Source organism: Temnothorax curvispinosus, unplaced genomic scaffold (assembly GCF_003070985.1).
Source record: "Temnothorax curvispinosus isolate PA1 unplaced genomic scaffold, ASM307098v1 QBEX01005075.1, whole genome shotgun sequence".
In the NCBI taxonomy this organism is placed as follows: domain Eukaryota; kingdom Metazoa; phylum Arthropoda; class Insecta; order Hymenoptera; family Formicidae; genus Temnothorax; species Temnothorax curvispinosus.
In genome coordinates this window covers 167726-239814 of record NW_020214855.1, presented here as the reverse complement: position 1 = coordinate 239814, position 72089 = coordinate 167726, and the positions used below count along the sequence as shown (strand labels likewise).

Below are 72089 nucleotides of genomic sequence, written 5' to 3'. Positions count from 1 at the left end.
GAAACATTGGAAGTGCTTTCGCTCACGTGCAAACACCCTGTGCGAGATAGCAGGAAAGCGCGAACATGGGACGCATATGTAGATTCGTGCACGAAAGAAAGAAGGTGAAACTTGAAAAAATTCGTGCAGAAACGAGGTCGAGATAAGTCATTTCGGTGAACGAGAAATAAATCGGTGCGTTCGCGTGTATGTTTCGGAAATCATGATAGAGTAAAGTGCAATGAAAGGGAAGGGCGCCTTATTCTTTTAGCGAGTATCCCCCTATTCTGTCGGCTCACACCTGCACGTGTTGGGGTTGAAGTAGTATCCGGTGGTGCACGGCTCGATGGTCCTGCAGGAGCAGGCGCAAAGCTCCTGGTTCCAGATCTTCGCGTTGTCCTTACGGCACTTCTCCTCCTCGTCGATGTTGCTGCAGGTGCACTTGCAATTGTGCGGCTCGTAGTGCTGCTTATCGTTGCAGTGCTGAAGGCAAAAAGGAAAAAAAAAAACGACGGCGTGAATCATCGGCGAAAAAGAATGTCAACACTTCACGTGCTCTCGTACAAACACGGCTAAATTTTTCTTGTCCCCCGCACTGACACACTTATTCGCGAGCGTTCGCGCACGTTGCAAGGAAGCGACAATTGTAGCAATCAGCGAAATTGGTATATTGAGAAACGGCCGTAGCGTAATGCGGATTAAATATTGTACTGTGTATGTTGAATGTCGGGCAAGTGACCGTATCAACACGCCTTTTAGAATCTTGGCATTTTTTTTTATATCTCTCGGATCTCCTTGCGTCCGCGATGACATAATATCTCAAGTAATTGAAATGTCAATCTCGTAATACACCCGAAGGACGAGGGGGGGATGAAGACGGACGCGTGGAAAGTGATTCACGCCTTTGAAACGCCTATTACTTCTGTTTCTAATGTATTTTCGTGCATTGTCGGGGTACTTGGAAGCGGAGCTCGCGTTCCTTTCAGCCGGCCGGCTGACGTAAATCTCTCTCGAGTGGCACGCACGTACGTACCGAGTACGTACGTATGTGCATGCATAGGTCGCGTGTGAGAAACAATACGACGGGATAATATATGAGGTGTGAAAATTGCGAACCGGTGCGGCCCGGTTAAGCAGGAAGGCGTCGATTAACTGCCAATTATCGGTCGCCATCAAATTACCTCCTCCTTGATTTTGCAATCGCACTTGCACTTAGTATGCTCCTCCACTGGGACAATTCGCCGTCCCCGGTAGTTCATATCTTTCATCGACGTCACGATCACCTTAAAACAAAGCGAGAAAGGAAAAGATGCTTAACTATTGCTTTCTCTCGAGTTGGTTGCTCATAATAATAGGCGCGTTTTCGTTCGTGCTCTTCAACTCGATAACGATCGATTACCTGGAAGTTTCGCATCTCCGTAGCTGTTGGCTGACACGAGAGCAAAGAACTAATGCAACAGCCGCCGCATCTTTTGATCCGTGTGCAGAGTGGGAAGACGAACGTCGAAGGATCGTCGTCCAGTTTTAGGGAAACGAGTTGCAGCTCGGGCATGCACTTGGCCGGCGTCGGCATCAACGCGTTCGAGCGTTCCTCGCCTCCGAATCTATCTGTAAAGAATCCTTGTTTGTATCGTGAATATAATTGAGGAAACTTTCCTTTTTTTTTTTATGCTGCCGAAGGTATGATATAGTCTCCGGTTTACATAACATAAAATGTGTTTCATAATACGTAGAAAACCTTGTTGGGCATATTAATTTCTAATTGTAAATAGATATTACAGATTTTTTAAATGTCTTGTAAATGTCTTGTATTAGCATGAGAGTTCGAATGAGATAATTTAGTGATAGAACGGCATTTAATTTATCAATTGCAGCACAAGTGAAAGTAGTACGTTATTAAAATAGTACTAGTTTGTAAAAAAAATAAGCAAGATTATAATCAGAAATATTAAACTGATATTAGATTTTCTCTAGGTAGCAATTATTTTTTTAGAGCGAAAATGGCCGACGCAAAAGTGACCAACGAACGTGCTCAAGCAATCTCGGTTGCAAATTCTTATTTTGCGTTGGCCGATGGAATGGTTCCCGGTTTTAAGGACCATCTCGCAGAGCACGTGGTACTCAAATGGTTCGGGCAGGTGATTAAAGGGAAAAAGAACGTAGCTGCCTTTATGCTGTCCAATAAAAAAGAGTCTTTTCACACGTTTTCTGATATTATGCCAATTTTGGATATTTCTTGCAAAAGGACAAATTGGTAAGAATATTCATATTAATGATAAATTATGCATACTCACAATTGCATTTATCGGTTATATTGTCCGAAACCAACATTTTTTCTCAAAAATTAGTTTATACGTGTATTATACACAAATTGTATTAAGCAATAAATTTATTTAAGAAAGTGTAACACTCATTAGATAAAGATGGTTTCACGCACACATATTTTTCGCGTAGGAAGACAAAACAGTCCTTGGATAAGAACGCTAACTGCACGAGCGATTATTTACACGAAGCTCATTCTTCACACGAGACTGAAATGTCAACGACCCATGAAAATGTAGAAAATTGTTATCAGAAAAATAAAGCGACCTATGCAGCTTTCATATATAAAGCAGCTTATAATGAAAACGAACTTTGCATCGAAAAATGTATAGATAAACTGGGAATATCGACAGATTGTGACAACGTGAATGTCAATTTCGACGTGAATCAAAATGAATTTAGTGCGAATGCAATCGCTGAGATGGGTGACCAGTGTTATGGTCTTAACGAGAATGATCTTCATAATCTTTTCGAGCCCGAGATTACGTCTCAGCCTATCGTCGGGAAGATACAGAACATTAATAGGATAAAATTGAAAGAGGAAATGGCACCAACCGTCAGAGCCATCAACAGAGAGTGCGGTCAAGGAGATGGACCTGTTACTGCTGAAGCTAAAACGACTAAGTACCTGGAAGCGAATGGAGAAATAAAATTTGTACGAATTAGTGCAGAAACAGGTAGTATTAGAAATATGTATATATATATATTTATAGAATATTATAAATTAAACTTTATTGGGAGAGATAAATAATATATATATATATATAAATTATGGAATTACAGAAATCATTTTAATATGATATTTTGTGAACAATAAATGTTAGATATATTAAAGTAAATCAATGATTAAAAATTAAAACAGAATTATATATTTAAAAATTTTATGAATTATATTTTAGATTCTCCGTCCTTATATCATTGGTCAAAACTCTGGAAAAAGAAAGTTTGGAAACGACCATGCAAGCTACAGATCGTATATTCGCTTTTAATCGATAACGCTTCGCCGACAGTTGCTACAAAATGCTGCGGTGCACGGGAAACTGCTCGTTCTGATCACGTTTCGAACCTTTCGGCTAAGGTATACCACAATACAGATAAAATACAAACAAGCAAATTGCCAAGTTTGGAAGAGGCAATCCAAGCTAGCAACGCATTAATACGGGACGTGAATCATTTCGGTGGTTATCTACAGCCTTTAAACTTCTCAGAGGATCGCAAAAATTTTTTAAAATCTTTCGAGGCCGAAATAGCGCAAAAAAATCCCGATGTGCACGTTTGCGCACATTACGTGAACAATAAATTGATTTTCGACTTTCCAAGTAAAAGATCATTTAATGTCATGTATAAAATCCACAAGATCATTTATATGGATGTCGAAGAAAATGTCTAATACACAAGAAACAGCAGGCATGTAAAATAAAATTATCGCACATACGTTTGCGGCCGATGAGCAGTTGCATGTGTTTAGTCTTGGTTAGATAATATTGTCAGCTGAATCAATTGGTCGGATACGCCTCGGCGAATTTTCATTCGTAACAACAAAAGGCTGTTTCCTGTGTTAGTCGAGAAACCATTTAACTTTTGCAAGGTTAAAAAAAACATTCTAAATCTGTAAGAATTTGTAACGATAGTTTTTTGAAGCTGCATAATATTTAATCCACATGCACTGCACCGAAAATATCAAAATACAGTTCACATTATGGGATGATCTCAGTTCACATTGATAACTATGCGTTTGTATGAACAACGGAACAATCAAAAGACATACCGCGCCACGGTTTAATTTAGCTTAGGTAATAAAAGACCTTATCGTGATAATACTTGCACACATCTCCATAAACTATTAATTTTCCTACGATAACCGTAATATATAATTGTAATGCATTTGATTGTAGCTGTATTTAAGAAATTTATTATGTGATTATGCGACATTGGAACGTGATTGATATATCAATATATTTCCAAATGTTTGTTTTGGCGACGTATTTTCTAGTTTTTGATAATTATTTATGATATAATAATAAGTTTTTATTTATATTTCTATTTAATAAAGTGGAATTTGCAACGAGTAAGCTTGATTTGCTCCTTCTTCCATGACAAGTTTTCCTTAAGATTATCATTTGCCATTGCATTATTTGCATTTGCACTTAGCACGTAATAAAGATAACGCAGTAGCAAATTATACTTACTGGTAAACGCGATACCCTTTTCGCTCGCTGGAACACCGTGAAGAAGCTGCATAAATTCTTCTAACGTGTCTATCGAATTTAATCTGGTCGCTAAATCGAGCGATATCTAAAAAATAAATTATAATATATATAATAATAATATATAAAATATATGTATATATTATATGTATGTGTGTGTCCCATATACTTTTGTAGAAAATAATCTAATCGAAATCCGATAACATGGGATGGGTCATAAGTGCGATTGCGACCAATATACATGACTAATTGTAAGCAGAGAAACTTGCGGTCGAAAATTATCGAAAATAAAAGTTGCTTCAAAATACTCAATATTTTAACGAGTTTCCTGTATTCTGTCCTGTATGCTGGTTTGGAAAATTTAATGTCCGAGATTTGTAGCGATATCAACAACGATCGATTACATTTATAAAATTGAGGAAATAGTGACTACTAATTTGCTTTGTTAATTTGCGGTCAGCAATTTTCCTGCATTAGCTATATTGGAAAAAAGTGCGTAAGCAAAGATAAATATAAAATAGGATTTTCTTAAGAACACATTTCGATTCGAACGTGCACCGAGATCGGAAAGAGAGACAGAGAGACGATAAATCGTAGTGGGTCATACGCAATTATAGTTATTTCTTTCCTACAATCTCATAAATATTGACTAAAAGAATAAATATAAAATTAAATTCTTCAGGGTATTCCCGTGGACTGTGAGTCATCCTGTTCGATCGCGGATACTTGCAATACGCGTGACTAAGAAGCAAATCATCCTGGTGAAACAAATATCGGTCAATGATCTATGTTGCACAAAAATCTCGATTTTTGGAAAATTTGCTTTCTTCGATTAATCCTTTCTTTACATCTGCATTTAGATCAAGTTTTAACTATTTTATGTTTCTGTATACGCATAGCAATGATTTTAATTTATTATAATAATCTATCGCACGTTTTATGTAAAATTTGTTAGTTTATGTATAATTTAATTCTCTCTCCGAGAAATAATTCTTTATTTTTAACCGCTTTCGTCACTTAAGAATCATTACGCGTTCTTGTAAAGGCGAAATCAATTTCGATTGATAAATATCTGTAGATAAAAGTAGTATATATCAGCTTTGGGGCATTGCATAGTTACTTTATTAGTCATTGATAACTACTGCTTTGAATAGATGCGAAATCACCTATAGCTTCAGTATTACGATTTAAACAGGTTTCTAAGACGGTTGAATCGTTATTATATGTATGTATAATAGTTGTCAAGAAAAGAGCAAATAATTTATACAAGTAGTTGGAGAAGAAAAGAGCAAATAATTTATACAAGTAGTTGGAGATTTCACGTGTTAAATCGAATATTAATTTCAAAATTTAATTCGCACAAAAGAATAATAATCTTTGACAGGCCGAAATTCAAATTTGCGAACAAAAAATTGATTCAAAATTAGTCCAAGAGTATATTCCGGAAATTTAACGCAAATCTTATGAAATACATCTTCTGTTGTTTGCGCAGAATGAATGCTTTTCGCGCAATATACGTGTAATGTCTCCGGAAGTAACGTTGTCACTTTGATTTTGAATTAAACAAATATATTTCTTCAGGTGATATACGGGCGCAAATACAGTCTCATGGGATTTACAAAACAGGTTGGGCGCGTTCTACGATTTGCATAATTGAGAAATATTCTTGTCTCCCGAAGACATTGTATTTCCTGGAAATGACAATCCTTGGCGCGAGAAATCGGTATTCTGAACCCGTTCTGGCTTTCGGCTTTCGAGCACGTTTCGCGTGGATATCCAAACTCGCGTGCATTCGTAATCTCCGTGGAACTCTCGCAAGGAACGAACGACTTCGCGATAACGATCGCGAACGGTCGCGATCTTTCCTTAACGAAAGGAGCCTCTCGACTCGTCGGAATATAGCCCTGATTCCGACCTTGCCAAGAAGCAAGGCTGTGCCTGCGGTTCAACGCTGAGGCGCCGTTATGTTTTACTAATCGCAGCCTCGATTTCACTACTGACTCAGCCGAGGTGACAATGTTATAATTATCGTGTAAAGCCTAATAACAATTGTTGATATAACGATTTCTCGTAAGCCGGCAGTTAGTTTACTCAGGTTTTTACAGTTGCACGTGGATTTACTATCTCACGCTGTATTTTTATGCGCCTAGAGAGAGAGAGAGAGAGAGAGAGAGAGAGAGAAAGAGGAAGATTCCTTAGAACCGGACTATTATCTTTTTATCTTTTATTTGTGTTCGCTGTTATTTAGTAATTCGCGCATCGAGAAAAAAATAGCTGCAGAACTGTTGAATGAAAAAACCGTGAAACAAATAATTGAAAAAATAGCGGTTGAACACGGTATGAGGCTAATTGATATGGAATATTTGCACAATTGCATTCAAAGTGACGTACGATCGATTTTACATCGTGCCGGGAATCACAAAAGTCGTGTCGCCTTGCGATTATTTCATCATGGATATCCTCGACATTGACAGCTTCGGCCTCGACGCGTCGCGTCGTTTCAGTCTCTCCACGGAAAGTGAGTCTTGGAAATAAAAGTAGTGCAAAGAGCGCGTCATTGATTTACAATTGCCTTTTTTACAAATAATTGAAGATGAAGTAATAAGACTAGATTGGGGCATTATTTGTCGCGAGAATTAATAAAAGATTCCGGTGATACAATTCATTATATCAAACTGCGATCGATCGTCAGCGTTTGCCTTTCCGATCTCTTGGTGATCTCTTGGAGATAATTGCTCCGAAACTGGATATTATTCAAAGTAATTTATATTTCGGACAACAACGACGTGTCGACTTAATTCAGAGGCGGGGTCAATCTGTACCAATTTACCGGCGTGTCGCTGTCATCCGTGGAACCCCCCGCGGGCTCGTTATCAAGGGCCCTGTCCCTCGATCCCGAGCCGACCGGCCCGGGGAAGACTATGTGATCGGGATCGCCGTGATACTGCGCGCCGACTTGTCCCAGGACTCCCAGGATGACTCCGCCGCAGATGAGCGCGAAAACGAGCATCTTTGCGACGAGATGCAGCGTCGACTGGCTGTCAAACAACGCGTCGTATCGCGATTGCATTTTCTGTCGCGGCGCCTCGCCTTCCGATCTATCCTCACTCCTCACAAGCACGAGAGACGTCGCGTCGACGAGTCGTTACGTCGTCTTTAATTATTATTAACGATCACGCACACTCGGCTGTTATCGCCGCCGACCGGCCGTTCGATTCTTCCGCGGCTTGGCCTGTCGAGGTCGGCTTTTTACTTCGATACGCGACGATGCACACCTGAGCGTATCCGAGCGCCCGCACCGCGATCGACTGATGAGACGAACACGTCCGCTACTTCTTGCCTCGCGCGCATAGGCGAGCGGGCGAGCGAGCGAGCGAGCGGACGCGCGCGCTCACTCGCGCCGCGTGTCTCACGAATCGTCGAGCGGCGCAGCGATAAGCGGCGTGACTTTTTCGCGGCATTGATTAACGTGTTCGAGTGCTTTTACGTGAAATCGAGGAGAAGAAAGCGCGACTTGTGCTTCGCTGTTCCGCGAATTGCGCTTACGACGCCGACGTGACGAACATGAGTGATAACATAGTTAGAAAAATTTATTGCTTATCGCGCTCGTATATAGGTGTCTTCAATCACTCTATAGGTACCTAGTTTTTTTATACACGAAAAAAAATGATATTGCATTAACAGTATTAGATTTAATTGGAAATAATCTTGTTAATTCAATATTAACAATATTAATAAAATAAATACTTGTTTTATTAAAACAAGAGCATGACGTGTATTAAATGAACAAGATTGTTTCCAATTAAATTAATGCTGTTAATACAAAATCTCAGGTAGCAAGCTAATTTTATTTTATTATTGTTATTTATCGTTATTTTAACATCGAAATGTCGTTAAAATGATGACAATTAAATGATGTCAGCTTGTTATCTGGAATTATTATTTTTTCGTATATAAACCTTTATCACGATACCGTTGGATAAGAGAAATAAGTTCCATTCCTAAAATTTTGATCGTAAATTAAGGTGGGCGTGGGTGCAGGCCGCTATATACTGCATTTACTAAAATTGTATCTTCCGGTGTCAATTTTAGTGTTAAAGTAAAAGAATGTTATAAATAACTTTACTCGCGTGTCGGTGACACTTTACTTAATAAAGTATTGCGGAAGCTTTCAAGCTATCCGCAGGAGAGCACAGCCGTAATTTACCATTACCGGCATTACCTCAACTACAATTTAGAATAATTCAGATGCGGTAAGCGAAAACTTTTCAATACCGAGCACCTTGGTGAACAATGTGGGCGTTTACAATTTGCATATGAAGTTGACTTATTCTAACATTAATTTTCATAACACCTCAAGGTAACGATCGACGGGAAATCTCAACTATCTAATGACGCAGAGAAACGCTTATGAAAAGAATAAGCGGGGTGACAACTTATAAAATAATGTATGGATAAACACAGCTTGAAATTGCAGATATTTGACCAATATTGGTGAGCGTATAAATTTTTTTGTTTTAAATAAAAAAAGATACATAGGATGAATCTTGGTCTCGTGAAACAATCCAGCTCCAATATTAAATTAGATTTTTGTTTATTATGAAAAATACAAAAGCCTCGTTTCTTCCGTACGGCCATAAATATAAAGATACAGCAGGTACATACGTATACAAGCATATTTAGCAATATTTTACAATCATCACATTATAAATCGCAGCACAAATATAAATTAATCGAATTAACAGCATGACAGAACTGACAGAGTCATCTGTACGATGGTTTAAGACCTTGGTTGTGCGCTGACAAGATCTCTCGCGTATAGATGGCGCTAGTAGTCCGTGTCGGTGTCGGTCGGTATCGGCTATTTCAAACGTTACGAATATCACGCGTTTATCCGGATTTTATTTCTACCGCATGTTTCGACGATTTAACATTATTCTCTACGTCGAAAACATCCCGGACATTAAGAAAGTTGTCTCAATTGATTTACAATATTATCTCGACTATTTATTCGAATAACATTCTAGATTTATTTTTAATCGACCGAAATTCGCGCCACATCGATAGATTTTGCGGAATCGCCGGTCAGTTGCAAACTTCGCAATGCGAAGTGCGTCGGGATGAACGTGAAAACGCGTTCAAGTCGGTCCGCGCGTTTCTCGCGGTGTTATCGCCGTGCATAAATGTATCTCACGCGGAAGGAACAATCGCGGAGTATCTGTCGCGGTATCGGACATTTGTTATGACACAGCGAACCTCGGCGAACACCGTCGGCAATCGCGGCGCGCGTCGACATGTCGCGATCCTTCGCTTTCCGAACCTCGTTTCCGCGTTTTCGCCATGTTGCTCCTCGATTGATTTTGGATTCAATATGTTAATTGCGGAATCGCGTCGCGTCGGATAGGTCGTTATCGCATCGTTTCGTATTTCTGGTGTGATCGGTTGACCCGCAAAACTGTGCCACTGTGGAAGGAACAATCGCGAGTGTTTCTCGCGGCACGGTCGCTTGTGCGCGTATATTGTGATTTCGGCATCGACACCGATGACGTGCGATCTCGGATCTGTCTATTATACCTGATGGAATCAATCGAGAGCGTATTCTTGCTGTCTTACCAAAGTGCAATGAAAACGTATAGCCGTCATCAAGTACGTATGCTTCGTTGCTTTCTATAATATTACATATATGCTTTTCACACTTTTATTATATTTTCTTTTTAAGACGCGCCTGATTTTTTTTTCATGATTTTAAATGGTCACCTGAGATGCTTTTTACATCCCTATTAAAAATAATTACATGTTTATAATTACGTACGTTGCATATTTTTGATTGTTCTATAATTTATTAGTATTTGAGAATAATATGCATAAAGAATTACTCAACATTTTCTAAAAAAAGAGAAACAAAAAAAATATTTAAAAAATAAAAGAAGCACATTAAAATTACTGTGACGTGAGTTTTATTTTTTTTATACTGTAAAAATTACTTTAGGCGCCCGTTCCCGGATTAATTATAATATTTGAATAATGATAGGGAATATCGCCATTTTTCGATTTCGTGCCGTTCTGTGTGTCGACAAAAATGCTATTGGAAGTCGTAACTATATAATATCAAAAGCTTTAATTAAAACACAATTGTTCTTATTTTCCGAAAGTCCTAGATTAATATTAGAATTATTAGAAACAATTATTTTGAAGCTGGAAAAGTTTTCCATTTTTAATTATATAATTAAAAAGAAAGATGATTTATTATACAAAGAATCAATTTTTTCTTCGTAATATTTAGTTTAAATTTGAATCGAGCATATGTGCTCGTTATTACTATATTATCGACAATCGAGTCGAAGAAATTTTATTTATCCAACACTGAAATTTTCAACGATATTTCGCCGATGTCGCGAGATAACTACGGTAGATAAACTAAATAGAAGAAAATTTTAATAAATTATTGGAAATATATATAGTTAATAATGGTAATACAACAATATTATTTGAGACTTTTAAGCTCATTAATTCTGTCTAATAATTAATATTTTAAAATGTGAAGGTAAGTTTTAAAAAGTGCGTAAATATTTATTAATATATATAGCGTTAAAAATATTATTAAAATGCAATGTGGTACTTTTTACAATTATTAACATCTTATCATCATGATGAAGAGCAAAAAATATTCGTACATGTATTATGGTAACAAAATTCAGAGATTTATTTTGTTATCGATTAAAGATAAATGTAGAACAAGTAATTGTTAATATATATATATATATATTTAGTATTTTCAATATTCGAGATATTTTTTAAACCAAACAATCTGGCATCTTTTTTCGAGTAGTGTCAATTTTTATTACAAGAAGCATTTATCCATGTAGAGTATATATGTAATTATATATGATCATATAGAGACAAAATTCATATATAATTGCATTATATATAATCATTATATATTTATATACAATTATATACAATTTTTTCTGGGTATATACACCAAATAAAAGTAATTATTACATTTTTTATGCCTGCGGTGTCACATATTTTGATAAATATTACTTGAAGATAAAACTAAAAAAAAAACATTTTAAATATTATATTTACGTGTAAGAATATAAATAATCCATACTTTTACGAATTGTAACTTTAATTTTGTTGTAAAGGACTTCGCACTTGTTCTACGTAAAATAGGTCCTGATCGACCGTATTTTTTCAAATCCGTATACAATTAGAATAATTAAATGTATCATTAGGTAGATCAACTACAAAAAAGATTTTTCTAAAAAATCACTTTTTCGAGCTGTTGAAACGATATACCTAATGATGCAGATAATGATGCAGAATCTCAAAATATCGTATAATATGGACTCTGCATCATTATCAGCTATATCGAATCAACAGTTCGGAAAGTGAATTTTTAAAATCTTTTTTGTGGTTGCTCTATCTATATAATGATACGTCTAATTGTATATATACGGAATTTGAGAAGAAAATTAGTCGGAACCTATTTTACGTAGAAAAAATTCGGGATCCTTTATTACTGTCACTAATAATAAATAACAAGTCATAAACTAATACATAAAGAACTTCGTATACCGTATAAAAAAGTTTACTTGTTTACATTGTAGAAAATATATGACTAACAGGTAAAAATGTAACTGGTTAAAAATGATTAAAATAAGCAATCAAATAAATTCATATGCAATATTCTACTTACGCGAAATTATATATCATCTTATTTTAATTATTATTTAGAATAATATTAAAGGAAAGAAATTTATCGTGTACCATTAGAAATCCCAGGATTAACTTTAGCCCAAAGTTCAGCTTTAGCCCAAGGTTCACCATTAATAGCCGGAATATTAACTGCGACCAAGATCGCAATTAAAGTGAATAATAATGTTCGCTTTCATGTTCGCTTTCTCGTAGTAATGTAAAATAAAGACCTAGTTTTATATGCGATCAAAGGTCCATACCTAATATATAACGCTATTACAATGAGATATTTCTTGTTGATTATATTTTATTTACTCACATCTAAATTTAATAAAGATTTTAAATACGAGAAAAAAGAGAGAGAGGGAGAGAAAGTGATTGATAAAAAAAAATTATTTTTTCTGACGTTATTATCTATTAAAATGATAGTATACATAGAATATTTATGTGATGCATATTAGTTACAAAAGCATACTGCATTTCTGATGGGCGATGATTGCCAAATTTTATTAAAGTGATCTCTTCTACGCGCAATGCATATTACTGAATGGTTTGAAGTCACATCAAAAGATTGGATACCAGAAACAAAAGTATTATTATTTTCGTTGCCAATATGACACCTCCGGGAAAGAATATCCTGCGATATTGTTTGCATTATTCTATAATCAAAGAAATATCAAATATATTTTGTCATTATAATCGGTTTATTTTAATTTATGCAACAGAGTAATTAAAATTATTTATCTCAAACAGTTTTACTTCTATACAGTATGCAAAGTAGGATATATTTCAGAATAAGAAATAATTTAAGAAAAGAATAAATAAGTATGTGTTTGTTACTCCAAAAAAATTGTTGGAATATTTACCTTGTGCAAAGGAGGAAGTTGTATTTTAAGTAATTAAAATCTTTCTGCATCCTCCGTTACGAACAGGTCTATAGCCCACCGGACAGTTCACCTGTGTCCGGTTTCTTACAGGGAAAGTCAGTGGCCGTCCCTCGCACGCAAATACTAACATTATTGACGCAAGAATTAGTAGAATCAAACGGGCGGGTGCCATTATTGCAGACGATCTTCAATCTCCCGATCACTTTCTCGAATTTCAAATTAGATAGACGAAATTAGACGGATTGGCGTCAGGTTTCTATCTTTCTTCTTCGGTGTACGCTTGCAACATTCAAATGCTAATAACTGGACTGGGCTCGTATAACACTAGTGCGTGTACTTATATACAACTTAGGCCTAACAGTGCGGTTTCCTGTCTCCTTTCCGTTTCGTCATCGTTAATTAGTGGTCGAAATCATATCCTGATTGCCTACGCACGGAGCGTTTGCTTGTAACTTCCGCAACGCGATAAATTGTTGAGAATGATGTGTGCGTCGTGCACATTCGGGTTTCACGCGCACATTGCCAATAAATCTCGTTTCATGACTCAGATCAGGAAATACGGGCGATAGAAGAAAAAACATATACAAATATATTTAAAATGTTTTATTTATTTGTATACATATATATATATATATGAATATTTTAATTATTCATCTTATATGCTTTACGTATTATTTATTTAAAATTAAATTATACATATGAATTGTTGTGTAGTATTATTCGTACATTTATCATTATATTAGATATGTATAATATTATTTGTACATATCTAATTAGTAATCTTGAATATATTTTTGTGTGTATATGTGTTCAGAAAGAGAAACAATTAGTGTGGCTTGTTTTATGGACAATAAAATACTCTATTCATTTTTTAGTATAAATTTAATACTCTGTAATATACTCCCACTACAGTTTTATTTGTTGTGCGCCTAATATAAAATCATTGTCTGTTTTTGTACGTTTCTGGGGATAAATATGCGCAGCAAAATTTAGTTTGTGGTCTTTACATCTTAATTAATTGCATTTTGAATGAAATCCACTATTGCCAAATATGATTTGGTGAATTGCAGATCTTATATATATATAATTAATTAGGTACATCTAACGTAGATCCATGGTTCCCATTAATTATTCCCGACGATTGAAATAATAGTCTCGTTTGTTTTTAATCCTGTTAAGCTTCTTGTTTTCTTCCGGGGACGTCATCTTTCAAAAAACAGGAATGGTTCAATTATCTATAAAGATTCTGTAACAAAAAACCAAGATCGTGTCAGTTGTCAGTTCGACTGTCAATCTACCTGTTTCATGCAGGTAGATTTACATACTGGTTTTACACATCACTCTATGGTCGGAAGTAAGAACTATGCAGTGTACACGGAAATAGAGAATGACCGCTATAAATAAAGGCCTGAGCAATTTATTGCATATTTAAGTTTGACGCGGGTATGAAGGGATCGATATGAGGTGACGATTGTGTGCGCATCTGATGGAGTAGGCTACTGGAATAGTTGATGAGTTGTAGATACTTCCGGCAAAGAGAATCAACTTTAAAGCGTTATACTTCATCGGAATTATAAGTTTGCGTCACGTCACAATCAACGAGACATAAACGCGAACGTGCTTGACGTCATCAGTGCATCGTAGGAATCAATTTATGATAGGAATTACTGACGGACGCGTGTAACATAAAAATAATGATTGGATAATGTATACGATTTGATATGTAAATAGCATTTATTGTTTGTTATATAATATATAACATTATTTATAAAAATATTATTCCTATCATTATTTAATTATTGTACGAATCAGCAATAAGTCTGGGTCTAATTAATTTTTAGATCCTAATAATAGAAACAATATCGCTTGTTGCGCAAACAATGCAATGCAATTATTAATTTTTTTTTTGCTTGTGAAGAGTTTCTGGTTTCATTCTTACCTAAAAGACGCTTCGACAACGATTTCCAACTTTGACCTTGTCCGGTGGACATTGTATAGGAACATTAATTATTGATCCAGCTTCGATCATTTTATTGTAGCTATCGAAACGCAGGAAACGTTTTTCCTCCCGCGAAACACTCGCGTCGGTCGCGCGCGTGCTTCGCGTCGACAGGATGAAAAATAACGCTATCGCGCACGTTATAGCTAATAAAAGCCTCATAGTTGCGTATGACTGTAGTACACAACGCGCAATCAACGACTGAAGCCTGTCCAGATCTCGCCTCTCAAGCAATTTATCCTGCGATCACGTCGCGCGATTTTCAATCTGATGGAATTAATTTCAAGATTCGCGCGATGATTGCCGCGCATAAATTTTCTTCCTGATATTAATCACCTTCTCGAGATTTCAAACGTATGTATCACTCGACGAGAAGTAACGCGCAATAGGTAATTAAGCGTAATCTTGACACATTTCAAGGAGACTTCGAGGGATTATATCGACGTAGAGATTTTACCGATGATATAGAAAGTTATCCTCGAATAAAATACGACACAGTCACAGTGCGATTAACGACACTTTGTCGCGTACTACTGTTTCGTGCCTCGGAAACACGTGTCCCAGAATTATTATCAGCGTTTCAGCCCATGACAAAGTTCGTTAGTCACGACGCGAAGCGTCTCGTTTTGAATTTCATCGGGCGGGCGATGCGTGATCGCGTCGGAACGCTAGCCAGCGACACGAAACTCAGATTGGGCACGTCCGGCCGATTCGAATCTCACATTTTCCACAAGAAAATCGTATCGCGATGCTCGCCAGGCAGCGAGCGCGATAGAGCCGCTGAGGAACTGTGGCGACGATTGATTTCTATCCGCCTACGCCGCCGACGCCGCCGTCGCCGCCGTCGCCGCCGTCGCCGCCTCCTTCTCGAAACGAACGCAAACAAAACACTCGGAAACGGACGAACGGGCTAATTAAAATCGACCTTGTACGCTTAAACCGGCTTAAAAGGCTGCTTTATCTGCGCGACGCGGAATATTGCGAAGACGAGACAGTCGGCAGTTTTATCAGTCCGCCATGTCCGGGATTTTTCATCGATTCGAGATTACGATACCGAGAAATCTTGAAACTTGAACTTTACTTAGACGATTCATCGATATAACATTGACCCGCTAAAGAAAGGTGCAAAGTTTAATTGCCCGCTTGTTGAACAATTGAGTTGAACAATTCGAAAATGATAATATACGGCACGTGTATGTATAATAGAATAAGATACGCAAAATAATGCATTAATTTCTATCAAATCATTAATTTTCGAAAGAGATGTATTAAGCTAAAGTTTGTTTTGCTTTATCTATGAGCATTTCTCGATAACCCTCGTTGGCACTATCGATGATAGCGAGCCATCTTTAGCACGATTATCGTACGTGATAATACACTACTTTTACGCTTAAATTTGTTTTTCTCGAGAAATAATTAATTTAAAAATATGTTGCATATTCTTTACTTATTCTTTCACAAGAAATCGCGTCAGCACTACGATTTATCTAGTTAATGAATAGCGGAAAAATAAATAATTAGAAACTGAAGAAAAAATAAGTATGAGATTATACGACTGTGTAAGATATACAATCAAACAAAGGGAAAAACTCCGTAATCGGTCAGGACTGGATTGAGCGACTTTTTACGCACAATTCTTTTGCCCTGGCAGACCACGCGCCGTTCCTTTATATTCTCTCCTATATATATACATATATATCCTGTAATTTTCGCATATTCGTTTATTCCGAATTTCTTGTGTGTATTTTAATATAATTATATTGATATCAATTTAATTGTGTGATTATTTCGTTCTGGCTTTGGTTGAGACTGCGTTATTAATTAACGGCGCGTGGTCTGCCAGGGCAAAAGAATTGTACGTAAAAAGTCACTCAAGAATAAATATATATTATTCGGACAAGCAACATCCAGTCCTGACCAATTACGGCGTTTTTCCCTTTGTTTGACTGAAGAAAAAAAATTGAATCTATATGATATAACAGATTAAAAATAAGAAATTGTGACAATATTCTATTTAAAATGTACCTTGTTTATCATTTTGTTTCACCATATTGTCCTGCACTTGCCACGCCGGTCGACTTGCTGACCCGGTTGACAGAGGACTTTATTTCTTCGTGGAACGAATATTATTCTGCCTTGTACCGTGACCTCTGGGGATGCCGTCGATATAGCGCCATCACTTCCATTTAGAACTTTTGATGTATCATTTTGCGGCCGTATCAGTTTGTCGATGGACGTCGCCACGTTCGAGAAGGACCAACATTCGGCGAGGCTCGCGGAGAGGATCACGAGTGCGAGAATCGTGTAGAATGCACGCATTCTTCTTAACTAACCGAGCAACTAATAACTCGCACGGTGTTTAAGCTGACTTAAACACTGACGGTCACAGCCAGATAACCCGATGACACTGAATGACGATTTCAAGCGTGTTTCTCCTTCGCCGTTCAGAAAAGCCTTTGAGTCAGTATTTAACTCGAACGTTTGACGCATCGTATAACTGCACGGTGATTTTGTCGCGAAGCTCCGTCAGGCGGGCGTCAGGAATCGCGATTTGAATAGAAATTGCGCGTGCCGGTGATGATTGAAAAATATGCGCTGCTTTTCTATTTTGAGCAGAGTGCACGCGCATTCTGTTTTGTCTGCGAGTGTTTTCGATAATCTTCGGTGGTTATTCTTTATAGTAATATAGTAATAGAATCATCTCTAGAGTTTAATAGAAATATCTCATGTGACGATTGCCAGGTTATTTTTTTAAACTTGTGTTTTTCTCAAAATTTTATAATACATACAGAAAGCTTGTTTCAGCAAAAGTCTGTTTGCGATGATATAAATGTTGCAATACGCGAATACAAAACACAAATAAAGCACAAGTGTGAAAGCGTGTTTCAAAAGAAGATCAGAATTAAGATTAGAATTTTAAAGAACATATCGCATTAAGTGCAAGATACTTGGAAATTATTTTTTTAATATTTAAATGGCTCCGCGGATTAAAATTTAGTATAAAGAATAGGGCAAGGAAAGCCGTAACAGGATGTTCATGTTTTATTATTTTTAATAGACAATTAAGTATTATTCCAACCATAGTAAACTGCGCGCCGACAAATTGTCAGACTTGAAACACAATAATTCTGGTTGAAGTAGTAAAATCCCTGAGGTAATATTTTTTGCAATATAATTTCTTTACAGTTTTTAGATGCTTAGCATCATAAATTCATAATAAACTAAGTGTAGACTCTTCTGAATAAATCAAATAGGGAATAGTGAGAGAGGCAATCGGAGCCACGCGCGACAATTATTGCGCAATCAATATATAGTCAATAAAAACCCGGACCTCTCGCAGAGGGGTTCAATTGGGTCCGGGTTCAAATTTTGGACGAGCCCCCCCGAATATGTATTGACTATATATTAATTGTGCAATAATTACCGAGTGTGGCTCCGATTGCCTCTCTCACTATTCTCTATTTGATCATAAATTAAATCGTAACGATTTAATTGGGGGGGGGGAGGTGGGAGGGGATTTTACTACTTCAACCAGAATTGTGTTTCAAGTCTGACGATTTGTCGGCGCGCAGTTTACTATGGTTGGAATAATACTTGTTTATTAAAAATAATTTAACACGAACATCTCCTGTTGCGGCTTTTCTTGCTCTATTCTTCATACTGAATTATTTTTATGTTTTTAAGCAATTATAATATTTTAAGCAACTTTCTGTGAGATCGTCGTCAACGTAGTATGTTGGCACATTAGCGCAGTAAAGTATTTGTTAAAATATTTGGTTTTAATAAAAATTCAAGCTCTTCGTGGAATGTAAAGCGAGCCGACTTATAACCGAGATTGCTCGTCAACGTCATGCAGATTACTTTATCGGAGCACATGGGAGCACGTCTCATGGTCGTTAGAATTTCCATCACGTCCCTCGTTTGATGTATACAAATCATCTATAATTTAAACGCAGGGATATGTGTATTAATATGTCAGTGCAGTCCTTAGTAAGGGCGACGTATTAATATTGTCTTCCTAAAATTTTACTCATTTTTTTATATAAATCTGGTGATATATAACTTTTGGTAGCTTTTGAGTATCTAAATATCATATAATTTGTTACAATAAAAAGAGAATATTTTGCTATTGCTTATAAATTGTACATAATTATTGTAAATATTACTGTCATTACACGATTGAAAATATTTTAATGTAAACTTATGAATTTATTGATATATAGTTATCGATAGTTTAGATTTCTTGGAAACCTTGAAAATGTATCGATATTTGTCTATTACAGTACGAGAAATATGGCGTTATTACAAGAAATATGATGTTATCATATTATAATGTATAATAATCCGTACAGATAAATGCTTAGATTTTATTTCTCTTTTTTATTTATTTAAAAAATACAAAGTACAGCTAGTAGGAGCAAAAGCCTATTTTGCACAATACATAATTTCAAATTTTATATTACTAATATTTATATTACACACATATAGCCTTATAACATTTTTTCTTTTTTTAACAGTAATTAAATTCAATAGTGACCTTGTGCGATTTTATTTCTATCAATTTAAAGTAGTTGGTGGCGCCATCCGTTGCTGCAGATAGAAAGATCAAAATGGATGCAGCACAATGCCGCGTGATAACTAAAAGTTGCATTGCATTTTATCGTGATTTTAATAAAATTTTTACGATATTTTAATAAGGTTTTTACTTTAGAGGAAAAAAGTTATTGAATTATACAGAGAAGTGATACTGAGATTGCTAATCTACTAAAATAAATTGGATAATCTTGGATCATATACCTTTTTAGTTACTAAAAGAAAGATTATCAAACTTAATCGTCTATAGCGCCATGTAACTTGAAAGTTACATACTCAGATATCAGATATATATATTTTTTAAGTTTCAATGATTTAATCCACGTTTTTCGCATGTACAGGTTCTGTAATTTTCTCTTATGAGTAAAAAATCTGGTTATAGAGGGGTAAACAACGAAATCGCACGATAAGCGAACTGAAACAGTCCGCTTATCCTTGGCACGCATCTCCGGGTGTCTTTTGAGTCGATCCCGTACTCGATCAACGACAGTTTCTCCCTGCGGGTATGGGCGTCGATAATGCTTTTACGTGCGGATCATGTAGACACGATTTCTCACACGTAACGTACGCATCACTTCCCGACATGGCTCGCCCCCAAACATGAAATTTGACGTGTTCATATTTTTCGCATAATTTCCTCATATCCCAGTCACGTGTGCAATTAAGGGTACGCACATCGAAGTGTCTTTGGAGACACAGGCGCTCAGAAACTTTCGTCATAGAATCAAACGGCGTGAAAATTGCTCTACTATTTTTATACAATACTCGTCAGATACATTCTTGAAATCAGAAGAAATCTCTGTGGACGCTCTATATTTTGATTGCCGGATGATAAGCGCGTGTGTGCGTGTGCCGCGAATTTCCTGCGAAGGATCCCAGAGCGTTTTCTCTTCCACATTCGCGAGATGGGTTCCCACGAGTGAAGTCGAGCACACGGTCTAGAAAGGCAATAACCAAAGATGATTAAGATATAGTCATTTTGCTCCTCGTTTCCCTGCAGTTCTCCGCGGCGGTCCGGCTTGTCGTGCCGACACGAATGCAAACGCGGCACGGTCGCTAAACGTACAATTATTGCTTATTGGTAGCCTCGATTCGGAAGATAATTCTTCCCCTCTTTCTCGCATTAGAGTCACGGGCCGATCCAGCTGCTCGAAACGCCACTCGGTGAAAGGATTACACTCTGTCTCTTCATACGCTACCATTTCGCACGACAAACACGCTAAGAAATAACTCTCGACTATAAAGTGTAATAGAGTGTTTTTCTGAACTTCATATCAATAAACTGAATCTTTAAACATTCTTTTTGTTATTTCACAGTGAAATAACGCCATACAATGACAAAAAAAGAATCTGGTTGAATTAATTGGACGTCTGGTGGAAAATGAACAAACCAGATTCTTTCAATTAATGCAACCACAAATTTCAATTAATGTAACCAGAATTCTGGTTATGCAACCAGAATTTCTATTAATTCAATCAGATTCTGGTAGATTCAACCAGTATTTTCTGGTGGAAAATAAACGAGCCAGATTTTTTTCAGTCCAGTATCGTAAATTTTACAACATTTTACAACAATATTCTATAATTGATCAAGTATATTCATTGATCAAATAGTCAAATATTCTAAAACCAGTTTCTAAGCTTATTGAAATATTATGAAATACCTAGTTAGCTTGAAACCTTCTCGCTCGGTTCGTATGCAAAATAACGGCGTGTATATCGATCCCTTCCGTTCTAAGTTTGCCTCTCAGCCACGTGATGCGCCGAGCGTAGGAACTGCACCGATCCTAAGCACGGTTAATACCCAGGATGACCATTATCGCGAGTTTAAAGGGTTGAGAAACGGTGTTCAGCGATACTCGGTAAACCATCGCGCGATCCGTATACCGGCGAGCAATTTATTCGCGACTTTAATGATACGGGTAGCGACATCACAGAATATCCTGATACGCTCGACTGACTCGACAAGAAAATTAATGCGCGACGTAATCCAGCCATAACACCGCAGTGTTAAGCGATGTATCGAAACCGCTTTACGTTCGTTCGAGGTCCGTCGCAACAACGTGATGGCTGTCAATAACAGAATTAGCTTTTTTACCTTATCATAAAATAATTGAAGACATCGCATAATTAATCTCACTACATATAATTATTATATAAATATATCTTGCAACATCTTTTATCATCGGATTTACATATAGAGCGAATGAAAGAAAATAATAAAGAATACATCACGTTTGGTGATTATTAAGCAGCGCTTCGTGTCAATATCAATTGTACATTTAATCAGATTTTTTAAGAACATTATATAAATTTGCAAGTTTTTGCCCCTAAAATGTCATTCGTACGGCGAGGCAGGCGATAAGAGTGCGGCGAGAGAGAAACGTGCCTCCAAAAAGGAGAACGCCTATCGCGAATCGATTTTTAGCGTTAAGAAATTCCGCGTGCCGCGGAGTCGTGTGTGCTCGCACACGCGTGCACACGAGGGTCGGCCGTATGGAGTTACGGATGGACGGACAGGCGAGGCAAGGGGGCGGGCAGGTAGGATCGATTTAAAAAGTAAATGACTGACGGACTAAGGTCGCCTACCAGGCAATTCCAGTAGCGGGCAATTGCGTGCAAGAAATTACTTGCCAATGTTGAGTGGCACGCAAAGCTCGGAGCGAACGCGAACGCTGAAGGATGGCATGGCGGCGTGGTAACGTCGGCCACCGCCGCCGCCTTCTCCTCTTCTTCTTCTTCTTCTTCTTCGTCTTCGTCTTCCTTCGAACCTCGACGATCCCGTCACCGTGCATGCGAACCTGTCGACCGCGAACGAGCCATACGACTCCTCTCGAATTCGTGCTCGCTTCTTGGACACCGGTCGAATCCTCCGGAGATCGACGTCACGCGGTAGTCTAACTCCCGAACTTCTTTTTAGTGTTTCCCTCTGAATTTCGTTGATATAATCGTTCGGTCACAGTGGTGCCTAAGAGCGATCTTCCCGGCAAAATGTCCTACTTTTTTAATCGCTATAAAAAATTAACCAAATATGAAAAATTTATAAAAAGAACAGTTTATGATTCGTATCCACGTAACGCAAACTTCCATAAATGAATATTAGTGTACTTTTTCTTCTATATATTTTCTGTTATTTTTGACATTTGAATGATATGAGAAAATAACGCGAAATGCTTCAATTGGTAAATTATTGTACAGTACATATTTAGCATACAAAATGATTTAAATTGTTTAAAAAAATTCTCAGTGTCTTATAAGTATAAAAATGATTTAAAAATTTCAGGTTTTGTCCGTCTTGACACCACTGTGAGTCATCTCGAAATCGCGCAGCTTCCCAGAAGGCATCCGCACTCCGCGAGTAGATATTATGTTAATTCACTAAGTGGGTTTAAATGTCTATTTTCAAAACTATTGTCCTTTTCTTCGCGTTTAATTTTGTGTTCTTATTAGCGTTTGAGTTATTCGATTAGGAGCTAGCGAATTGTGCATCGGTTATCCGGATTCTTCGTTCGCAATGGCGGCACTCGTACAGTGGCAAACATCTCCCTCGCTACCGTTTCACGAGGCTCTGCCTCCGCGTATGCTTCTTCACGGTTCGATGAATATCTCTACTCTTCTCGGAACTTTAAAATATTAGTTGCCTTTTGTATTATGACGTCAAGTTTCTCGGTCCACTTAGAAATTCGAACGTATGGTTCGGCTGATGCCGCCGAGAATACGAAATATGCGACGAGAGTGTTGTAATAAATGGACCGTGTTTCGCGTTTGTCTCAGATTGTTGTACGAATTAATAAATTTGTATTACTTTTCGGGATCAGATAACGGTAAGGCGCGCAAATGTGGGACTGTGTTCTTCTCAAACACGACGAAGAAAGTCGTCGGGAGGGATTACAGCGTCGTAAAATTAGGCGACCGGACGACAGGGCGTGCGAGACACACAACATTATACGCAGCCCCATAAAATTAGCCCGATATCGGCCGACAGATAATTCCTCGGTTACGACAAATTTTATGCCGGGCAATCAGCAACCGCGGGTAAATTCGCGCCATAAGGGAAACAAGGTGCTCGCACGAAGACAAGCGCGCGGCACCGAAAAGAAAAGTTTATAACAGTTCTTATCAGACTTCGGTTCGGCCTCTCGTGCAATTTCACGCGCGCACGTATATAACGAACGATGATTTAGGGGGCTTACGGTGCGAAAGTGAAGAAATACTTCCGGAAGCGAAACGCCTCTCGTTTCTCAAACAGGTTGTCACGTCATCGTGAGAACAAATTTCGAGGGAAAAATATCTACCACTAATACATGTGTTAATAATAATAAAAGAAAAGCTACTTTTTCGAGCTACTAAACAGTAAAATCGACGCCGTATGATTGATTGTATCGCACAATGAAAGGAACCAATCGATTATTAATGAAGCAAGAGCGGATCGCTCCGATTTGTCCCGGATTCCAATGGGCCATAAACGAGCGAACACCGTTCGTCGTACAATGTAAAACGTGCGCGCCTCCGAACGATCCTCAGAACTGATTTGCGGTGGCGGAGAGAGAAAGAAAATGGGGAAAGAGAAAGAGGAAGAAAGAAAAAAAAAGAAGAGAGGACAGCTGCTCGTAACAATTACATCCACATAACACACACGGCGGTTATTCCTCTCCGCGCTTAAAACCAGTCGCGAAGTTCACAGCCTGCGGAGTATCCCGAAGAATTATGCTGTTGCACCGACACCGACTGATTTTACGACGCGCCGTTGTGCTCGTATCTAGCACGTCGCCGCCTTATTTTACGATGCTGCCCGTCTTAACGCCTCCTTAGTTCGAAACATCGCCGAGCGTGTCCGAACGTTTTACGCGCGTTTACACGCGTGCGAGATTCTCCCGTGTACGAGACTCTGAAAGCACGCGTGGAGAACGAATGCATCTCGATTACCACTATATCGTGATTGCCGTGAACGGTTCGGAATTATGCGGAATTATGTATAAAAAAGTTGTATGATAATAATAATAATAATAATAATATATCAGACTATAATTTTCATGTGCAATGTAAGAGATAGAAAACTGCACAAGCGAGTATAAAAATTAAATGACGGTAGGTTAGCGCCGTGATAGATCGCTTTCGATTTAAATCACAGCAGTTAATTCGACTCGCGACCGATGTTAAAATGCGTTAGAATATAAGTAACTGTAAAGTACATCTTCCTTCTCCCAGCTCAGGAACCCCGTCAGAAATGGAAATGTCGATTAATCGAAACGTCGTTGCATCCACAGGCGACTTAAACTCATTACGCGTATAAGGAAACCAGACAACCCCAGACACGCGCTCCGATTAATTCGCGTTACATCGGTATTAGCTGCCGTAATACGCGCGTTTATAGAACGAGTTAAGTTCTCAGCTTGACTGGACAGCAACTTACGCGCAAAATCCGTTACCACAAAACGCACTTTCCCGTTAAGAGCAATTAGTGTAGATGACTCCTAACTTTGTGATATTACTTTCTGCTACTTAGCGTTTGACACGGAAATTTGTATGTATAATGAGATAACTAGTTTATGTCTACCCTACGCTACTTACAATTAGGCACGTTGTTTCGGTAAAAAATTGGTGATAATATCAAGATATTTGATATTTTCTCGACACTGTTAAGTAAAAAATCAAGAAACAAGTTGGCTTGTTAAAATTGATCTTTTTGTACCACTTCTCTGATATAAGCAACAAGTACATAATGTTATTTTAAAATATACTTTTCGTACTTATCAAAAGTAGATGTATATAATGTATAACAGATATATACGTATATTGGTATAGCGAATGCAATTATTAAATGATCTTTATAGTCCTAGCGATATTTCGATGTTCTTTCTTCCTTGACTCCAGTTTTTGTCACAGTTTGAGATTCGACCCTATTTCTCGCGAATTAACCAGGCAAGCACGGTTAAATTAATATCGCAGACGAAAAAACGAGCCTATAAATCTATAATCGAATAACTGAAAAAAGAGAACTATTGTATTGAAAAGTAACATCGTCTCCTCGTGAAGGATATCGCCCTCGTCACTGTTCTCGCTACCGTACGGCGTATCCTATATCCGTATCAGAAAGATCTAAAATCAAGCGTCCGGCATAGAATCAAGAGAGTCTCTCATCTCTCTCCCCGAGAGAATCCAGGGATGAGCACGTCTCGGGAGGGGAAAGTAATTAAAGAATTAATTAAACGGAGGCTTACTCAGCTAAGTTCAGCCATCGATCAAGGCTAACCATGGCGGGCTCTTGTTTGGCGCTGACAAAAAACACCGCTACCGAAATCATAGGGAGTCCATTGTGCCCGACGATCCGCGCCGGGCTCCCGAGAGTCCGGGCCGCTCGCTCTCGGAACGACGACGGGCCCCGCGATCAGCATCGAGGCGAGATCGCGGGACGGTCAGTGCATGGGCTCAAGAGGTGGACGTAGAGATGGCAGGAATGCAGCTCGCGTGCTCCATCCCTGTCGGTACAAATTAGAGTAAAAATCATGAAGCAGGATCGTGGCAAATAACTCGCGCAGCAGGAGATCTCTCCGAGCGCGGGCCAAAGGAGCGAACAATGCCTTCAGCTCTCATCTCCCTTAGCTCGGACTTCACCGTCCTCTTTCTTCGGGGCCCATTTCGTTTCTCCTCGTCTGGCTTTCCCCGCGTTCACTCTCGATCCAAGTTAGACGCTGTGTGAGGAGTGACCGGGAGCAGATATCCATGTTGAAGCAAAAGAAAGAGCGTAAGTCAAGCCTCGTACAAGAGTATATCCCGTGCACACAGAAGCGACGTTTCGCTTCCCATATAAATCGACTCTCTATATCTCTGTCTTTCCTCTCCTGTTCGCCCGTTCGTCGTCACTTCTCATTTTCTTCAGCTCGAGTCCTCATGTCAAAAGAGTGGAATTTAATCAATTATTAGGTTATGAAGAATAGAAAAATGAATTAATCTAGAGAAGAGAAAGGTATAGGAATGCGTAGAAGAAGTTGCTTTAAGAAGGATAGACATTATTTAGATTAGAGAAATATATATTATATCGATATTATATCGATACATATCGCGGCCCGTTGATAAGTCTATACCTGATACATCGCGATTTCAACACGAAAGTTTAAGCAATACTTTTTCAACAGACTATCGACTGTTACACAACAGTTTCGGTCTTCTTCGCTAAACGAATCGCGAGATATGAAGATAAATATCCGTGTAACGTGTTAATTTGTGTGTTTACGATATTGTTATAATAAGGGAGACTGCGGCGGTTTGAAAAGGTTGACAGATTCTTGCAGAGAATGTTCTATTATGTGAGTTATTCGGTGCTGATGAATTTATTATAATTTTACGATCAACAAATAAATAGAATGTCTTAAAATCACCGGATTGATTTGAACGTTTGTTGGTTTTGAGACATCTTGTGCAAAGATCTCAATTAATGGAAATATTTGTAGGAATCAATGATAACAGGTTACACCTTTGCCTACTGCTTTTATTTTTAACTCATGTGAAGAAACAAAGGTCGAGATATACATATTTTATATTACACCGCATTACATTTAATGTACCGTTGTCATTCATGTTTTATTTCGTGAATTTTAAACAGTTAAAAGTTACTGGGCCTTGGTAAACGATCTTTCGAACAAATTGACCAGGATAACATTACTCGGCCCTGTACTCATTTAAAGCCTGTTTTCAGTTGACAACCCGTCCATTTTCATCGCGCGTTATTGACGGTTTTATACTTGCAATGAGTCTTCGACTCACGTGATTACGATAATTACCGCTTCTTCAGCGGTAATCTGAGGGTAACAGTATCGAGCGTGTGGAGAATCAGGTTAACCGAAAAAAGTACACCTTTCTCGGTCGATTAAGCTAACTTTTTTTACAAGAATTACATACGAAGCGAACATCAAAATGTCAGCGTGGTTAGCGATTACAGTGTTATGTTTAATTTAAGCAAATGTTGCAAGATAAGAATTCAATTTAGTTGAACATTCGCGACTAATATTGCACTCCAGTGCCATCTTAGTAACAAGGATTGAATTTTTCATCAGTTTAATCTACGTCTTTTCATTCACTACTGTTGTTGCATCGCTGTAATACCCGACTGATATAATAAAAGTCACTTAGGTACTCTCGTTTCATTCGCGCCGAGAAACCGCGCCAGGGTAAATTGTTCCGCTGCGTCTCACACAATATCGCGCGTTGCATTTGCGCGTTTCTCCCCGGATAATTTCTTCCTCCATTCCAAATTATCGTGTCGATGCTCCCGAGAGCCATCGCGCCGTCACGCAACGGCATGTAAATACGCTCATACCCGATCGGAGAGAGAGAAAGAGAGGGAAATGAGAGAGGGAAAGTTACCCTCCCGCTTGCCGAGAGAGTACAAAAGCCGCCCAGCGCCCCGGAGAACAAACGGAGCTGGCGAATAAATTGGTCGAGGCGTCCGGGCTGACCGGTAGCACCCGACAGCTTCTCACTTTGGGGCTCGTCCATTTTCGACGGTCTGACGAGCCGAAGCGAAAGCCTGTCGGCCATTAATAATTGTTCGTAATAATGGGGCGGTGGGGAAGGGGGTGAGGGGGCTACACACCGCGACGCGCGGGAAGGGAGACTGGAGGAAAGGTGGATATAGAAAAAACGACCACGAGACAGGTAACGAGCCTGACCGATTCACGTTGCGTTGTTGTTGCTGCTGCTGCTGCCGTTGCTGCCGTTGCTGTTAGGAGGCGAGAGCGAGAGGCGGTGGTAGCGGTGTCGATCTTACGCGGAGGCCACCCCCGCTGCGTTCCTAATAAACCCACTTGCTAGCGGGATAATGGCTCCACGGTGACTCCACACTTCTGACGAGGGAGCGAGACGAGGCGAGTGATAGAGGAAGAGGGAGTGGAGGAAGAGAGAGAATAAACGGGGTGGGGTGGAAATGGAGAACACTTTCGACATCGAGACGTTGGCTACCATATCGAGCGGCAAAAAGGAAAGAGTTAACGGTGAGCCGAGCATTAGCAATCGGCTCGGAGTATGCTTTGTAGCGATTGCTTCTTCCGAGAAGCCGTTGCTGCGAGACGGATCGCTTGCTTACGAGGCGTTATACTTCTGACGCGTCCGTTTTATTTCGCGAGAGGGAGCGGACCTTAGTTGCGCGGAATTGGCTGTTAAATGTCACGTCAGTCTACTTACATTTAAATCGCTGCAACGTAACGACGCGGGCCGTATAAACCTTAGTTACTTCTACGGCTACTGCTATTTTTTAGTTAAACATCCCACATCCCTATACGTACCTATATTCCTTCCTTATCGGAAAAGATCTTATTTCAGTACTAAATAATATCTTAACTGCTCGATACATAACGATTTGTTATGGAATCGTATATACCATTATTTGTTTGAATAATTCGTTTAAATGCTTCGTCGTTTTATTACCAATCTGCTTTTACAATAACAAACGAAAATGTAAATTAATCGCTATGTAACCAATAGCAGTTATATCGTAAAGAGTTACATCTCCTGCGAAGAATCGTTAGATCCTATTCGGATGACTCAGCGTCCTTATAAATCGACTCACACACGTAGCTCGCTTCTTAATAGCCAATTACTTTGTGCCCTCGTATAATTAGGTCTTTTTCCGATCCTTGACTCTCAAAAGCTTTAATCTTCTTCCTATCTCAGGCGATCCCTCGCGCCTTCACAGTCCGTCTGGTAGCAATCTTAAATCGTTAGAACGTACACATATGCGCGACAGCGACCTTTCAGAATAATCTCTGAAATCAGATTTCCAATTAACGCACGAAGATACCGTATTGATATTTTAAGTCGATCCAATCGCTATAATAATTATCGAACATGTTTTACATAAATGTTACTTTAATTTATTATTTGAAAATTATATGGCCGTTAATGTTATACAAGTTTTGCATGGATAATTTAAAAAGACCGATACTTTAGTAATATAAATTTTAATCATATTATGCGTTTTATCTCTTTTTACAAAATTTCTTAAGTAGCGCATTAGCTGATATGCTATATTCTGCTTTAACGAAATGTATTAAAAAGCTTGAAAATTCGAGTCACGAGCATGATTGCGGTAATCCATGATGGCAATCAGTCAGTTCACGCGGCGTATGTGATAGATCGGATGATCGTCGTGCGCCCTTGCCCCCCCTCCCCTGACCCCGTATGAGGGATCGCTCCGATTTGCATCCCTCGTGCGGGGAATAATGCATAAGGCCGACATTTGAACCTGCTCGAGCCGAGGTGACGATATCGTCGCATTGTGATCGATTTCACTATTTTCAGGCAAAGGCATATTATATTTATAAAATGTCAATACTTTGTTTTTTATTCTATTTTTCTAATTGTTACATAATAATATTTGTATAAAAACTAAATTTTATGATAAAATTAATCTGTAAATATAACTTTAATAGATTTTATTTTGATAAGAGATTTTAGCTTATATACCTTCAGATAACTGTGCACGTGTATCAATATGTCATATTATTGATTTTTACAGCTTAGGTAATTTTTATTAATTAGTTAATTTTGTCTTTTGAATTCTTACCTGTAAATATGCCGTACAGCAACCGATATAATAAGTTGATATGACAATTTTTTATTGTGTGTTACATAAAATTTATTTAATTTTTTCTTATAATTAAAATTCTTGGTAATAGCAGTGGTTCAATTAATTAGATTGAAAATCGTTAAATCTAATGCTAAATTTAAATTTATTTTTTTTTATCAAAAATTTCTTTAAACTTTTTCTTATTTTACGAAAAACACAAAATGATTTTAATAAATAAAACAAGATCGTGATATTTCCTGTAATTATTTAATTTTATTTCTGTGATTTATTAAAATCACACATGTAGTTTCACTGCGTTCTCTCAATATACATACAATTTGGAAAAAAGATAATAATAATTATTAATTAATATTCTTTTATATTTTTAAAATAAAAATGAACTTTATTCTTTGATCAAACATGGATTTTTAATATGCAATAACGTATGCCTCAAAATTAATCTGAAAAGCAAGTAATACAATATTCGCCGTGCCTTTATTTTATGATTATAGAGTAAATATTTTAAAGTGGTTGGTGCGCAGCATTCGGCACACTTTTTTCGTATCACATTGTACATTTTGTAGCGCATTGTTATATACACGTGGTTACTTTACTATTATTCATGCGACGAGACTCCAACAGACAGACATCAAAAGCAATTTTGCATATTGTTGCGTTTCTTTTCGAAATGTTGCGACAAATATTAGAAAAAAAAACGCAATCATTTCCTATGAACAATTAGCAAGGTATTTTATCAGTTTGCATAATCGTGATTTTGTAATATATTAAATATTTCGTGGCGCAAACGCGTATAACATACAACGCGTTGTTGTGTACATTTTGTTTAGTAAGCATTTTGTCATTCGCACGGCGAGACTCGCGCGGACAGGTATAACGACCCGGGCAGCTCCATATGTCGTTATTATCTCTCAAAACGTCGTCGGGACAAGTACTAAGAGTAAACGTTACCACACTTATCACGCCTACACTTAAAAACCGTCATCCTGTACGACCAACTAATTTTTATGTCGAGCCGTTTCGCGCCATTTATTCATTAGATTGGGACAGAGAACGGAAATGCCAAATTATTGCATCGCGATAGTAATTAGGGCAATAAACATTTCTTTAATGTTCAGTTTCGAATTTCGCGAATCGCGTTTCTTTGCTTTGTTTTAAATATAATTTTTCCATCGTTTTTCGGATTGAGAGCGCGGAATGATACACGAATCATTGGATCGATCATTAAGTAACAGTCGTGATATGTGTAAACGTGATTTAATAATTACTTTATAAAATATACGAAATAGACTGTAATCGTTGTCGATTTGTTTTGTATAGAGTATTAAACGTTTTGCGATACGGTAAAGAGTATAGGCTGGTGCGTACGGCCTTGACGTTTTATTGACACAGTGTACAACGCGTTGTGTTTACGCAAGGTCGCCGCGCTATCATTCGCACGTCGAAACTCAAACAGGCAGGTAGTGGCGCGCGAGCTGCTAATAATCCCTCGCGATAAACGATCGGCGGCATATACGCTTAATTAACCTCCGCGATGAACAGCTCGTTGTATCGTGGCAATGGTGGTAGATATTTAGTGCAACCTCTCTCTTCTATTCATTCGAATTATATAAATCGTCGAACAGTTTAGATAACGGAAGGCCGTGTTGCGTATGCAACTGAATTTTAATTGTCGGTCAACTCGTTGCGTTAATAAATCTCGTTAGTTAATAACTCGATTTGATTAATCAAGTCGCGTTGCACAGTATGAAATCTTCTGCTGTTCAGGCCTAATTGCGCTAATTTATGAGAAGTCGCGAGCGAATTATAACTTGATGGCGATCGTATCTTTCCTGCGTTATTTTTTTTATCACGGTGCAATAAAATATGTATAATGCGCACGTTATCCTTGCAAATGCCTTCTTAAGTGTCGTGCGATTATCATCGACTAAGCGCGTTTGAATGCAATGAAAAAGCTCTGAGAGTAGGAGAAAAAAAGGCTTGGGAGGCATCAGACAACAGCGGGAACAATTGTGGAGTGAATAATTTGTTAATTATTACTTGCTATTTGATTAATTGTTTATAATAATTTTATAAATGTTATAATTATACTTTGAAATGTTAGTTATTGGTAAATATTAATTATTTGGCGCTTTATAATTTGAATATATTTGTATTTTACAGATAAACGTAGTTTACAACTCCGTATGTTACAACTCCGCTGCTGTGCATCTTATCGGTGAGTGACAAGTTATTTTTTCTTTTATTTAAGGTAATAGAGATCTATAAGAATTGTATAGGATATAATAACGTTAGAATAACATAAATAAATGTAATTTCATAAATTATATAATATAATTAAATATATTTTATAGATTCCTTCCCCATTGCCTTAAAACAGATGGGCTAAAGCTTGGTAAAAAGTGACACCTAGTAATAGAATAATTTTGTAAAAGAGAAAAATATTTCCTTTAGTAAAAATGTTATCCCATTATATTTTTTGCCAACTATTTTGTATAATAATAACTCCACAATTGTTCCCGCTGTTGTCTGATGCCTCCCAAGCCTTTATTTCTTTATTCTTATAACATGTCAATTTTTATCTTAGTCTTTCATAGTCTATTTATCCATACTTTATTGATACTAAAATTTATTATTAATAATCAGCTTGTCAATATCAGCTGATTGCTATAGCGTATGTAATATCAAAATAAACAAGAAACTATAAAATACAACCAACTTGTATAAAAATAAATATTTTTTGAGCTTTAAAATCAATAATAGATGACAGATAGATGCGCGTATAATTGTATATAATTACAGGCTTGAGTGTGTAAAATTATATGCATGTGATAATATTGATCAACCATAATATATACTTTATTATGGCTTACAACTTGCTTATACATAATCTCGATATTTTGGTACTAGATTTTTCTACTTTAATTAATCAATGGAGGCACTCCAAGTCGTTTTGTCGCGATGCAAACAACAATGCATGTGAGCAAGAACGCGAGCAGTTCTCATTTCGAAAACGTAGAACACAGTAGGAACAGGCGCAGCCTTGAGATTACATTTACGTTTGAATTCTTGTTGGGGGGTAATTTGATACGACGCGATGCGGGGACCGAATGATCTTGGATGGACGATAGTAGTACGATTTGTCAATCGACCGGCAGGTAGAAGGGTTCCCTCGGTCTTCCCTCTTTTTCTCTCGCACTCTTTCTTCCGCTCGACACGAATCCTTCCAAGCTGACGATGGTATCGTCATTAGACAGCCATTAGGCAACTAAGAGCTCTATCGGATTGAAAACTTTTATTGGGAAAATTTATAGACGGAATTCTCTCGGTAAAACTCACGGTTTGTGTTAATTCCCGAGACTTTTTGTAACGCCGCTGTTTTCGATTAGGTAGCTTGTACTTTTTATAGATTCTTTTTGAGAAACTCCCCGACTTTCTCCGTAGCGATCGTTCGATCGCGTTCGAGAGAGAAGTTTATGTTCCTCCATCACTTATCCATTTATTCGTTGCTCATCAACGCGCTTCTGAGTCGCTTCGCCGATAAAACGATAATTCGTATGCTGATCAACGGCGATAACGATGCACCCGGCACCGTAAGAAAATTAAGAGGTGAGAAAGCTAGATTATCTTAGGGATTTGGCGGCAGATTTAATTGATTACAAATTGGTGGATCCACGGTCGGACATTCGCATCCAGCTTTCATTCCCCCCGGGGGGAATTTCGTATTCAGGATCTTCCGTTATCTCATCGTGCGCGCCGCGTCGCTTCGGTGTAGCCTTGTTTTTCTGCAGATAAATTAAATCGTCCTTTTTACTTCGGACCTCGTTACATTTTAACCGCGCTCCTCCGTTCGCGCCGCTTCTTCTGCTTCTTTTTTCCTTCCCTCTTTCTTGGCCACTTCATTCGCGCCGTGACATCACGGCATCTTATATGAGCCGCGTGTATATATCCTTTCCCTCTTTCTTTCTTCCTCTGATCGCTGCCGAACAAATTCCCCGCAATCAATTCTCAGCACGCTTATCACTCCCAATTCGATATTTTATCGCCGCCGAGGCCGAGTGCACAGCCGAAGTCATCCGGTTCTCGTTTGCATTCCAGCGAATTGAGCACCAATTCATATAATACGCGCTATGTGATAACGCAATTCGAGCGTATACGATGATAACGCAATCATTTGTATGCCGAGCGTCGGTACGATAATAATCGATTCTATCTCACGACGAGGATAAAAAAGGGGAAGGATTACTCCGCTTTCTCCTCGGTTAGCCGTATTCTCGAGCAGATATCTAATTGATCACAAATATAAAAAAGTGGCAGAAAAATGCACGTGAGTCTTTCGGTTGCTTTCATATGAACATGCTAATGTTTCTGATAATAAGCTCGATAGTTATTTTACTCGCGTTTCTAGGCATCTTTGTCATACCTGAACGCGATTGCATTCGACTATTCCCTAAGTGAGACATGACGAGAAGTAGCGAGATATTGAGTAGCAAAAAAAACGAAGAGAAAAAATATGCGAAACACGCGAGAAAGAGAGATAGGATGAGATGACGAAATAATGGAAGAAACACTGAGAACGTATCGGGATACGGCGAAGAGGGATAAGGAGCAGAAAAATCGGACGAGACGCGGTGAGTGAATAAGGAAAGCGAGAGGGCGGGATGGGCATCGAGAGACAAGACGAGAGTAGGTGACGAGAAAAAAGAGAGAGAGAGAGGAGGAGGAGGAGGAGGAGAGAGAAACAACGAAGGAAGAACTCGGTCTGATCGAGAGACGAGAGACTGTGCTTTATACGCCGATGCATTGGGAGATGTCGAGTCGGTGGTGGTGGTGGAGGCCGACGAACGAACGAGAAGAGCAAGAAGAGTGGAGGGAAGGAGGCTCGGAAGGAGGGAAGGGTTAGTAGCTCTTGTAACGCTATCGACCCTGTCGCTGTACATCACGTCGACACCATCCTAGTCCGCTCATTTCAGATCGCGGGAGTAGTAGGAGTCGGCTTCTGCGCCATTACTGCGGTCGCCGGCCCTACGTGTGCACGCCACGCACGCACGCACGCACGCACGCACGCACGCATGCATGCATGCGTGCATATATACGCGCGCGTGGGGTGCCGTGTGAGCGTGAGCTACGTTGTATACGCAGGTTGCACGCGAGCAAAGCGAGGTGGACGAATGAAGGGCGAGGTGCGCGATGGCGAGGAGCGTGCATGATATCCTGGGAGTGCGCGCTCCTTCGGAGATGCGATGCCGATTGCGCGAAATAGAACGGTTGCACTCGCGGGTAATATCGGTGAAATTTATGCGCCGCGGCGATAACGACAGTTTTGTGTTTGACGTTTCCGAAGCTTTCAGTTGAATCTCTGGAATCGCGGTCCGCTCCGAAGTATGAGATTGGAATGATTCGAATGAAATCGGTAGTCTCGACCTCGAGATCTCGAAATATGAGGTTTTACGAGCGTCAGATAGGAGTAGTCAGGCATATTCGCAAATCTACACGTGTTTGTACCGTGACGATTTGTCCTTGCTGCTATTCTTCGGGACATATCGATAGATAAACTCTGATGGTACATTATGATAATAGAGAATTTAGGAGTGACATTCTCGTTGAACGTATAAAATTAGCATCAAAACAAAATACCTCTATAGGCAAAAGTTTTCATCTTTTTTAAATTATTGAGAACGGTTTTGATTCTCATTTTAAAGATAGGTGATACTCCGCGAATTCCTGATAAATTGATTTAATAAAGGGACGCCGTTTTACGAGCACGTTTTCTATATGAAAGATCGCCGATAGTAATTTAGATACGTGGATTAAAATGGTCCCGACAGGGTACCTGCTATTTACGCGAATATTTGTGCAGAAATTTATCTCATAGAAAATGGTTCTCGATTCCGGATCGCGTGACGGGCAATTGGCATGTTTGACTTGGCGGTTAGTTCAGTCGCTTTTCCATTAAGAAATTCGAGAATAATTAATTGCGGAAGTAAAGTTACATATATGCTATTACACTTCTACGTGAAGATTATAGCTGCTATATAACATTAATATGTCAGGTTAAAAAATTGCTGTATACAGATATACTTTGCTGTATACTGCAGATATGCAATATTGATTGTACACAACCTACGCAAAATCTCGTAATTGATGAAAAAAAATTCTACATTATTTACTTTTTCACGAGAAACTATCTCCCGGCCGGCTATACACTGCGAGATTTACTGGAACTTGTATTATAATACGATATATTTATAACTCGCCGTGTATTCGCGCGTTAATTTTCCTTATCTCGCAGAATTATCATAAGGTACAGCAGCGAAGAAAGAGAGCGTCATCCGACCGTGAATTCCTCTCGGCCGAATTCTTATGCTCACAGCTCGTTGTGCACGCGACCACGATCGCCCAATCACTCGCTCTATTTCCCTCTCTTTCGTACCAAAAACCCCGGGAGTCGTTTTCGGGCGATCCCGCGATCCCGGTCGCCGCGCCGCGCCGCGCCGCATGGGTTAACCCGGCGAAGCGTGAAACGTGCGAGAACGTCTGTTTCTGGTGGGATATCTCCCGACCATTTCCATTTAATTGATCGTCCTGAAACGTTGGCACGTATATGTGCTCCGTGGATCGAAGGCGATACCGGCACGGCGATTTCAATGGGCACTGGACGAGCCAATTAGCTCCGTCCCAATGCTCAGGTACCCTCTTTCCCCCCGATTCTGTCCTCCGCGCCACAGCTTTATCCCCTTTCTTCACTTCTTTCCACTTTCCTCTCTCTCTCTCTTTCTTTCTTTCTTTTTTTCTTGTTTTACTCTTCTTTTTACATATCTTTCTGTTAATCTTTCTTCCTGTGTCTCCCTGGTTCGTTTTCTCTCTTCATCGTTCTGCTGGCCTAAGTTCTCCATCTCATCTTTCTCTCTCTCTTTCTCTTTCTCTCTCTCTGTCTCTTTCTTTTTGTTTCTGCCAAGTCAAACTCCCGGTCTATATGCGACCTGGAAGGCTTCCGGGCTGAAGCGGGACATTACGGGTCCCTCTTTCTCCTCAGACACGGGAACACAGAAAACCGGGGTCCTATCTTATCCGCGAAGAAGTTTATAGCCCGGTCGACTCTAATTGGGCGAGAAATCATCGGGCACTCCTTTTCTCCGTCCGCACGCTCAAAAAGACTCTCACTAATTCACGATTTCTCGCGTATTATTGCCGGATCGCGCCACCTCCTCCCCTTATCCTCCTCTCCTTTCGTCTCTCTGTCAAAACCTTTTTCTCCTTCTTCTTTCTGGATCCTTAGTAACGAGCAAACATCATTTTGAGGGGGCTTTGACACTTTCGATATATCGACGTTTAAATTAAGCTGTATATTTGAATATTTTTATGTAGTCTCGCGCCGAATTTATATTTTGCGAGGCGGTATAGCAAGGATTTAAAGGAAACAAACTTGTATAGATAAACGATTATTGAGTACACACATTATCTTGATTATATTATATAGCGATATTGCTCATCTAATCATTTTTACATTGCTGAAAGGAAATTTTGAAAATAAATGCAATTTTTATATGATTTATAGAAGCGAGTATCTCATTCAATAATTTCGCTGTTTGTAATAAGTCTCTTTCACATCAGAAAGAAATCACGGGACCGTTATCCTGATGAAATCTCGAGATAGTTGTTACCCACGTATAAACTTTTCGTCTTAATGTGCTAGATGTCAACGCATGATTTCGTCAATTAAGAGAAGGCGCACACCGTTTATTTACTCTTTATCACACGTTCGAATATTTTCTCACGGATCAACACGGATCTCACGACGGAAGTGGCCTAACGCAATTTACGGTGAACGAACGACGAGTCATGCCTGTCAGTAATCCCTTCGTCCTAATTCTCATTAACGTTTCGAATATCTCAGCTTAAAAGCGCACGCGGGTCAGGCACCGGGTTATGCCTGACCCGGTAACATGCGATTTGGAGCGAGCGGACGATTTAGCGCGCGAAAAGGCGCGCTATCTCGGCAGGCAATATCTCATTGAGCAAAGGAGGAGGTGACTTTAACGTTGGCCCCCCCTCGCTCCCCTTCCGTAAGCAATCGCGGGCTTGAGACGGGCCCGACGTGCCCGCCGAGAGAGTAAGATCGTTAATCTTGCCGCGCGCCGATCGGGCGTAGATAGTAATTGTTACGTTCTGCTTTCCTGTGGCCGACCGTTCGACCGTGTCCGACACTCCGACGAGGCCTCCTTCAACACCCGAAGACTCGGCTCATCCCTCTCTCGCACGTCTTTACGTTCTATTTCCCACCTCTCTCCTTCCACGAGTGCCATGCGTGCACGCGCTCGTCTCTTATTTTCTTCGCGTCGGGAGTCGCCGACCGATCCTCACCCACCGGCAGCATTAACGCCTTCGGCGAGTCTGTTGGCATTACAATGCCGCCCGATATCCGTTCGCCACTCTTCTGCTGACTGTTTGCGTTGGATCTCTTTAGCCTGTATAGCGTATAGCGACGGCAGGTGAATGGAATCGCGCGTGCGGAAGTTTGAATCGGCCGAAGCTGAAAACTCCGCTGAAAACTTCAGACGTAGGGTGAAGTTACGACGATCCTTAAACCGGGTTATCGATAGAAAAGTTAAAGAGCGATTAATTAATAGAAAATTAATAAGTGAATTTTTTCTCCAAACCCTAATCATTTGCCATTAGGCCTGTGCGATTAGATGTTAAAATAAAACAAATATATTTTCTTTCATTCTAACTTATATACTACTGCACTAGTTTAGAAGTGCCGCGAAAAAAAGAACAAGCTTATTGTTCAAAGTCGGTAGTTCAGGAAATCATGATGGTTCTCTTTCTTGTCAACAAGGGAACTGACACGATCGCTATCCTTTATTCAGGTTTTGATTTCGTTATTGGGCATCCTCCGTCTGTTTCTTTATCCACTTTCGAACGGTTCGAATTACTCGGGCGCGCGTGACAGTCGCTTCTGCGAACTCCATATTAACCACTTACAAGCTCGATTTCGTGACTTTTTTCGCGGGACCGTCTTTCGTATCATTTTATCCACATCGCCGACGAGACTGTCGAAGTCGTTTCATTCACGCGCTAATAGAGTCTTGCAGACTTCCCGTCTCAGGATCCGGCTACCAAAAAGAGATATGCGCGTGAAAAGGTACGTCGATCCGTCGTGTTAACGAGTCCGCTCGTATTACATGCTCGACGACGTCTCTCTCTTTTTCTCTCGCCTCCCCCCCGAAGTCCGGTCTTCCCTTCGTCTCCTGAGTCGCTGGAGTTCACGTTTCCTCGTCCTGCCGTGCGCGTATCCTTGCCTCGTGAAGCCGAGCGTGGCCATAAATTCGCCGCTCGCGCTGACCGTTGAAGCGGGCCACGATATCCGAAATGTCGCGCGGATCCAATGTTTTCGTGCTCTCAACAGCAACAAGCGATTCCACCCGTGCCCGTGTGGAAGAGAGTGTCGTCCCGCAGAAAACCAGTTTCGCGCGCAGATTCCTTATTTGCGAGCCCGACGAAACCGTAGATTCGAGTTAATCGTCGATGAGCCTTCCCTCGTTCGCGCACTTTTTTCTCCCCTCTTCCTCTTGTATCCCTTATCCCCTATTTCCTCGCCTCCGTGCATCCTTCGGTTCGACGCAACTCGGATACGCGTCTTCGAGTGATCTCAGAATATATATATTCCGTTGTCGCGAGGGAATGGATTTGTCCCAGCGGCGATCGCTAACTGACGTTCCATCGCGAAATTTAAGTTCTATAGCATATACATATAGATTTTTAATGGGAATCTCGAAGCGCGAGAAAGCACGCGACGTGCGGATACTTTTGCGGCGGATATAATAACTTACACATTCGCGGAGCGCAAAAGGATTAGATTATCATTACATTTTTTAATTTTTACACAGGAAGTCGGACGTTACCCGGCAAATTTGTACTATGTTTTATATGGAACATTAAGCAGGAGATAACTATATTGGTAATTTTACCTTTCTTGTACGTGCTCGTGCCTCTTTTTCTCACCATTAACAAAACGGCAATTTAAGTAGATACACGGCTGCGCGATCGTGGAGAATATCCGCGACTTCGGTATTCGCGAGCTGTTTAATAAGAGATAAGCACGGGAAGAGTATTAGAGTTCGGGTGCACGATCCGTAGCGGAATATCTTGTACCTTATAGGAGATATGCGGAAATATATTCCACCTATTTCACTAAGGATAATTGCCGTAGAGCGTAAATCAGGGGGTACCTAGGGCAATTTGTGATATCGATTACTTTACATATTGAAGTCTATAGTAATTTTAACGTAAATCAGTAAAGATATGTATAGTAGGACAAACAATTCAAATGTTTAAGTTTTGCATTATTAAAATAATTTTTAAAACCGAATAACGTAAAAGAAATTATACTTTATTTTGTCGTTCTTTTTGTTCATATCATTATTTAACTTAGGATTGGAAGGAGATTAATTCGATAAACGGTAGCGTAGGATATTTATGTAAATTTATTTCAATATAACATATTTTATTGTGCGGATATTTGATGGCTCGCCGAAAACTGTTTTGTCTGTCGGAGGATAGTTGGAAAGAAAATTTGGAAGAGTTTGCAAGAGGAAATGAGTTGTGATGCCGTGTGTGGATATTTACAAACGGTTTCATTTAAATAAACATTATTTTAACACAGTTCGTACAGGATTATCTGTGTTTTCGCTTATTTCTATTTCAAATACCTATAGTTAACGCATATCCCTAATTCATAAAGATTCGCTAGGACTAGTTCCGAATGAGCTCGAACGAATCTCATTCTTTCTTCACGACGTATGTTTTTATTTTCTACTCGCACGAGCGGCTCCCCAGATCGATTTGAGCGATCTAACATCGTTTGCTTTTGCCACGCGATATGCATCGATCACTTATCTAATCAACGATAATAATTACAATGACATGATGACGTTGCGTTTTAATATTACATAGCTCGCAACACTCATTCGCCTCAGCGATTGTAGGAAATCGTTCATATTAATTCGTATAATAATAAGCAGTTCCATAGATATTAAAAACTTCAACTAATAAAAAAAGAGCCGAGCCCGACAATAATGAGAAGAGAGAAAATATTGGATACGACACACACGATGTCGCATCTGATGCTACACGCCGTTAAGCGTCGATTCGAGTTCGTTGCTAATGCAGCACGTTACCGATTCGTCATTCGATCACTCGCGCGTTGACTGAACAAGGTCAATGATTCCGGCTCGACATTTTGCGGTTAACTAATATCCGCTATTTTTCGTAGCTTCGTGCACCGTAAAGCAAAAAAAAAACATTTTCATCATTTTTGCACTTATCAATCACCAATAGATAAAAGGTAGAGACTGCGACGACGCACTTCGAACACTGGTTACCGGATCCATGCGATTTGTCTAGCCAATATTTTTCAATAAATAAGCCGCAATGCGGCCGCTCGATTTTTTTTGCGAAAACATCACTCCGGATTCAACGACCGCATCGCTCGAAATCAAACTGAGATATATCTCGCTCAGCGATCGTGCTTCGTCAGTTCCAGCGGTTGTTGGTCAGTCCAATGATCTCTCCAAGCAACCGGCGGCGACGACGGTACATCCTGGTCGGAATCTTGAACGTCAATTTCCTCATCTTCGTCCTCGTTCTGATCGTAGCGTATCCTGTGCGCCGATCCCGGGCGCGGATCATGACCGGATCCCTGCCGCTGGTCGTACGCGGGACTGGTCGGTCTCGAGAGTTCGGAAGAGTCGTCACCCACCAGTTGACTGATCATCCGAAAAGCGCTAGGTTTCCTTTCCGGTTGCTTCGGCACCGACTCGTGCCTGTTGATCCTTTCGGGCCTGTCGAGGCCGTCCCTGGTTGCGGAATTGGTGACGACCGCGCGAAACGCGCTACTTTCGCCGCCCATGCCGGCGATGGAGCAGCTGGATGTACGCTGGCCGATTTCCATAGCGGACGTAGCGGAGTGCGGTTGCTGCTGCGGCGGCTGCGGCTGCGGCGGTGGTGGTGGAGGCGGTGGTGGCGAGCGCTTTAAAAGGTTCATGCGCTGGTGACGACGCCACTTTGCCCGTCTGTTGGAAAACCAAACCTAAGAGTCACGAGTTAGGTCGTTAGAACGCTCGTGATCAAATCGGAACGGGAAACGACGCGGCCGTTGTCCGCCGCAGGGCCTTCTCCAATTCATAAATGTTGAATTAAACCCTGCGTCGTTGCGTCGGCTCTTTTATCTTTAACTATTGGTTAGATTCTCACCTGAACGCGGGCTTCCGAGAGCGACGTTTTCGAGGCGAGACGTTCGCGCGTGGACACACAGGGATAATGCGATCTCTCGAATTCCTTCTCGAGTTCCTCGAGCTGTTCCGGGCTGAAAGTCGTACGGTTACGCCGGAACTTAGGCTGCTCCGAACCGTCTAAGCTTCCGTCATCTCCGTCGCCATCTGTACATTAATAGAAATACCTTTTCTATGGGTTGTGTTTCTGAGTACAACAACCCAATAAAATATCCTTTTACATTGATGAGTTAACAAAACTTATAATGTACTCTACATTATAATTTCAAAGTAAATATAAAATTGATATCTATAATATATTTCTATATGATTAACATAAAAATACTTTGATTTTTCTACAAGAAATATGAAATAATACATATTGAAAAGTCAACATATAGAAAACTTTGAATTGTAGAATGATGACTCAGTGTTATTTGCTTAATGTATATGAATGCTGTAATAGTCATAAATATTTAGCAAGAAACTGTACAAATATTAAATCGCTTAAACATTAATAAAAAATTAAATCATAAAAAACCTTTCTCTCTCTCTCTCTCTCTCTCTCATTTTTCTCATTCTTTGTTTTCGCTTCAGTAATTACATGCAAATCTAGGAATTTAAATTTCAGAACTTAACTTATTTGAATAAATCAATTTAATACGTTGGAGGGAAATGCATGAATATACTTTCGTAGAATCCCAGGTGTATAGGATACTTTTTTCTTAAGTAGGACAAATTTCGCGTCGCGACATCAAAGAGCGATGCGGATCTCTTTCGTCACCTTGCAGATATCCACGTGCGATCGCGTCGGCGGCGTGAAGCGCGTGCTCGGAAGTACCCGCGGCGGACGCGGATGCGGCTGCGGCCGCCGCCGCGGCCGCACCGGGGCTCAAGGACGGTGGTAAAAGCAGAGCGGACGCGGCGGCGCCGGATATACCGGTGGCAAGAGGCGGCAGCATCCACGGGTGTCCGGCTGCTCCCGGCGCCGGCCAGCCCGCCGGCAAATGATGACTCGTCGTCGGGTGCTGGTGCGAATTGAAGTACGGATGCGGCCCGGCGGCCGCGTAGAGCCCGTAACCGGCGGCCCGCGCAAATTCCGCGGCCGCGCGTTCCGCCGCGCGGTTCCGCAGTATCCGATTGATGCTGCTAACCGACGGCGCGGTCGCGTTACTGCAGACACCTGGAACAGGCGAATAACGACGTTGCGGTCAACGCGAGTCGCGAAAATACCGTTAAGTACATGTTAAAGGTCGATTCTCACTATCTATCATGTCACGATCCGATCAAAAATCGTTGCCATTAAATTCAGCGCTTTTTCGAGTTTGCATTCACCCTGCCTGATCACGGTCAGGTAAAGCGACGGTAACTTGACCGCGATCATTCTTCGGAAGATATCTAGACGATCAACAGATGAAAGTGAGCTCCTCTTTCTCGTCTGGAATAGACGAAAAACTAATCGAATATATCAGTACTAATAAAGTATAAGTTTGATTTGTCATCTATAAAAAAATTCTGGATATAATGTCCAGAATTCTTCTCTTGTTTTTTATGTTTTAATAATGTCTTTTCTTTTATCACATTTCCACGCTGTGTTCTTTAATTGTCATCAAAGATTAATGCAATTTCAATAAGCGAACACTTGTGGGAAACATTTTTATACAAAGTAATGATACGGATGGCACTATAAAATTGACCGATAGAAGATCGTCATATGACCGAATAGTGGAAATGCACTGAAAAATCCATGACCGCGACTTGATCTGATCTGACTTGACCATACCATACCTAGTGAGAATCGGCCTTTACACTAACACGACTTCGTTACAAACGGCCGTAGTTTTCAACAACTTTGTTGATGCTATAAGCGTAACGCTGAACGCATACGCTTTTAATGCTATAACGTCGAGTTTTTTTAGTAACAGCGTTGCGTTACAGCAAAAGGCATATTGAAGTTTACTGACGATTGTTATGATATTTGTGTTAGCACGAATACTTCGAGAATGGTATGTGTGTCAAGAAGTAAGGTCGCAGAAACGCGTTTCTTAATTCTTTCGTTTAAATTATACGTTACTCATACATACATACGTCTGTAATCATGAGCGGTTTGCATTCGCATGGCTTACAGAGGACGAACATAATTAAGTAAGGAACACGCTAGTTTATGCACCGCGCTGGTGAAGACTCAACGTTATGACTAAGCGCGTTCTAAGAGATATATTGCGAAAAATCTTAATGTCATTGTTAGTCAAATTGATCAATCTTTCGAGCGCTTATGTTTCGGGCAATTATTACGCTATCGTATTCGCTCTTTTCGTAAAATATAATGATCAATTTGCAAGACATTATATCTTCCTCTTCGCAAATAATTTTTAAGTGCGGCACCGCTCATAAATTTATTTCAATTTAATCTGAATGCACATGCGTTTGGCGGCATTATCTTACCTTCGGAGATTAGCCTCTCCCGAATTTCCCAAGCGAAGATAGTCGGGTTCTCCCTTTTATATTGCTCGATCTTAGCGACAACAGCCGGTGTCGCTACTTTCGGCTTACTGCCACCGATCAGGCCCGGCGGGCGCAACGTACCTGAAACACGATAAAACGGGCTTCAAGGACGCGATGCATTGGCAAAACTCCTGGCCCTCGATAAAATCGCTCGTAAATGGCGCCGCGACATGGCACATTTATATTTTGCGCCCTATTCGGCAGCTCGGTCACGCCAAAACTCGCAAAGCTCGCCGTAATTCCCGAAAATCACGCGATGCACGCGCCTCGGAATCCGAATGTATCTTTCACAAGACATATGATTGATGTGAAAAGAGTGATAATTGTAATATTATACAGATTACATTAGAATTGAATGGCATATTAAATGTAATTTGTCTCATTCACGTAAACATTTGATTTCATTTGGGATATTGTTCCATGTGAGATGCATTAGAATTTTTACAATTTTTAAGATGGATATAGAAAACATTGTGACGTGTAGAAAAGAGAGAACGTAGGAAAGAGAGAAAATACTAATGACAAATTATTTTACAAAAGTCACGACAATATCACAATACGCGACGCTTAACATCGCGTGTTACCGACAAACGGATATCAATCCTATCTTCGTATCTGGGCGGATTCATGATGCAGCAATTAGGACATCGTGAGGATGCTTACGTAATATACATCGTGATACAAGAAAATTATCTGCAGTCGTGTAACCACTGCGCGTTGGCTTGTGATAATTTTTAGTGTCATTATCGCGCAGTATAGGTGTCTGCTTAAGAATTAAATTGCACGCTTAAGATCAATAAGGCTTAGTGCCATTTATAAAAATTATCGTAATTTATCAGATAATATTTCTCTCTCTCTCTCTCTCTCTCTCTCTCTCTCTCTCTCTCTCTCTCTCTCTCTCATCCCTTTCGCTTACAAGTATGAGGACATTTATTTTAAATAAGAAAATATCGGTCATAAGTAAGAATACATGTATTTTAAATCTACCGTTTAGATCTATCGCTGTCATATATTCCATAGAAACTGAACTTATAATTTACTACTCGTGGGAAAGACAATGAGAGATGCAGCAGTCAATTAGTCATGAATTAATTAGTATCTGCAAGTGAATGCGAAGACGCGCACAACTCCATAAGCATATTATAAGTACAAAAAGGCTATGCCTATCATCGATCTTACGTTGTTGATAGGTATCGTAAAGACGTATAAGTGAAGTATATACTAACCAATAGTTTTAGATACTATAGGATAGTTTTAGAACTAAATTAAGTGTATATACAGCTAAATTAAATTAAGTACATATTTAATTAAATTAAGTATATATATTATTACTTTAAATTAAGTATATATACAGCTAAAATAATTTATTATTGTCATTATACATTATACATATCGATACATGATATCGGTAATTATTTGGTAACTTTATTAAACCCTATACAATGACAAGTGATACACGATTCGGATAGATTGCAATCAGAGTCATGCATCGTATTATAAAATTCTTCTTTTTTGTCAATGTTACGCTGTTACTATAATGATATGTATCGAAAGCCACGTTGCGCTTAAGATACAACGTGTATCCGCTGTTTTTGCTCCGTTTCTCGTGAGTTGTGAGCGACACGCGGCGAATAGAAGCGAAGAAACGAAAGTCACGCTCGCGTGCTAATATCAACGTCAACCATCGAGCGTAAAGGCTCCCATTGAGATTCGCCTTCCGACCCCAATTACGCGCGGATTCATCGTGGAAGAACGCGAATGTCGTTCATACGCGCATGTATCATCCGTCATTCGCGGTTCTGTCGCGGTCTTCCCGAGGATCGGGTCTTCGGAAGCGGAGGGGACGGACCGAGGTATCCATCAATCCGGTGGACGATGCCGGGGGACCGTGAGGTAATGGAAACCAGAGGCGCAGGCAGACTTGAGCAATTATCGGTCGTTACGTACTATTATTAATAACAATAATGACGGCTAAACCTGGCAGAGGGTATCGCGTGCGCTCCCACGGATGAAGTGCGTGCCGGGTATATAAACGATGTATCCACCTAATAGGTATCCATGCCGCGAGCAAATTCCTTGTCTCGACCTGCTATCCCGGTCTTTCTCTCTTTCTCCCCGTCCCTTCCTCTCTTCGTCCTTTTAGCTTCTCTCTGTCTTTCCGTCTCTGTATCTATCTTTCCTTGCCTCTCAACCAGTCGATCTCTTCCCATCCTGGACCCGGCCGTTTTTCATTGTTGCTCGTTCGGCTTGCTCCCTCCTCGATTTGCTACTATGCACGTGTGTACGCGCTTGTACGTGCGTGCGTACATAAAATTTTTAAACGGAGCGCCGTTTTTAATAAAAGAAACCGCACGAAGCCAATTTCGTTAGCCGGTTAGGTTACTCTCGCGAGCACAGTAGAGGATGTCAGGCTAGCGGCTGCCGCCCGTGGTTACAAAGCATCGTTACGGGGCGAGAAGGTTGCATTCAACGCGCGTCGCATGCGTGCGTTCGCGGGCGAGGTGATCTCTTTTATGAATTGATAATGAGAGATTAACGTAAATTACACATGGCGGGCGTGTATAAAGAGCGTCGCGATAGAAACTGCAAGCAAACAACCGGAACGCCTTTGGCAGTTCGGTATTGTCAGTTCGATTGCCGTCCAGTTATCCTAACGACCACAACAGTGACATGTTATAAGCTTATTCAGCACGCTTGAAATTTCGGCCATTTATCTCCTGGAGTCTCTCAATCCATTTTTGAACCGATATATGCAGCGAAGAGTTAAAACCGCAATCTCTGAAGACACGAAAATCGATATAATCGAATCGTATTTTTAGTTGATGAAATATGAATAAATAAAATACCGAGATATGATATAATTCACATCTGTTCTCGGCGACGAAGTGACCAGATATCGCGTAACGCCACATTTGCTCCCTTCTCGATTCGCGACACGGACCACTCGCTCGCGCCGAGGGGATTAATTGTTCGCCGTCGTTAAGTAATTGGTCGGCCGATTACGGTACATTATATTCACCTCAAGACGCCTAAGGACTCCGCGTCCAGCAAGATGAAGACATTACCGGCGCGCCGGCAAGAGAGCAGGCCACGAACGGTATTTTTACGAGTGGCTCGTAAAGTTAACGAGGACCGCGAGGTAGGCAGGCCACAGGTCTACGAGAAAGAGAGAAACTCCGGCGTTCCACGGCGATGCTCGGTGACTCGCCTCCATTTTTTATTGTTTACCTCTCTCGGCGCGCGGATCCTTATTCTTCTTCTTCCTCCTCGTCTTTACTTTTTCTTCTTCTTCTTGCCTTCCTCGTCTTTCTGGTCTTTCCTTGAACACGGATCCGAGCTTCCGTTCACTCGTATGGATACCCCGACGATTCCCGATCTCGTTCGGGGTCTAAATTTCCGCGAGTTTCACCGCGTTCTCGCGTGCAAGATCGTACTTGCGTGCCCATCTCGGCGAAAGCGCCCCATCTGCATTAACTTGCGGAATATGGCGGTCGAAGGTACAAGGCAGAAGACGAGCGGCACGAATAGCCACGAAGAGCGCAAATGCCAGAAAGCTCAGGGTGTGGTTCCCTCGAGCGATTAGTATTTTTGAGATAAATTTTTGCAAATGATATAAATCTCTGTTGAATTATAAAGTAAAGGGCATGGGGTAACTTTCATTGAAGCTAATGTAATTTGATAACCAGAAAGAATGTATGTATAATACAGTAATACACCACGCAAATTCATATAAAATTTCGAATTTAACATTTACGAATTTAAAGAGGAGCGAGAGAGTCGAAGCTTTGCATTAGCTGAAAGGCTGGAGAGAGGCTAATGATTGGCGCAATCATTGACGAATTATTCAAGTTTGTTGCCGAGGTGCTAAAATTTAACGCGCGAAAGAAGTGGTTATTACGTATTAATTTTCGCGAGCTAACGAGCTTCGAGTGGCGGATGCGCTCGTTATGTCTGACCATGCCGCGCGAGTTTGGCGTTATTCCCTGTTCTTTGCTTTGCTTGAAATCGCTCAAGATATTAACGCGGCATCATTTGAGGCCGCTGGTAATTGCCGCGCGAATCGCAGCGAAAAAGTATGTACAATCGAGAATTATGTAAATTTCGAAAGAAAGGTAGAGAAAGAGAAACTATCCTAGAAAGTATAAAAAAAATTTAAGTAGAATTATTAATTTATTCCTATTTTAAAAAATAGATCGAAAAGAAAGCGTTTAGTTCGAAAAAAAAAAACATTATGTCAGTATTATTTTTTCTCATAAGTAAGAATTACCTTAAAACTTTATTTGACAAATACGATGGAAACCTTGTATATCAATCTATCTAATATATAGTCCCCGACTTTGGAAAATCCTCCCTTCTGCATCTCCAATATCTATTTTTTCTCTCATTTCCGGAGGATCGATGGTATTCTTGGAACGTAGAATATAAATGGATGATTTCTCCCTTGACTTCGTATCGAAATTACGTACGTACGTAATGCGTGCATGGCGCTCGATACTCGCGATAGGCATAGTGGTTGACGAACATAATAGCGATATGTCAACGGAGTAGTTTCCCTACGTAGGTTCTCGTGTTCGGAATGTCACCCAATAATTTGCATATTCTTATCGTCAACGATAAGAAACAACATGGAGTATAATATCGAGCGTAGAAATATCGTGAATATGCGATTCTCCTCGCATGAAGGCAGCTTCGTGGTAAATCGTAAAAATACACTCTACGAACCTAAAAGTTTCGTAACGACTGCGCCCTGTTGGTTTAATGACAACACGTGGTTGGCGAGATCGTTGTAATGCCTGAGCGCTCCTAATCCATGTGACAATTCGATTAGACGTTGCCGCGATGTGTTGCCGTTATTGCCGCTGGCAAACGGACCGGCCGTGCAATTTTGTAAATTCACACCTGCAATCAGAGGAACATTTCGTTGTAATATGTATAATAATAAAATTATCATACCAAACAACTAATAATAATAACTGCTAGGACGAAATCTCGGGATATATCTTTGACTGTTAATTTTTATCACATTTTCACATTCTTGGTTCTACACTGAGAAACCCATTTGGTTGAATAAAACAAAATTCTTTAGTTAAACCATTTTGTTGACTGAATATGTAATTTTTGTATATTCACTTAAAAAATCATATTACGGGGAGCAAGTGAAATGATACATGAACCAAATTTTATGTTTGAATCGATTTATTTATTATAATAAAATTTGATTGTTGCGGTAACAAACTTGCCCATCTTATCGTATCTTAAATAACTGTGCTTGTTGCTTGAACAAAATCGTTCATTTGAAAATCATAGATTGAAGTCTATGCGCTGCCGCTGCTGCGCCATATGTTTATGCGCAGCGTAGTGTAGTACACGGTGAAGACATGGCGGACGCGGACAAGGACGACAAGGCCCATTCTACAATAGTCGTATAAAAGTAGATAAATATAAGATGTAAGCCAGTAAGTTATTGATTAATAGAATTTTTACTGTCCAAGAATAATCGACTGTGGTGTCAATTTTTACTACATACTCTTACGACTATTGTAGAATGGGCTTGCGTACAAGTATGGTGGATCAGTTGGCGCGATACATTGCATTGTAGTGAGTTGAGCTTCTCATCAGCGTGATGGTCAACATGCGTATCAGAATACATGAAATCGTGCATCGTATAACGACTGTTTTAGTGGCATATTATTTATGGATATGTGCCTTATGCAAGCGTATGTGACACGTGCATAAAGTTAGTGTTACACAGTGAACGATTTCCTGCATTTTTACATGCATGCTGACCAGCACGCTGTAAGAAGCTACATTCACTGCAGAGATGGCTACCGTGCATTTTTCCTTATGCTGTACATTGAAAGAAATTGGATTGGATTGAATAAATTGTACTGAAATCAACTAAATCTGTTATTTATAGATATGACTACAAAAATAATCAGTTGACGCAACAAAAAACCAGCCACAAATTTAGTTTCATGTACAAACAACATTTTTGTTCAGTGAACTGTATTTGTGTATTGGTATTACTAAATTTTCCAACTAAACTTTTGTGTTGCACCAACCACAATTCTTGTTTGCCCATATACAAACAAGAGATTTAGTTGATTCAACCAAATTTTAATTCAGTCAACTAAATGGGTTTCTCAGTGTATACGAAATGCAGTCAACTGGTTAACGAGATTCCAGTGATTTTATCTGGTTTGAGATAATCGGGAATTTATTTTTCTCACGAAGATCTCTTTTAGGATTCTCGAAGTCAATTGAATGCTTCGTTAAATTAACAATCGTCTGCGTAATCGCTGTGACGAAAGTGGTCACGGTCAAATAACTTCACGTTCAGGCGCATTAATTTAAATTGCTGAACGTGATCTCGCGATCCCGTTATTGATACGGTTTTACAGAATATTGAAAGCTCAGAGATACCTGTCATTAAAATTATGGTTAATAATTAATTTATATTCATACTCAACATTTACATTTTTTTATAGCAGTGCATTGTATATCATATTTCAAGAACTTTGATCTTAAGTGATTTTATCAATAATTTTATCTATATAGTTTTTGTGATTATTGTTCGCTCTTAGATAGCTATTAACAGTATTAACATATTAATCAATATTGTGGAAATTTAGTAGAAGTTAATCGGTTTCTAAGTAAATTCAGATTTAATAGGAAATTATCCTTGATCGTTTATTTAATAAATTTGACGCTATAATATGATAATTAGTCAATATGTATGTGATTGCCGGTTCTACTATATATATTTCGATACATTAAAGAAAGATGTAGAGATTGTAGAGTTTGGTTTATTATATGGATGTAGTCTGTTGTATGGATGCAAATAATAAATTGTCAACCAGGTGCGAAGAATTTTTTTCGAAAGAATGCACGCGTATTATAGTCAGCCCTTTTCATGGATTTACAGCTAAATAATATATTTATGACATTTCGGAGGGAAGTAACAATTTACGATTGGACACATGACGCTATTAAGAATCGCTCGTTTACTTCACAATTTAACTAATCACAATAATCCGAAGACAATCGTTCACTTAATTTCGAGCAATCGGGCATTTGATGCAACCGATATCTCGAACGTACTATAATTATTATGCTAAGTAGAAAATTGACTCGTAGAAAATAATCTTAAAGGAGAGAAAATGTAATTACACGACATATCCAATAAAATTGCGACGGGGCGAAACGAAGGTTCAAGCGTAAATCGCGACGCGAGCTTAAAGATAATATGAATTAAATGAGAGATAAATGTTAATTACTATGTCGGCAGCGCGATCAAAATTACGATGTGCTTATTATAGGTTCAGCTTCCCCGTAATCGCGCTGTCTACTAATCCGAACAACATTTAGCGCGAATCGCGCAGATGCCAATTTACGATCGAACGATATATAGCAATATTAAGAGCGCGTAGTACCTGTCATTTTGCGAACGACGCGACGGGCGCAATTGCTTTTTATCCAGTCAATCTTATGTAAAGAGCCTGGCGATCGTCGCGGGAAGAGACCGTCGGGCGAAATTAAATCCCGCGAGTGTTTTGTTGGCAGAAAACAGGTCCGTCGTGCTCATTTGTTATCACGTTGTTTTAATTGGTTTCAACGAGTGAACTCAGCGTGAATACGGCAGCAGTTCGTTTACATAGTGAGAACGTTTAATTAATTAGTCCTTTATGAGCCAAGTGGGCTGCCAAACAGCTCGGTAAATGTATCTCATGCAGATCATTCGCAATTTGTTACCCGCGTAATCGAACGGCCGCTTTTGCACAATTTATGACGTCAATGTAGCTAATTACTAACGGCTTCTCATCAGATATACAGTTAATCAGAATTTAACCAGTTAACTGTAAACTGGAGGAGGAAAGTTGACGCAATATTTTTTGTACATATTTATCATAACGTTATTGTATGTTTGTAATAATTTTAGTTGTAATTTGTTTTGTAACTGTACTTTACATCGATAAGCGTTATAACATTTTACGTGTTCTTCACTCTTGGTATTTTTTTAGTCTTTTTGGCTTCTTACTATTTTAAAAATATTATCGTTACATTTTCACTAAAAAAAAAGATTATATAAAATGACCAGAGAAATAACATCTGATGGTTTTAAGGCTGTACATCAATGATCAGAAGTCGCGTAAATCGCGTACAAATCATATGATTATTTAATTAAGAAAAAATCCTGTTCTCAATTACAGTCGCAAAATTCTCGGAGAATATACTGCCAAACTAAAGTACTACCGAAGTTATTTTCCGAGGAATCCCGTTCGCGATGGTCGCTCGAAACGTCGAATAAAACTTATGCGAATCCCGCGAGTCCCCGCGCCTGTCCCGTCCGCCTGGACGGTACATCGGGCGCGCATTCCGCGCTCGTTTCGTGTCAAAGCGATCGGAGGTGTCGTGAAAACGAAAGTAGCCGATGCACAGAAAGAAATGCGTCCCATCGTCGTTGCATCGACACCAGGCGGAAACCGGTTCTGAACGAGTTCTGGCATCAGGCCTCGCGGTATATTCATCCGACACATTCGAAATCGCCGCCGGTAAAGACCGATCGCTTGACACGGCGCGGTAATAGATATATAATAGACAGAAAAAGTGGAAGGCTGATTCTCTTTCTGCGGACTCGGTGACTCGTGAGATCGTTCGCTTCGCGCTCCCGATGAGTGGTTTTATCTGGACCGAGCCCGCAGATGGTTTCAAGTAAAACTGCGTCGCGGTTTTACAAGTGTCTGCTGACGATGCGCGAACCAAGTTAATTCTTAAACGCAGATCGTTTGTTTGCGATATGTATACGCATAAAGATAAAACGCAACAAAACACACTTAAATCATTTGAAAAGAATGTTAAGAAACGAATGCAGATGTGAAATTTATATATATTATATATGTGCGTGTGTGTGTATAGTGGAAAGAAAATGAATCGAATATAGAGTATGAGATGATACAATGGCAATAATGGCATAACTTTAAACTATATTTATATGTGGACCATCTTTAAGAGAGACTTACTTCTGTAATGATTTTAATTAAATATGGAATAAAATCTTGCAGATAGAATGTGGGCTTGAAATATTTATTTATGATTTTTTTTTACGTGCGAAATAAGTTAAAATATTAAACAATTGTATAACTGTGTTTATACTCGAGGGCAGTGTCTCACAAAAAAGTAATCTTACTTGTATTGTCAAGCTATAATTTCTATACAGATCGTATTAAAAGCAAATCGTATATATAACTGATAATTGATATACATAGCTACAGGCAAACATTTTACATAATAACTCGATAATTAGTGGAGTCCGTGACGATAGTATCCAAGAGGGAATTGAGAAGAAACTCATTTGCAGATGAAGATATCCATATTTCTTGGCACTTATCGCAAATATATTCTAGGACGTAATCATAAAATATCCAAGTAGTACTGCATTATCATTACGTGTGTACCGTAATAACGCCTAATTGCTCATAAACTTTATTCACGGCATCATGCATCATTGATCTATATTTGCCTTTTATATTAAGTGATATTAGAAACTTAGAAGCATCGATGAACATAAAGTTTGGCATCGAAGGTGGATACTGCGAAAAAGGATCGCATTTCTTAGCAAAATTATAACCTGGCAGTTAGCAGGTAGTATATTCTACGCGTAATTAATGCATATATCTTCGCGGACACTTTCGACGATTGGTCGTCAAAACTGTAACAAAGTGCTGCGCGAAGACAGCTATTAACCGCGAGGTGTATATTCGTTTCAAAACACTCTGGGTCGTAAAATCCCGCGGTATCTTGCGCCGCCAAGTAAGTATCTCGTGCACAGCATCGGAAACAACGAGGTGAACTCGTATCGGGTTTTAAACTGGATTAGTGCCTTTCGCACGTGAACCAAGCAAAGAGCTACGCTTTGTCTGCCACGTCAAACTGTCGGATTTGTTTGCAGCTTTTAATTTGCGAACATTATCATTATATCGCAATTTAAGGGAATTAATTTAAATATAATCCGACATTTAAACAAATCGTACATACTTAATACGTAATAAGACTTCGTGAATAGGATATTGAAGATGAATGCTACATTGTCGGGAAAGAATGTCACACTTTTAATGTAATCATTAGATATGACTATAATTAATATATATCTTTTATATGAACTATCGCATGAAATGCCAAATGCTATGATATGCTACCAGGGCACTTGAAACACATTTCCTCTTGTCCTTTTCTTGCGTGTCTTCCTCTCTTTCTTTTCGCTCGCGGAGATGAAGACGTCCATTGCCTACATGGTATCTGCTTCGAAACGGTCTGGGTGTGGTCATAAAATCTCGCAGTTCTGGAACGAAGTGCTCTGCGAACGCGAACGCGAGAGAATCGAGAGTACCCGCGGGATGGACGGGTATTGAGCGTTAAACGAGAGTAATACGTCCGCCGATCTGAAGAGAGGTAGTCTACGCTGCCAACGCATTGAAACCGGTTCCGAACGAGTGCGGTACTTGGTAACCCCCGTGCTTCGTCTGGCAAGTGCGAACCGCGGAAAGATCCGCGAACGCGCGGTAGTTGAACGTGTGTCGCCGTAGGAGCATATATCCGCTACTTCCAATCGCACACTCTCTTTTATTCTCTTATCAACAGTTTCGCGGCTGGGCTGCTCGAAGCAAGTAGCCCGAGAGCATTTCATCCCGTATCAGACATTCACGTGTCGCGGAGAACGAACACGGAATTCGTCGCCACATTACATTACATTCGTACGAAACAACATAGGCCGGGTTTCTGAGTCTGTTATACAATACAATCGCGATTCTGTTTTTTGACAAGTTAATTAGAGGCTAAAAAGAGGCGACAATGATCGCTAATAATAAGCTGTAAAAATCGGTAACTGAATGTGTTCGCACTTTTTGGAGTATTTTGAAGAAGAACTCTGTTTCTCGATCATATTCATACGGTAAAAGTGATATAAGGTATGTTGACCTGATAACGTAGATATTTGGAACTGGTATTCAAAAATTTCCAAACTGATTTATTTGACATATACATTTTATGATATACCTATAACGATTAACATTGTATATAATAATTCCGAATCTCTGAAATATAAATTTTATACATGCATACTGTTTCCGACTTACTCTTCCACTACAATTTTCACGACCAAGTTGAACATTAATTCCAATTTTTTATTCCATAAATAATTATCCGTAAGTGAATAATTTATTCCGAAATTGCGGACAAGATTTCGTAATACATATTTCTGAGATTTTTTTCGTGTTTTTAACGGCGTGAAATGCTTTCATTAATGTTACGAGACGAGCCCTGTACAGGTGTTTGGCTGCACAGGTGTCCAATGTTAATTGCTTTTACCATCCTGCATCGAAAGGTTCGCGCGGCGAAAGTTCGTTTAGCGATTCATAATTCAATTAGAGTTACTTGGTTATCTCTCATCAAGACAGATATAATCGATATACTCATTTGTCGTCATACATATCGACTATCGTCATACGTGTATATGTTTATTAATTATACGACATAATGATACAAATATGTATAAGATAAGAATATCCGGGAGAATATCATATAATAATATAATTAATAACGTATATATTACATAAAACAAAATACAATTAATGAGAAGATCATTTTGTTCGTTTAATTTTTTATAACGTTTATCGAAATGGTTAAAATTTATATAAAAAACCGATATAATGCTATTGTATCAAGGAAGGTTGACAAAATGCACGATTCAAGAAAATTTATATTAGGTATTATTATCAGAAAAATTATAGAATTTCCGCGTTTTTTTACTCTTTATATTTTACGTTTATTATACATAACTTCATTGTTATTTCATTTCATTGATTATTGTCTCTTCGATAGTCCCAAAAGTGTATTCAAGTGTCTCTCCATTAAACAACGGTTTTACATTTCAATGACACCGTACTGTGCATGATTTTGCTGTAATAAAGCACATGAAACACGATTGTAAACAATGGCGTGTGACATATTCCGTAATTATTGATTTATCATGGTGGCACAACAAAATTAATTAATTTCCATTGCTTACACATACATATGTCCGCTTTATCTTAGATATCCAAAAAAAGACCGGAAAATGATACAATAATCAATATCGAGAAAAATATTACTAGCAGAAGCACCTGCTTTTCGCTTTTAGCAAGTATTAAAACGCACAACGGATATTTAACAAATCTAAATGCTTAAAAAATTGCGTAACTCAATAAAAATATTTGTCTTATCATGATTTATACCGAACGTTCAGCATGAAGCAATTATTAATGAGTTTATGGTACACTCGGGGATTTCGTTCATATCTTTAAACGATTATTACGATTATTACTACGATTATAATAATATTTGCATATTAGCCTGTGCTTGTTCCAAACGATGATTTATTTAATAACTGCTAGATTAATCAATCGAGAGCTCGACGAGAAGAACTCGACGAAAGAAAAAGGCGAAAACTAAGAAATAGTTGAATGGAACGAAAATAATCAGATCCGATTCGACTTCAAATTTGCAAATGCATCCCTACTCACCATCGATCAGAGAAGCCGGTACATTTAACTGCTGGTGATGATGTGCCGCCGGATGCTGTTGGTGGTGGTGTGGCGGATGTACTTGCAGCAGGTGCGATCTCGTCTGGGAGAAGGTCGGCGACGGTGGTTCCCAAGGTCGGGCAACACCGGTGCTGGCGGGAACGTCCTCGTCCTGACAACAGAACTTGTCGCTCGCGCTCGAAGCAGTCGTGCCGGTGCAATTCGCGACTCCGTGTCCGTCATTGTTGTTGCTAATCTCCCCGTTATTGTTGTTGTTGTTATTGTTATTGTTACCGCTGCTGTTATTGTTCGTGAGGCGCGTGGTGGTCGCGCCCGTCGCAGGGCTACCACTACCACTAGCACTGCCACTGACACTACCACTGCCAATGCCGTCGACCTGTACCATTTCGCTGTCGATCGCAGCCGCCGACTTGGCAGTACCAGGAGGGGTCGCGACGCCGCCACCGATCATCATCACCAGACGATCTCACCTCCGCCCCCTCCACGCTCAGCAACGGCTCCTCCCTCTCCTGCTCTTCCTCCACTGCTGCGGGTGCACCACGTCTATCTTTGAATTGTTAGCGTTTCGCATTCAACGAATTTTTTCCTTCGCGCCAATCGCAATTCTCAGAATACTGACGAGTGTCTCTGAGATTAACGTATCATTTGGCAATACTCTCGTTCGGAGTATAGCTCTTAATAATATTCTCCTATGCGTTGAGCAATGTCGTTGAACGAACATTTTTCGACCTATCCGTAAATGATACACCGTAGAAATTACTAATAGAGTTGCTGGCCGATTTTGCCATCGTCAAACTCGAATATTCCTCTGCCGTCGTTGTATCTTTATCTACGTACACGTCGACACAGTTCGGTACAAATTCAAAGCATTTTCCCGCTTTACTCGCCGAGTATCTGCAGTTCCCATTTGTCTTGGTCAAAAAACTTCAACTCGTCCTCATTGAACTGTCCACCAAACTGTCACGCGTATACCACTGAAGCATACTGTCAGCGACTGTCATCCGACAGCACAAACACGTTTTCGCGGACTTGCCACGTGACGTGGACTGACAAACGAATCGCTACGGAGCCGATTAGCGGAGCGGAATAACTTCTCGTACGATCGCGCGATGATGGTCACGACGCATCGCGACGCGAGCTTTTACGTCGTCGCGACACTTGAGGCCTAGTCGAAGCCGAGAAGCCGAAGGTGCGGAGTGTTGGAGCGCAGGCGCTCCTTCGACGAAGCTCGTGACCACGTTCTCCTCCTTCTTTTCCTCTTCCTCCTCCTCCTCCTTCTCCTCCACCTCTTTCTTCTCCTTCACCTGGCCCTCTTCCCTCTCCGTACTCTTTCTCGCGTGTCGATCGCCCTCTCGTTTCTTCCGCCTACGAGGGCTCTCTTCTCCAATGACAGTCAACGAGGACTACCACGACTACCGGGGTAACTTGCTCGCGCTCCGCCGGATTCGAGCGGATTGCCTTCCGCTCGGGGTTTCGAAGCGCGCCCAGGTTTTCCCCTTTCCCGCCGAGACCCGGGACTCGCCGAGGTGAGATCAAGATTTAACGTGACGTGACTTACCTCGTTCCATGTTCCATATACGCGCGGCCGATTTCCCCCTCGTACCCCGTTCTCCGTTCACCACCGGAATCTTTTTCCCTTCGACACACAGATCACCAGATTCGGTCTCTTCGCCGCACACTTGATCCCTTGATACAAAAGGGCAAAAAGGAGCGTAAAAGGGAGATGAACTTCTTCCAGGATCGCACGAAAACGATTATTCTCTTATTTCTCTCTTCGTTTTTGTCCCTTCAACAGTTCCTACTGTTCCTCACGATGCACCGCTTCTCTTGTCACGCGATCAAATCGCCGAAGCTATCTCCCTTGTGCTTCTGCGTCAGGAACGGAAAGACTCGTATGCCGCGATTTCTCGATTCGTCTCTTTGGAAGGATCCTGTTATCGGCTTCTATAAGGTATGCGACACGTCTTCGTTTCTCTTTTTGACAGCGTGATGCTCTTTTCAGCGAGCCACCCTTTTCTCGCACTACCTGTGGACGACCAGACGCGAGTGCGCGTTACGCGGGGCAACCTGCTCGCTCTCCGCCGTATTCGAGCAGATTGCCTACCGCCGCGCGCTCCACTCTCCACTCGAAGCGCGCCCAGACTAGCCTTACCCCCACCTTATACTCTTCCCGCAAAAGACTCCGCTCTTCTGCTTCTACCCGTTCGAGAAGAAGAGATCAAGATTTAAGGCGCCGTGCCGGTAGTGGTAGCGGTGCGAATGAGGAAGGTGAGTACGGGGAAAAGTAGCTGCGGTTGAAGACGCAGAAGCTGCTGATTACACCAGGTCTGATTGTAAAGGGTGGACGCGAGGTGAAAGACGCCGGACGCGGGGCACGGGGAACTCTCATATCGAGACCTAGTCGATGCGATATACAGAGGTGGGGAACGAACATCGTGGGGATGCATAGTAAGAAAGAGAGAAAGAGAGAAAGAGAGCCGGTAAAGCCAGCCAAGTGCGCACTGCTCGCCGCGCATCTGAGCTTACCCAACGCCCACCGACCATTACCGAGTCGATCGACCAATTGGGCGATCTGGTAGCCGCCCACCGATCTGGTGCGCCCGCTACCACGTCACCCACGCTTTTAAAGAGCAGCCTTCCACTCTTCTCTGTAACCGGTATGATACGGTTGCGATCGTTGCGATCCTTGTCGTCGATTATTATCAAGACTCCCCTATGCAATTTCGGCATCGGACCTCAATGTTGGAAGGTACCCATCGGGGATAACCGATTGGTACGATCTGATTTAACCTGATAAGACTAGGGTACGAAATAATCGTCTATGCGATATATATAGAGAAGTTTTACGAGGAGAGTCTATTTAAATTGCCCTCGAGATTATAAATCGCCGGATATTTCTAATAGAGTATGATTTCGTAAATCGTCGGCTGCAACAACCAATGTGGTTGAACGTATTTATACTCGGAGCAAATCTTATTTTTTAAAAAACGGCAAATTTGTGCGGGCAGAATCGAAACTTTTGAAGACAATTTTCTTATAGTAGAAAACATAAACTAACTTTAAACGTGTCATTTTTATTTTTAGAGTGTCATTTATCTTTATAATTATATATATGTATAATCTTTAAATTAAAATTTAATTATAACCGTTTATTTTACTTTATTTATTTTAAATTGACCAAAGAATGTGATATTGCCATGAATTCTCTCTTTTAAAACTTAGTTTAAAATCATTTATCATCTATCTCTATCATATCCAAATGTTAATTACTATCGATGAAACCATAAATGTCTCAACGTATTGAAAAATATATTATAAAATATTTATAGTACCAAAGACACTTATGGCTCGTCTACAATAGCCGCAAGAGTATGCAGTAAGACGTAAGAAGTAAGCTATTGACTAATGGGATTTTTACAATTCAAGAATAATCGACTGTGGTTGATCAATAGCTTACTGCTTATGTCTTACTGCATACTATTACGGCTATTGTAAACGATGTGGTGAGTTGCTCCGCGTGAAAGCGGTCGATTCGTATTTGATAGGGTCCTGGAATCAATCCCGAAATTCATCCCGCATTTAGATTTCCTTTCTGAAAAGCAAGATTTTCAAGTTCACAATTTACTGCGACAAGTGCAATGTATAAGGGCCTTACGCACAAGGATTGTTGTAACCGTTTACGACAATCTTTGTGCTCTGGCCCTAAGGGTTTATTCCAAAATCAATCTTCGATTGACTGATAAAAAAATTAAAAAATAGAAGAAAGAATTTTATTACATACATAACTGTATTACTTTTCCACATAGTCACTACCCAAATTTAGACACTTAATTGTCGTACCGTAGCACCAGCTTTTGCAATCCCTCGTCAAAGAACGGCACCATCAGGAATCCAGTTGTTGTCTCCATTCACGAGCTCCTTATCGGTCTCGAAACGCTGATGGGTAGCCAGCCAGATCAAAATCCAAAGCAAAAAGTGCGGAATGCTCACCAAGGGCGTCGTTTTCCTGAACGACAAAGCGCGGTTCCACACTGCGGCTCGCACAATATAGTATATTGTGCACCAAGGGGCGAAAGTAGCGTTTTTCAGACGAGTGTGAAGTTTGTCGCCCGAGCCGAAGGCTAGAGCGGCAAATCACATGAGTCTGAAAAAGCTTTCGCCCCGAGATGCACTCGATATTTTTCACAATATCGTTACGGAAAGTTCGACTTCCATGCCTAGAGAGAGGTGAGAGTGGTCAATTTCAAGCCAGGACTTACTTTCCTCCCTGGGGAAGAAAGTGGTTACTTTCGTCCCGCTATGCCGTCCTGGCGTGAAATGGCCACGCTCGCCTCTCTCTAGGCATAGAGGTCGAACTTTCCGTAAAGATATTGTGAAAAATATCGTGTGCACCTCGGGGCGAAAGCTTTTTCAGACTCGTGTGAAAAACGCTACTTTCGCCCCTTGGTGCACAATATACTATGTTCGAGCAATTCAACTAGGAGATTTTCAACCACCCCTTTACATCCCGGACTTGGCGCTAAGCGATTACCATCTCTTGAACAAGATGAAGGTTTAGCTGGCTTTCCAGTGCTTCGAAACCAATGAGGAGCTCGTGGAGTCAACAACTGACTGGATACCCTAGCGGCGTCGTTCTTTGACGAGGAATTGCAAGAGCTGATATTACGGTACAAGTGCCTGAATTTGGGTAACGACTATATATGTGAAAAAGTAATGCAATTATGTAAATTTGGTATGTAATACAATTTTCTTCTCTTATTTTTGAATTTCTTACCAGCGAAACTGAGGTTGATTTTGGAATAGTCCTCGTATCATTTATATACGTGTATATTATACATGTCCTATATGCATAGAACTATACGTATAGTTTTATACAGACAGTATATGTTGTTCTGACAACAATATCTGGAAATGATACATTGCGTTTGTTCCAGCAAATTGTGAATTCGAAAAAATACAGGATAAACTTCGAAATCGAACCTAAGACCCCACCAAATACTTAATACGCAATTAAGATACTCTATATTACGTAGTGTAGGATACTCTGTATAAAAATTTAAATATGATGCAAATGTGTTCATGTACATATTTGCGCGCGTGCGCGAAATTGTGCTCTTCATTTGATAATTGCCTTTATACATTAAATTATTCTGTGACTTCTACCCGTTTAATCGAGATAAAGAGATATACAGGATGTCTCACGACTGTAATTTTAATGATATATTCCTGAGCAAAAAAATAAGACAAAAGTCCTAAGACGAAAAGTCGAGACTGTAATATCTCTACTGTAAATGTTTTCCACTTGAAAAGTATTATATTATAATCTCAAGATTTTTGTCTTATTTTTTTGTACAGGAATATGTCATTAAAATTACGATCGCGAGCTATGAGACACCCTGTATATGAAACGTATGATCTCATAATTGTCACTTATTTGCATATTGCTGGCATATGTATTGATACATCAATTCTTTAAGAAAAATTACTCGGGCGTACCGATCGATTTCAAAAGAGACGCGTATGAATAATTGCAAAGTTATATACCTATAATTCATACGCTATAGCTGCTTAAAGTACATTACGAGTACATCTATACAAGTACAACTATGCCAAAGATAGTTGTGTTACTAATGCCACTGACGGTTAGTGCAGATAATTGTTGATTGGTAGAGACACAGATGTTGATAATAGTAATTTGGAACAGCGAGACCATTTCATACACCCATTGCTCTCTAAATATAGCAATATATTTAATAATAGTTTCTGATAGCATAACGAGACGTTTCCATGAAACTCGTGTCTTCCTTATTGATGTCGCCCGCTTATTACTTAATTCTAATAAATAAAATGCTCAAGGTTAAAAGAAATTTAGGCGGTTATTACACGAGACTGCAATGTAACCGGTACGCGCTATGCAAACGTGTCCGTATATGTTTTTCATTCTTTATTTGACGTTGCAATGCATCGCACGTTTCGATTAATCGAACAGATTTGAGATCTGTCGGGACGACTTATTCTTTTGAGGATATCGTATTGAGTTTAGAGAGAATTCAGCTCCTGCAACTGTAAGTATATAATATCACGCTACTTGCCGATTAATTGCGGCAATTATATTACCGTATTGAAATAGCTCATTCTGCAAGTGCGAGTTAATAGATTGCTTTTCTAGCAACAGCTATATATTTGGTAGGTTCTTAATTCGTTCAAGTTGATTAGAACAATATGTCTAGATGAATACTGTCAAATATTTGCTTTTCGGGAACAAGTGTTACATTCATACAAATCAGACGCGAGTTGCACGCATGAATGCTACTAATAACGATTATTGACTGATTAATTAAATTAATTGTCTAGGGCAGTCTAGGGCGTCTAGGCAGCTGAATAAATTGATTTTTATTTCACCAACTGTTGGATTAGAAATAATGAAGTTATCTGAACAAGAGACGACGGTGTTTTCCGCCGGTAAGCCGAACGAAAGATTCACGCCGTTAATTCGCAACGACTAGTAATTTTATGCTCCTATTTTTGCATTACGTTAGGAATTTTTGCGGAATCGTTTAATCGTTACGTTTGAACACAAAGAACAAAAGAAGGAAAAGTATAAAATCATCGAAGTCCGCGTGTGTCCCCGACAAATTACAAGCCGCGCGATTACTCACCGCGAATTAACGCAGCATATGCGCCACATTGTTGCAAAAGTCGCAAAACATTCGTGACTGTTATTATATCATTCATGCAACGTGAACACGCGCGGTCGTGTGTCGTGCGAAAAAATAACGAGTCAGGCATGTGGTGAAAACAGCTATTAATTATTGCATCAAAATGTATTAATTTGTTGTTCTCAGACTTGTGCGGAATGAAGGAATAATCAAACGATAACAAATTCGCTGACTGAAATGGAAAAATTAATGTGTCGCCAGAATTTCATTATAAAAAAGAGAGAACACAGATATCTTCTTATAAAAAATATCTAAAAAAAGTAAAATAAGGAACGATATCATTATCATCCCTTTTTAATTGCCAGTATATCTTTAGCTTTTATTTTCGTTTATTAACGTTAAGGCTGATGCAGGATGTATCCAATAAGTATTATATCACAGGCAGGTTGTCGAAAAACAGAATTCGTAACGGGGATGAACAGACTTTATACCTGTAAAAGTTTTTGTTCGTTTGTTTCTTGTTTATTTTAGCATTCTAGCATTCAATACATTTTACAGTAATTTTTACAAGAATATTGTCTAGACCGTCTGTGAAAAAATTCGCGTGAGATATAAAAGAGATTCGAAGGGGATGATAGAAAACTTTGCATTATCGACCACTGGATGTATAAAAACTCAGTCACCAATGAAAGTAGCGCACGTATGCATATCGACGCGAGACGCATCGAGCCTTTCGTAGAGGGCATGTAAAAAAAATAAGATTATTCGCGATTACCTCCGACGGAGAACACCGCGAAGTCGCACTCACGTATCGAGCCTAGAAGATATATCGCGGGCACTTTACACCGCCACTTATTCGGGTCGCCCCGCGGCCACGCCGGTATAAAGTATCGCCGTATGGGTGCCACTACCGTCATGAGCACTATCACGAGACCTACCATTATCACCGTCGCACGCCTGACGGTGATAAATCATGCGACAGGAATGATTCGGCTAAATTGCTGCTCGCACGTATCCGCGCTCGAAGCCTTGCCGTGCCGGTCGTTGCATGGTCGGTAAACCGATGCCAGCCGGGGCACGGGGCAGGGGGCCAGGGGGTAAGATCGAAGGAGAGGAGAGGGTGCGCGACCTTTCCCCACCACGTGGACGTCGAGGACCGGCAGCGGCGAGAGAGGCAATGTCCGTCACGAGCGGTAATTACGCACGCGTTCCAGTAGCCATTGGTCTATTGATTTTGCTGGGGGCTCGTTGGGTACGCTGCTCGCTTGCTCGCGCCGCGGACTCGTCGGTCCCCGTCGCGTACTCCACGGCGTGGCGTTCGTCCGTGGCTGGTAGCGGCTATGGATGGGAGTGGACTTTCGTAGGCGGAGTTGGTTCCAGTGGGGGGCGATAGTACGACCGATTGGTCGGCCGTATAGACGCGGCTACGCTATCACTGATCGTTGCGTACGCTGGCCGCGTGAGAGACTCTCTCTTTCTCTCTTTTCGCCTCTCTCTTTCTCTTGTTCTCTCCTTTCTTTTCTGACTCTCGTTACTTGTCGGGGTCGTAGCGATAACGTTTGCTTTGATTTCACGCATATGCGCGGATAAAGGGATATTCGATAACCGCCGCGGAGTACTTGACGTTTCCGCGGGTTTCGCTTTTGTTGGAAGATGAGAGACGAGAAAATTGAGGCTTGCCATCTCGACGCCTCACAGAGATGATGATCGATGATGGAAAATGTTTTGATAGTTGCGCGAACTATGTAGACGGGATACAAGACGAGGATTAATTGCCGGAAAATGGGATTAATGAATCGACGATTTCGGGAATATCTGTAGAGTATTAAGGATATATATATACATATACGCAGAAAAAAACGGTTTTGTTGAAGTATCTAAAAATTTAGCTTCATACAAATTTGAAAATAATTTGGTCAAACTATCAATAATTATCCAGGGACACTCAAACATGATAATAATGCTGCAAAAAGTTTTTATATTAACATCCAGCTTTTAAGCTAGCATCCAGCTGGTGTATTCTATCCCAGGTATTATAGCAAGCACTCGTCATTTTGACGTCTTTTGACGTCAATTGACGTCAAAATGACGAGTGCTTGCTACCTGAGAATTATTTCAGATAGTCCGACAAAATTATTTTTAGATCTGTATCTAGCTAAATTTTTAAGTATTTCAGCAAAACTATTCTTTCAGCTTCAGTCCACAGATATTTATGGCACGATATACTTCTATAGTTATCCATCATAAAGTTTAAAGGGGACAGATATACAAATAATCGAGAGATTAAGTTTTTATATTTTATTGAGTTCACGATTAAAACTTACTGTATAAAGACATGTGTATGCGACATGTATAACTACTTGTAATGAGAGTTCGCTGTAGACATATTTTCCATAAGCAGACATGTTGTTAAACGATATAGCTGCCAAGAGTGCCAAGGCCTCGTATTTTTTTATGTATTTACGTAGCCTCGACATTCACGAATTACAGTTCAGAATAAGCGTTCATTAAAACACGTTGTGATGACATTTAACAATGGCTATGAACAATTATCGCATAATGCGATGTAATTCCAAGAGTGACATGACGTGCCCACACTGTCGCAAAAAATCCATTCTGGAATTATATTTAAGTCGTTTGTCAGGCGGAAGGTCTCCTTTCTTTAACGGAGGACTATTATTAGCCACATCCTCCGCGCAGAAATGAGCTCGCTTAATGCAGGGAAAAGGATTGTTACCGCGTTAAATGGCGGCACTTGATCATCCATCCGATAGTTCTACGCGGTAGCTACATTGTAAGTAATTTCGAGCGGGTAAAGAGAGCGCGGCTAATTACGTGCCTCGTGTAAATGGCGTCGTGGCGGTGTTCTAAGTACATCGGACGCGTATCAGCGACGTCGCTCCTCCTCCTAGCGCGAGAATTCGCTACATTCGCATGCAGCCCCCCATGTGAAAGTCAGCTAATTGGTTGGCAACCAAGTCTCCCCATTCTCAACACCGACCTATGAAAATTGCGATTTCTAACGCTCCGGCGAGATATCGCGTTAACGTTGTTCTTATCGTGTAAATGAAATCTGCGTATTTCCGGACGGGATCGAATCCGGCCGCTGTTTGCCATTCTTTCCAGATTGCTTTAGCAGGAACGATAATTGAACGACAATCTGATATTCATCGCGAACCTGAAAGAAAGTCGTTCAATTTTAATACAGGATGTGTCTCAAAAATATTGAGATATTTATAGATTTTTAGCGATTAATTAAGTAGACTTTATTTTAATAAAATTTTATATACAGCTTAGTCTATAAATACAGATATAAAATAATTTTAAAAATTTGACATTTATTTGCAATAAACGATAATTAATCAAAATTTTTGCTAGGAATTGAAATAATCATTTCTAAATTGTTCGAAGAAGTTGCGGAAGAAATTTATTTAAAAAATTTTTTTTTTAATTCTTGATGCACGATATGTTTATTTGGCAAGTAGAACTGATTTTTAAAGAAATTCGTACACTTGAATGGCGAAAACTTAAACCACGCACAATCTAGCTCTCACTAAAATATTATTCTTGCTAAAATAAAATCTTAAAATGAAATTTAAACTATATAGAAAACTATAATAGAGACATCTTACCATGAGAAAAAATGAATGATTGTTGAATGATGCCATTTAGCGGCGGTATGCTCGCTCGCAGACTTGCCCTGACCGCTCTCAAACCGCGATCGCATTTCACGCATGCTAATTCCTGAAAACGAAAACGAGAATCGTCACGTATAAGTAGATGCGTTCCTTCTTCTTTCGCTCGTCTGTCTGTATACGCGTTTCGTCCTCCTTCCCAAGAGTGACCCTGAGACGCGCGCGGTGTGCACGCGAGAATTAAAGACCGCACGGACCACCGGAACGAGAGGGACAAAGGGATGCCAACGGTGCTTTCATTCCAACAAAAAAAAGGAAGAAAGAAGGGAGAAGAAGTCGGTGAGGACCTGACAGGTCCGTCTCCCTCCGCCATCGCCGCGCGCCGTCATCACCGCCGCGGCCGTACCGTTCACGTCGCTTTCCCTCGATACACCTGTGAATGCATCGCGCGTGTAATGCACACGTAAACGAGGCGGGACTCGAAACTCCCGAGCGCGCGTAATATCGCGTCGATGCGACCGGATGGGAACGCAACGGCGCGGCCGTAGTCGATTGCTCAACCCGAGAAACGCGGTCTGCAGAACGTTAGCCGCGTGTATTGATCGCACGTAATCGCACGCTCTTCCGCTCCTTCGCCGCGGCCGTTTTCTTCGCCTTTTGTTCGCGTTATAACGAGGCCCGCTGTGGCGATTACCGCCGCGTGTGGTATCGGACGCGCGCGTGAAACGACTCTAGACGATGAAATTCACAATAGAAACTTAATGTTATATTGGTATTCTTATTCGTCATACATCTTACAAAAGATGTTCCGTCAACTTCGCGGATAACGGATAATTAATCGAGATCTAATATATGCAGTCATCCAATATAATTTTTATGTAAATAGTATTTTATGACACCTCTATTCGCTACGTGTTCCTATAAGTGACATATAATAATTTCTTATACACTGAGAAAAAATCCGAAAAAATATTTAGTCCGATACGTGCAGCTAAGCATTTTAGTCAGTTTAACTAAACGTTAATTGAATCAATTAATTCATGATTAAAAAATTTTGATGGTTGACAATAATATTCTGTAATATTTCTACATGGTGTTTTTTCACGTGGTTAATCGAAAAGCCGAAGCTACTCATTTAGTCATCTACTTATAACTTATAACGAGTTCGTATACGTATCGTCGGCTTATGATAACGCACATGACGCAGTCATCCGAAGTCATCTTACAGTCAGCGTTAGCGGCTTCGTATACTTTAAGGACAGTGTGTTACACATTAAACGAACGACCGTATCGTATCTAGCCGAGGCAACCACCTGTGCGCATAGCTAATACCATATAATAAGGGTTCATGCATATGAATTTGGTGGGCCACCGGCTTATCGTGAAGAATCTATCGGGCCTCTCCACCGTACCGCGAGCGCGCAACCCTTTTCGATATATAGATATAAACACGCATAATATAATGCCTCGCCGGTCCTATCGTGCGTGCTACGCACGTTGCGCCGCTTAGGATAAGAAGGTGCACGTGGGTGCGTAAAGATGCGAAGATCGCGGCGATGCGACCTCCGATGTTCTTTTGACGCGTGTGCATGTACCGTGAAAAAGGGAAACAGAGAGAAAGAGAGAGATAAGATTACGGCGATAATTCTATTCTTTTTTATTTCTCAATAAATATAAGTCTCACAAGCCCTTCACTTCAAATTTATGATGTATCAATTAACTTTTACGCTTTAATATACATTTTAATTTTAATTTACTCTTGTTTTACTGTGTGACATTTCTATTTCGATATTTATAATCATCAAAACATGGTTTATTTTTCTAATATAACAAATATTTTTTAAATAAATCAAGCTCTAATTTCGCAAAGGTTCCTTCGCGTTTTAAAAATACACGAGATAGTTGAAATACTTTTCTCGGTAAATATTTCGATGGGACATAAAAGGGATAGTTAGGCTTTCTGAAACGAGGCTGGATCGGATCGTTATCGCTCGTCAATATATGCACCGTGAAGATGGGATACGCGGAACTAATGTGCGTGAAGGAACTTTTTGTATTCCTAACTTATAATAAAGGCTGACTAAGGAGGAGCAGATGCAGGAACACGGTAGCTGATCAATTCCACCCGCTGTTGATTCTTTTTGTAAATGTGGCGATCGATGTCTCGCCCATGGTTCCCTTTCTTCGAGGGCCATGCATCGGTATGTCCAAACAAACTATTCGCGTCGTTAACGGAATAATATCGGTTAATTTAAACAGGAGCCTATAGAGTCGCCTGTATTGATGGTAGGGAAATACAGACGAAGGGGTAGCCAGTCCTATTAAAACACATAAGTCTTATTAACCCTAGAACGCATGTATCATTTTTTTGACCTTCTAACGCATGACTGGGGGCAATATCGACCCCACGCTTTATTTGATCGTAAAACCGGTCCTACAGAAATAAAGGGCCTTTAAACCTACATGAATTTCTTCGTTTTTTAATAACGAAGAGAATGGTATGCGGTAAATTTAATTTTACTCAAGTTTAGTTAGTGAAAAATCCATTTAAAGACCGAAAAACGCAGAAAATCAGCAAAAACCTCTTTTTTTAAACAAAAATTTGTATCTTTTTTTGTAATCAACCGATTTTCAAAATTCAAACGGGGTTTTAAAGAGGACACATTAGATTATTAGAAAAAAATTGTCATCGCTATGTTCTGTTCAAAAAATATATTTATTTGGGACTATAAAAATGAAGAAATTCGCAAAGTTGAAATATGGAAAAAGTCGATGAAAAAACCATAAAAAATTGTATTTCAAGTATTATTTTATTTTTATTTGATACAAAATAGTAAAAAATATGAAAAAAATGAAACATTATATCGCCCAGCCATTTTTTGCGAAATGTCAATCTTCTATAGGCAACGGGATTTTTACCGACTAAGTTGTGTGATATTTCGTCTTAAATAATATTTATGACTATTTATGCTCAGATTACGTAATAATACATGAAATATATTGATTCTAGCAAAAAAATAAAATTAGCTTACCGTGACGAAACTCAAACGGCAACTCACGACTGGGGTCGATATCGACCCCACGCCCGCTTTGCGACTGTGCTACTTCACTGCTAGCGAACAACTAACGCTGCGCCCGACATAACCCTACTTTTAGAGAGTTGAAATGAATTATGGTTCAGGTCCTGAGTCAATAATGTCACTCGCTAGCTCAGGAGCGTAAGTTCAAAGTTCGCCTGGGGTCGAAATCGACCCCTCTCATGCGTTCTAGGGTTAAAACACATCTATCACAATTATTGAGGAAAATGACGATAATGTAAAAAAATGTTTTTGTTCATTTATGTCGTCATATTATTTCTAACTTATGATTTGCGAAATATAATGGAGTTCGGAGACTCCACATCGTGTACATATTCGCCGATGCGAGTGTCATTCGTGACTCGATCGTGTTTGCGCAGTGATTTCCGCGAAGGAAATAATATCCTGCATGGAAAACCGAAGGTCGCGCCATCGCGTTTCCTGATCGGTGTCCATCATACGATTAGCTTATTCAACCGCGTCGGACACCTCCAGATTACACATACTGAAGCGAACGAGTAGGCATGCAAAAAGCCACGCGGCCATGCTGAATCAGTTCGCGCCATACATCCTGTCGTCGGTTGATTGCATTTAATTATTAAACGTCTGTTACACGCACTTATCCCTTGCTCTTGTAGAACGACATTTATTTGGATCGGAATGTATCATCTCTGTTCTGTCCGTTATTCTTATCTACGCGCTCGCGTATTCGCATATGCCTAAATATCATTGTTATATTCGATTGTTCGATGGTACATACGCACTGCAACTCCAAATGTTATTTTAACCAAAACTCTTCTTACACATTTCTTGCCATTTTAAATCACGTCATTTAACACGGTTGACATATTAACTTTTAATTTAATACGATTGAACGTGTTATTTAACACGCAACAAAACATGTAAAACGAGCTTCAGTCAAATGTGTCATTTTTATATATTTATGCGTGTATTAGAAAATAACACACTCTTGGATTTACGGTGCGTCGTTTGTTTCATTAGGTGGAATATGTATTTCATGTGTGAGACTCATCGATAATAATCGCAGTGTACTACAAACAAATTGAAAAGATAGAATGTCCCAAATTAGTCG

The 72089-nt window shown here is 39.9% G+C and overlaps 3 protein-coding genes and 2 long non-coding RNA genes across 6 annotated transcripts in view; 1 reads left to right on the top strand and 4 right to left on the bottom strand.

The window, feature by feature from the left end:
* LOC112454448 overlaps window positions 1-4470 on the top strand; it is a 7187-nt gene extending 2717 nt beyond the window's left edge. Inside the window, exons 3-5 of one of the 2 annotated variants that reach the window (XM_025015845.1) lie at window positions 1954-2233; window positions 2434-2978; window positions 3201-4470. In XM_025015845.1, the coding sequence (XP_024871613.1) occupies window positions 1980-2233; window positions 2434-2978; window positions 3201-3691 (1290 nt within the window). In that variant the 5' untranslated portion in view covers window positions 1954-1979 and the 3' untranslated portion in view covers window positions 3692-4470. The remainder of the gene's footprint in view (window positions 1-1953; window positions 2234-2433; window positions 2979-3200) is intronic. The other variant, XM_025015844.1, reaches the window with a different exon arrangement.
* Window positions 1-7856, bottom strand: part of LOC112454449 — a 9048-nt gene extending 1192 nt beyond the window's left edge. The window contains exons 1-5 of the mRNA XM_025015846.1: window positions 7339-7856; window positions 4491-4596; window positions 1379-1587; window positions 1161-1262; window positions 281-462 (exon numbers count right to left, since the gene is read on the bottom strand). Coding sequence (XP_024871614.1) covers window positions 281-462; window positions 1161-1262; window positions 1379-1587; window positions 4491-4596; window positions 7339-7578 — 839 coding nt within the window. The 5' untranslated portion in view covers window positions 7579-7856. The remainder of the gene's footprint in view (window positions 1-280; window positions 463-1160; window positions 1263-1378; window positions 1588-4490; window positions 4597-7338) is intronic.
* A 4745-nt stretch (window positions 7857-12601) lies between these two features.
* LOC112454466 lies at window positions 12602-13429 on the bottom strand. Its single transcript, XR_003040728.1, has 2 exons — window positions 13076-13429; window positions 12602-12868 (listed from the first exon to the last, which is right to left on the bottom strand). It is a non-coding gene; the product is annotated as an uncharacterized LOC112454466 (long non-coding RNA).
* A 530-nt stretch (window positions 13430-13959) lies between these two features.
* Window positions 13960-17505, bottom strand: LOC112454465. Its single transcript, XR_003040727.1, has 2 exons — window positions 17121-17505; window positions 13960-14342 (listed from the first exon to the last, which is right to left on the bottom strand). It is a non-coding gene; the product is annotated as an uncharacterized LOC112454465 (long non-coding RNA).
* Window positions 17506-40789: 23284 nt separating this feature from the next.
* On the bottom strand, window positions 40790-58914 carry LOC112454464 (paired box protein Pax-6-like). The gene is made up of 6 exons (XM_025015886.1): window positions 57605-58914; window positions 49770-49946; window positions 44988-45128; window positions 43327-43725; window positions 42526-42710; window positions 40790-42361 (listed from the first exon to the last, which is right to left on the bottom strand). The coding sequence occupies exons 1-6, from the start codon at window positions 58077-58079 to the stop codon at window positions 41789-41791; spliced, it is 1950 nt and encodes a 649-aa protein (XP_024871654.1). The 5' UTR covers window positions 58080-58914; the 3' UTR covers window positions 40790-41788.
* Between the last annotated feature and the right edge of the window lie 13175 nt (window positions 58915-72089).

Bases quoted from the DNA above. Each gene is read 5' to 3' on its own strand.
- LOC112454464 (XM_025015886.1), bottom strand. From the start codon at position 58,079: ATGATGATCGGTGGCGGCGTCGCGACCCCTCCTGGTACTGCCAAGTCG. The intron at 45,129-49,769 runs GTTCGTAGAGTG...ATCGTGTTTCAG, and splicing joins AGTCGTTACGAAACTTTTAG to GTACGTTGCGCCCGCCGGGC. The intron at 42,362-42,525 runs GTGAGAATCTAA...CGTGACTCTTAG, and splicing joins TCTCGGAAGCCCGCGTTCAG to GTTTGGTTTTCCAACAGACG.